General features: G+C 30.4%; 3 protein-coding genes across 6 annotated transcripts in view; all 3 read left to right on the top strand.

Annotated features, from left to right (window-relative positions):
• The first annotated feature begins 11,584 nt into the window (after positions 1–11,584).
• Positions 11,585–20,250, top strand: LOC109807637 (Leucine-rich repeat (LRR) family protein). Of its 2 annotated transcripts, none has more exons than XM_029273237.2 (9): positions 11,585–11,810; positions 12,437–12,506; positions 12,690–12,736; positions 13,334–13,442; positions 13,573–13,658; positions 14,200–14,290; positions 14,516–14,601; positions 16,944–17,125; positions 19,606–19,692. In XM_029273237.2, the coding sequence occupies exons 1-8, from the start codon at positions 11,712–11,714 to the stop codon at positions 17,115–17,117; spliced, it is 762 nt and encodes a 253-aa protein (XP_029129070.1). In that variant the 5' UTR covers positions 11,585–11,711; the 3' UTR covers positions 17,118–17,125; positions 19,606–19,692. The 2 variants fall into 2 exon arrangements, with proteins under 2 accessions (XP_029129070.1, XP_020225796.1); XM_020370207.3 differs by lacking the exon at positions 16,944–17,125 and adding an exon at positions 19,803–20,250 and having other exon boundaries at positions 11,588–11,810.
• A 14,037-nt stretch (positions 20,251–34,287) lies between these two features.
• Positions 34,288–38,256, top strand: LOC109807635 (uncharacterized). Of its 2 annotated transcripts, none has more exons than XM_020370202.3 (3): positions 34,288–35,026; positions 35,856–36,012; positions 36,467–38,256. In XM_020370202.3, the coding sequence occupies exons 2-3, from the start codon at positions 35,862–35,864 to the stop codon at positions 37,891–37,893; spliced, it is 1,578 nt and encodes a 525-aa protein (XP_020225791.1). In that variant the 5' UTR covers positions 34,288–35,026; positions 35,856–35,861; the 3' UTR covers positions 37,894–38,256. The 2 variants fall into 2 exon arrangements, with proteins under 2 accessions (XP_020225791.1, XP_020225792.1); XM_020370203.3 differs by having other exon boundaries at positions 35,841–36,012.
• A 31,950-nt stretch (positions 38,257–70,206) lies between these two features.
• Positions 70,207–72,089, top strand: part of LOC109807634 (uncharacterized) — a 2,786-nt gene continuing 903 nt past the window's right edge. Inside the window, exons 1-2 of one of the 2 annotated variants that reach the window (XM_020370201.3) lie at positions 70,207–70,581; positions 70,775–72,089. The exon at positions 70,775–72,089 is cut by the window's right edge and continues 903 nt beyond it. In XM_020370201.3, the coding sequence (XP_020225790.1) occupies positions 70,964–72,089 (1,126 nt within the window). In that variant the 5' untranslated portion in view covers positions 70,207–70,581; positions 70,775–70,963. Of the gene's footprint in view, positions 70,582–70,770 lie in introns of both variants that reach the window. The other variant, XM_020370200.3, reaches the window with a different exon arrangement.

Here is a 72,089-nt window from a genome sequence, read left to right as displayed (position 1 = left end):
TTAGTTCGATGAGGTCTCAGTTTGAGAATAAGTCGTTCTAACAATCCGTCATCTTCAAAACTAAAAAGAGTCCGACCATCGTCGCGAATGCCAACGTCCGTTTTGGCGGGTGGCGACAAGAAGTATTCAAGAGGCTTAAACTTTCATCGTCAACTATAGAAGGGGTTAGTGTTGGCCCTTTGCCAACTATTTCTAAATTTGACCAAAATGCATCTCAAATGAAGTTGGTGAAGATGTTTGTGAAGTTTGAGCTTCCTTTTTGATTTGTGGAAGATGATGACTTTCGTGACTTTGTATGGTCATTGCAACCACGATTTGAAGTCCGATCCCGCACCACATTGAGGTGTGAAATGTGCGAACTCTATGAAGAAGAAAAAGCAAAGTTAAAAATTTTTCTATCAAAACAATGTGGGAGGGTTTGCTTAACTACAGACACATGAACTTCAATCCAAAATCTAAACTACAACACACTTTGTTGATAATGACTGAAGCTTTAAAAGAAAATTTTGAATTTTTCTCAAACAACAGGACATTCAAGAGAGCTCATTGCTAAACATGTTAAGGCATGCTTGAATAATTAGGAGTTGAAGCGAGTCCTTAGTATCACTGTGGATAATGCTACAGCAAATGATGATGGGGTCTAATATCTTAAAAGGAGGATGTTATCATGGAATTGTCTTGTCTTAAAGGGAGAATATGTCCATATGCGTTGTTGTGCACATATATTGAGTTTGATTGTGAAGGATGATTTAAAAGAGATCAAAGATTCAATTTTGAAAATTTGAAATGCAGTTAAATATTTGAAGTCTTCTCTAGCTAGTTTTGCTAGATTCAAGGCTTGTGCTAAGCAAGAGCGAATTTCTTACAAAGGTTTCGTTTGCCTTGATGTTGAAACCAGGTGGAATTCAACTTACTTAATGTTAGAGGCAAGCTTGAAGTACAAAGATGCTTGTCTTGCTAGATATGCAAGACAAGAAATTTGGTGTTGAAATGGCCAAAGGTAATGGTAGTGTGCCACTAGAAGAGGATTGGGAATATACGAGGTATGTTCTACCGTTTTTAAAGATGTTATATGACTCTACCATGCGCATTTCTGGTTCTTCATATGTCATCAGTCATATGTACATGAAGGATGTGTTTGGAATTGGTAAAAAGATTCGACAATATTCTGAGAGTAGTGATGTGAGCATAAGGTTGATGGCATTAAGGATGAAGGGAAAGTATGACAAATATTGGGGAAATCCTAATGGAATTAATATCTTATTATTGATTACTGTTGTGCTTGATCCTAGGAGTAAGTTGGATTTTGTTAATTACTTCATTGACTATATATTTGAATCTGTTATGGCTAGTCAATTGAAATCAAATTTGTTTTCATCTTTGAAAACACTTTATGAACAATATCAAGGTGTTGAGGAGGGTTCTCAAAGTAGCCAACAAGAATCACAGCTAGATGATTAAGATGATGATCCTCATGGCATGAGTTTCTACCCAAGCTATTGGACATAGATCTGATTATATATCAGAGCTTGATAAATATTTGAGAGAAGATCTTGAACCTTATACAAAGTTAGTTGAGCTTGATGTTTTACATTGGTGGAAAGTCAACTCAACTAGATTTCCTATCCTTGCAAACATGGTTCGCGAGGTGTTGGTCATTCCCATCTCTACTGTAGCATCAGAAAGTGCATTCAGCACAGGCGGTAGGGTTGTTAGTCCTTATCGTAGTTGCCTAACGCCTAAAATATTGGAAGTACTTGTTTGCACCCAAGATTGGTTGAAAGGAACACCTTTCTCTATACTTTTTGATGAGGATCCTAAAGAGCTTGATAAATTTGAGCAAGGTGAGTTTATATTAAAAATTTATAATTTTTTAGTTTATATTTTAAATTTTTGAAAATGATGATTTTTTTTTTTGTAGAGATAACCTCTCAAGATGAAGTGGGACCTTCAAGTGTTATTCATTTGGATGATTGAAGATGTGGTTGATAAGTTTTATTTTATGATTCAACTTATGTTTGAAGATGTATTAATTTTTTGATTTTGTTGTTCATGGGAGAACCTACATATTTTTAAATAGAGACAAATGCTTATTGTCTGCTTAGTTTTATGTTTTTTTTTTGTTTATGAGAAACCTATATAATTTTAGATTGATTTCCATTTAATGACTCTCAAGACAAATGCTTCACAAATTACAGTTTTAAAATAGCCTATTGTATCTTCATTGTCATATAAATTATCACATGCAAACAATTAATTCTTCTAATAAAACAATTCAAATCAAATCATTAGGAATTCAAGCTGAAATATCTGACTGAAATGGTTGTTTATTCAAAATATAATGCAATCCCCAAAAAGTTCCACACAGGAGAATTCACTAGGTAATGTTTATGTCCTTCTGTTGTCTTGTTTTTCTATTTTATAGTTTGAGGCATCTATGTATGAGGGATTAGAGCAGCAGATGCCTTCCTTCAATCTGCCTTCCAAAATATTGTGTAAAGTGGTCAATGTTCATCTTCGGGTGAGTTCTAAATTTTCTTGACAAGCTTACTGGATACTCTTCTTTTTTCAATAACTTGTGTGAAAGTTTATCATGATTAACAATACATTGATAATCATTTAATTGTTAAATTTATCTCGGTGGTGTAGGCTGAACTTGAAATAGATGAAGTATATGCACAGATAACTTTGCTTCCTGAAGCAGATGTTAGTATACTCTTGTTCTTTATTTTACATGATTTATATATCTAAACATTTTCTACTCTCAATTTGTCTCAAACTCTTTTTAAGTCATAACTATTTTTTGCCCATTTAGTTTCTCTTTCCCATGTTGTGTATGTCTTATTTTTCCCTGCCTTGTTGGTTTAGCAAAGTGAGGTGACCAGCCCAGATGATCCTCTGCCTGAATCTCCGAGGGTCAAGGTCCATTCGTTTTGCAAGACACTTACTGCTTCAGGATATGTCTTTGCAGCCACCATGGCAAGAATTGGTTGCAACTGATTTACATGGGAATGAATGGCATTTTAGACATATTTTTTGAGGTTAGTAGTTTGGTTAATTTGTTTCTCTTCCTCCTCTCTTTCAGCCTAATTTATCATGTGAACAATGAACCTTTTACAGAGTGCAACTAATTTCTAGTGTCTGCTTGATAAAAACAATTGTATTGATGAAGGTTTAGTTGATTTGTCTGCTGCTGTTCAATTTGGAGCATTACATATTTTTGCAGATTGATATGTTGCCCTTGAAGATATAGTAGGCTAGATTTTTAATTTTCATGTTTCTACTCAACAAATTCTGGTTAGGGTGTTGTCTTGTCCCATGGAAACTTTATTGCAAGTGTTGTTGGGGCTACTGTAGAGGAGGAATTTGGCCTTTATGATGTGTGAGTCCATTTTGAATGTATATAATGTTCATTAATCATTTATACTATCTTCTATAGTGTTCCTCAGTTATACGAATGATGAATGTCCCTAGTTTAGTTTTTGTTTAGTTTATATTGGATTCCTATCTTTTTTTCAAGGTATTAAGAAAAGTTAGCATAGTTTAGAAGCAGTTCATAATCAGTTTAGTTTGAAAATAATGCAGTTCAGAAATAGATTAAGGCACATAATAGTTCAATTTAGTTCATATTATAGTACAATGTAGTTTAGTGCAGTACAGTTAAATAGAATAAAAAATAGTTCAGTTCAGTTTGTGTGATCTAATTTTCAGTTCAGTTCAATTTAATTGAACTATTTTTCAGTTTAATACAATTTTTAATAGTTCAGTTTAGTGCAATTTAATTTACACACCCCTAATTACATGCAAGTGAGGTGATGAATAACCGCTAAAAAAGGTTTGTGAGAACATGTGGCGAGATAGGTCACATGCGGTGAGTGCATTTGAAAGGTTGAAGTAACGACTACAAGAGAAAGAATAAGAGCTGGAGAAGCTTCTTGGGAAGGAGGAATAGATTAAGTTGTTTAAAGAGGAGTTGGAGTTGATTCGTGGTGCGGCTAGAGAGTGCGAGAGAAGGTTGGTTGAAAGAAAAGGGAATATAAGCAAATGAGGTCACCACTTTGACTATGGAGCAAGATGGTTTTTGTGGGGATCTAGGGAGAGTGGTGAATGTAATGTCTAGTCATATAAATATTAAATCCAATATTATATGTATATATAATATTTATAAATTTGAAAACACAAGTATAATATTAATAATATTATACATGATAATAAAGAAAGATTTTTCAAACTCATTTACATATAATTAGCTTATAATTACATTACATATTATTTTAAAAATATTTACAACTATGTGCGTAACTACTTACTTTTCACATATTTATTACAATATTTACATATTAGGTTGATACAAATTTATTATTGGATTAACGTGATTTGTTGGGAATAGATAAAAAGTGACTACTATTTGACCATCTATAACAATAGAGTTTTACTGAGTTGGTGAAAAAACAAAAGTTGAATCTCCTATGCCTTGAAATGTAACAGCATTTGTGGTTGTGTCCATAGCCCAACTAGTAACCGGAAAGACAATAGTGATAACAGAAATGAAAGGACCTGGTACGGTTGGTAGATCCATCTATTTTTTATTATAATTAATTCAATATTTTAAACAAGAAAAATAAGGAGTGAGAACAATTATCTAATAAATATCAATAACTAAATAATATACATAGAAATACTTTTAACCAATACTAAATGAATATATTAATTCTTCTTGATAAAATAAAAATTTGAATTATGCTTATAGTAACTAGTCAGGATAAATGAGATTATAATAACAAATAACTAAAGGTTATTTCACCTTAAGTTTCACTCATTTAAATCTCCAAGGTAGACCTCAAACTACAAATTAATTCAAACTTTCATTCTTATGGCCATAAAATAATATTTATCTTTATAAATGCATGAAGAAATAACAACAAGATGAGTTTAAGATATTTTAACCAAACTATATCATAGTTAATATTAATATAAAATGATTAAGCTAAATAAAATTAAGTGTTTTTAATTATTTAAAACTTAATATAATATAGTTTGCGTAAATAGAGTGTATTAAAATATTAATCAGATAAATGATAGTGATAAATATCATCAAATAATTAAATAACATAAACTAGAAATACCTCATTAATTAGTAAAAGTAAAAAAAAAATCATAGATTAAATAAATAAGTGAGATTAGGGATACCTCACCAAGTAAATATACATAAAATATAACACAAAAAAACATAATAGCATATAAAATTTTAAAAAAATAAATGTCTCCTCTCCAATTTTACATTATCTATATAATTATATAATACTACATATTAACTATTCTAGATTTTTAAATTATCCAATACTACATAGTAATTATCTATTTTCTTATGCACAAGAACCCAAACCATTGAATCATTCCATTTTATATGTATATGGTATTATATAAATTATAATATGTCTAATTTGTTTCACATGTAATTATAATAATAAAATATTATAAATATTTATAATATAATTAGATATTATATATATATATATATATATATATTTAGTCTATTAAAAATATAAAAATTATAAGGTAATAAATAAATAAGTAAAACATCATTATTTATGTATTTATTTTAAATATAGTAACTAATTTTTTTTTAAAAAAATATTATTCTAAAAGATTATAATAAGATTGAATAATAAATATTTCTACTTTAATTTGTTGAAAATATAAAAAAAATCACAAGGTATCAAAACAAGACATTTATATTTATTTATTTTAAATATGATAACTAAAAATTTAAATTATTATTTTAAAAATAAGATAATGATAAAAAAAATTCATAACATTGTATCAAAGTTTCTGAATATTACAGTGAACGAGGTGGCTCTCTTGTGGAAATTATTCCTTTAGATCCTGTTGTAGAATGGGTTGAAGACAAATGTTAGGAAAGTCTCTTTGTGATTTTGTTGATAACAATCTTTGCCCTACTTGTTGTGTTTAAGCTAAATCAAATAGCCATATTTTGAAGGGCTACATATTGGTGCATCCTATTCGATTGATTATTGGAATTGAGTTTGATAGGAGGATTAGACAGTTTTTTAGTCCACATGTTAAGAAATCGATTAGGTTGAATGTGTTCAGCTATAGGGCAGTTAAAATGGGTTGAGTCGACTTGTTTGATTTGACCAACTTGAACTCATTTTCTAAGTAGGTAAGCCCAACTCGACCAACCAATTCTAATGTTTAAAATTTTTTAACTCAGTCCGACCCACCACGGGTTGGTGGGTTAAACCCACCAACCCACATAATTTAAAAAATATATATATTTAAAATAAATTTTAATTTAAAATAAACTTTAATCTAAAATAACCTATAATCTAAAATAAAAATTGTCAAATTAAGCATTATGCATTAACATCAAACTTAATTAAAAAGTGTATAACTTTAAATAATCAAAACAAAAAAATATTCTTATCATTGGAGTAATTGTCCATCAATATTAAACTTCATTAGAAACGTAATTAGATAAATTTATAGCAATTTCATGTTGTTTAACATCAACTTTATCTTCATCTACAGAAAAAAATAGTAATTTGTTGAAATAATACATATATAAAAATAAATGGTTAAGTGGGTCATTGGTGGGTTAGGTTGATGAGAGGTGTGAGTTAAGTGGGCAGTCCAATCCACCACGGGTTCAAGTCAAGTGAGTCGAGTCAAAAGTGGTTTGAGTTGAGGTTTTGGACCAACTAAGAATATTTTTTATTCTTTTGGTCCAGCCCGATCTGTTTTCAAGGTGGGTCAGGTTAGCCCACAAACTATAACTCATTTTGACAATTATTTTCAACCATAGGGAGGTGGAACTCGTTATTTGGTGTCACTCTTTGGTCCATCTAGCATGCTATAAATAATCACATTTATGCAATTGTCAAGAGAGCTAAATTCATGGCGATGGAGGTATCTCAGCCTTGACATATGGAATCACACAAGGTTGTTCAAGGTATAGGCAATTCTGGTAGATAGGGTTCACCTTCTCCATGGTCGGTCAACAAACGCTTATTGGTGATTGTCCCTTTTTCTATCTTTTGTCGAATGGGTTGTTCATGTTGAATCAAAATTGGGAGGTGTAGTTTTCTCACATAATGCATGAATTCAATGCGTTAATGCGAATTCTTTTCAAAAATTATTTATAAAAAAAAAACAGTCAGAACCCCCATCCTTTATTTATCCAAATAAACCTTTTTACTTTATAGGTTTAGAATTCGGTACCCAAGAAGCCGAATTAACCTGCATAGTGGCGTTCCCCAATGTTGCACCCTGGTGAAATTCGATCTCCTGGGAGTCAAATTCCAAGCAGGGGTTATTTATTAATTACATTTTAAAAAAATTGATTTTTTAAAATAACAAATTAAAGTTTTAAAAATATAAAAAATAAATAAAATATTATTACAATAATAAATAATATTATTGTTTAGATTATATAATTAAAATAAAAATATATTATTATTATAATTAAAATAAACGTGTATATAAAATAATGTATAATTTTAATTTATATTTTTAATAATTGACAATATTAATAATTTGTAATTTTAATAATTTATAAGTTTAATAATTTATAATGTTAATAATTTTATAATATTAACTAATTTGAATTTTCTTCCAATTTTTATTCTGAGGGCAATTTAATAATTATTTGGGCTTGGAATTAATTTTTGGACTTCAAGTGGAGCTGCCACGTCATCTGCCATGTCACTGCTGCACCATTTTCCACCTCAACATTTATTTTCATTTTATATTTTATTTTATTGTAGTTTAATTGGTCAGACTTGTATTTTATTGGGCCCAATTCGTTTTTGCTCATTTAGGTCTAGGGTAGGGCTGACTTGGCAGCCACTAACATGAGAGGCTGATGTGACTACGGAGCTCTCCTCTCATTCTTGGTTCCTTTACTTTTTTTTTGGCTTCCCTGTTCTGCTCCTTTCACGTTTTTCTTTCTCTTTGTTTTTGGGCTGCTCTCCATTTTTGTTCATGTTTTCTTTAGGTTTTCTGGTTGTAATGTGAGACTCCACTTTCATTTTGAATACAAATTGTTCATCTCATTTTGTTTTCCTTCTCTGCCCTACATTTTCGTTTTGTTCTCCTTCCTTGCATTTTCGTTTCTGTTTGTGTTTTATTTTCTGTTTGTATTTTTGTTTCTATGTTCGTTTCTGTTTCCGTTTTAATGGAAGGCTAAAAATCCAGGGGTTGGGTCCTTGAGCAGATTGCAATCTCTAATTGAGGTTTTATTCATATGTGTATCTGTGTTCTGCTTGGTTCTTCTTCATTGAACCTCTGAAACGTTTTTGACACCTGTTCATGCTTAATGAATCAGGTTGCTCACAAGTTGCTTAATCTTGTGAGGAGGTTTAATGTTATATACGTTTTCTTAATTCGTGTAGGGAAATCTTGAGTTAATCTTCGCTTAGTTGGTTAACTCGGATGGAACAAGGATTAAGTTATGAACAGAGAAATCTTTTGAGAACCAGGGATAAAAGAGTTGCAATCTGAACAAGGAACCAATCCGTTTTATTTGCTGATTTATCTACGTTTTATTGTGTTATAACTGAAATTTGAACAAACAAACCCCTCCCCCCTTTCGTGTGTTTAAGCCTTTAACAATAAAAGACGGTCCTTGGGAGACGACCTAGGAGTCACTTCCTAGTACTACATTTAATTACATTTATTTGACCGGATACGGCTTCGATCATATATATATATATATATATATATAAATTTTACCTAATATAATGATATTTTTATTAAAAATATTAGGTTTATAAATTTTATATGCACAAAAATTTAAATAATACTTATAACGACTCATTTTGATTATTATGCTTAATGACATCACTTATTAATTATAAAAATTATTATTATTACTACTCATAGTTACACATTTACAATTATCTATACAATATAATATACATATAAGTGTGAAAGCAACTATATAAATATAAATAATATATATATATATATATATATAATAATAATAATAATTTGATAAATGTCAAATGTATAACTTGAATGCTGGGTAAGCAAAAACCTATACAAAACTATTCAATTGTAGCATGGAAACACCAAACATAAAACTACCATCCGACTCATGCCTTCATATAAACCTTTGTATACTTATCTTTGCTTAACTCTCATAAAATATTATAATTATCATAATTTTAACTTCAAAAAAGTATACAAAAGGAAGTTAAATTTCAAAAACAAGTTTGTATAAAAAAAATTTCTATATTATTATTAACATCACGTGTAAATCAATAATAAACATCTCATAATTCATAACATTTACCAACTCACGACATTCAACATGTTTAAAAGTTAAACAAGTAATGCAAACATTCATCCCACTCATAGTAAAGTATTTCTAATAAAAATAAAATTTTTCTAAAAATGTGACAAATAAAAAAAATAATTACTAATATCTTAAATTCTTAAACACCTATATTGTTTGACATTCTTTTTTATTTTATATTAAATTTTTAAAATAAAATATAAGACACTATATACCGATATACTCCTTTAATTGCCCTCCATTTTGCCATGCTAAACAGTAAACACAACAAATTCTGAATCGATCCAACCTCTTGCCTAGCTTTACATTGTTGTGGACTATGAAGAGGTTCTTGCGAAGAAGAATGAGAGAAGCTCTAATATTATACACATATGCATGTACTAGAAGGGAATAGTGCATTATAGTATTCATATTTTCATGGATGAGTTGGTGGAAGAATATGGACCAAGGGTCCAATCACTAGAGCTATGGCTAGAAGATTACTTGAATATTTGACTACTTTAGAGCTAAGTGGGCTCAATGGACTTGGTGGGCCTAGGATTCTCTTCACTTGGGCTTTGCATGGATGATCACCTCTTTTATTGCATGTTTAGTAGTGTAGGAATTCATGTTGTTTTGGTCTAGTATTATGGACTTTAGTTTAGGATTTTTGGGCTTTAGGCTTATTGGGCCTAGTTTTGGGCTTCATGGGCTTTTGTGCTTTTGATACCCAATATTCTGGCTGAACATGTGCACATTCAAATCATCCTAAATGCTTCCTAAATTAAATTTAGATGCATTAGAGCACCTAGGTTCACGGCCAAACACATAGGAGTGGAGATTTGAATTCAAATCTAGGCGCCAAATGTGATGCTTGAACCTTGGCACCATTTTGCTTGCTAACCGAGCCTATATAAGTTTAAATCCTTCATTCTTGTATTCACTTTGAATCTTTTATGAGAATTCTGAAAATTTATTCAACAATTCTCTCCCTCAAAGTCACCTTGGCCGAAAAGTTTCTTAGCTTCTCTTATAGGAAATTAGGTCAACATTTGTGAGCAATCCTTTGCTCCTTTAGCTCAAGTGCTTCCTTCTTCTTCCATCTTCATCTTCTTCATCTTTTCCGTGACCATTTCTCTCATCAACACCTCAAGAAAGTGATCATAAGGCCGAGCAACTCAAGGAGTGGAGAACATTAATCCTTTCCACTTGGAGTTGCCATCATGAGTGCATAGTTTTAAAATTCAGATCAGTCATCAAATCAATTAGGGTACTGAGTCAGTGGGTTAGAGGTTTAATTGATGGGTCACTAATTAAACCGCATGATCTAGTTTTTATTATTTTTTCTAAAAAAATATTCATGTTAAATATATTTTATACTTATAAATTTTAATATCATATCGTATCTTAAATTTCAATTTTCATCTTATTTAAAAATTTTATTTTGTATAAAAAAATATAAAAATACCAAAATTTTATTTTAGTTGAATTAGTTTGACCCATTGGTTCGACCAACCGGTTCATTGATTGAACCGAAAAACTGATCCGTTACTCTAGTTTGAAATAGGTCGAATGCATAACCGATCAAACTTAAGAATTGGACTGGTTGGACCACAGATTCCCGGTTCAACCAATTCGACCGATCAGTTCAATCCAATTTTTAAAACAATAGGTGAGGGTCACCATCACCAACAAATGAGTTTATGTGTTTGGCTTTGATGGGTTTGAAGACTTTGCTTGAGAAGGAAAACCCCAGTGCTATAATTATGGTGCTAGGAAGAAATTCAGGGGCAAGAATGTCATTTTAATATTTGAAAATATCACTATTAATACTAGAGGGGTAGAGGCACGAAATATCTCTGATAGTTATTCACTAATAAAATATTAGAAAGTTATATATAATTATTTAAAAAAAATTTAAGTTCTTTTTTTTACATTTGGAGGTATAATGACCCATTAAAAAATAGAGACCAAAAAGTGGTTAGATCTCCAATATCCTCTTTATAATAGTCATAGATTACTAGCAGGAAAAAAATATTGCGTGTCTGCATTGTATTAAAAAAAAAATGAGAAGTTATTCATAAAAAAAGTAACAATTATTAAAAATAAATAAAAAATAAAATAATTCATATAAAAATGAAAATTAAAAATAATTATTAAAATTAGTATCCCTTATATATTAATATAAATTTATTAATTTCAAATTCTTAAATTTAATTAATAAATATTTTTTCTAATTTTTTAAAATAAAAGAGTATAATATATTAGTATAGATTATATTTTATTATTTCTCAAACATTGTGGGTGGGACAAAAACAAAACGCGGTTTTTGTTCCCCTGCTCTCTGACTCTGTCTCTGTCTCTCCTTCATCAATTTCACCAACGAATCATTCATTGTTCATTCTTCCGTGAGATGGGTTGTTTCGCCAGCAAAAACGCTGACACCAAGGCTACTAGGACCGCGCGTTGGCGATCCACGGGCATTGTTGCTTTGCGCGATTCAAAATTGAAGGCAATTCTCTCTCTCAACTATGTTTTTTCTCTATTGGGTTGTTATGAATCAATTTTTCCTCTTTTCAGTATCACTAAATTGCAATGGGTTTTCCCATTTTGTTTGTTAAGATCACTGATGCATGTGGGGTGGGGTATTAGCAGTGTTGTATGTTAAAGTTTTTCTAGTGTCAGAAAAATAAAAGCTTGTGATGTTAAGTGGTTGATACCTAGGTCACTGTTTATAGTATTTTCTTCCTCTTACTTTGCACTTGGTATGTGCTTATAGATTGAAAGCTTTAGGAATGGTTAATTTTCTATGTTTTTATGGGCTTGAAAGGATGTATTAGTTCAGTTGTGCTGGGTAGGCCACTTTAGTGGTGTCATCTTTGTTACTTGTTTGAATCATGTAAAGTGAAACTGTTTTTAGGGTGATTTGTTGGTCTAATTTGATTTTCGTAGAAGTGTTGTGTGATACTGGCAAGACCCATGTCCAGAACATTTTATGAGTTATGGGGGGATAAGTTGAAAATTAGGAATTTATGTTATTATTAGGCAGATAACCAACGTGCTTTATTTCTTGTTGTGTATTTCTATTTGTGTGCTTTTTTGAAATCCACTTACTAACCATGGAGCCTCTGCTAATAGACATTTCCGGACGAAGTTCTTGAGTTAGACAGATCTGTTCGAACGCTTGACTTGACCCATAATCGAATAGGTAAGCGGTTTTTCTTTCTTTAATTTCATTTTTTTTTTCTGTACATTTTGGTTAAGATGATGTTGCTCTGAAGTGGGTGTATTAGTTTTGACCTTGAGTAGAAATGCCTTCCCTCTGAAGAGTTGTTATGACTATTGTTGTTTCTCTTATTTTATTGTTAATAAATCATGATCTTAACTGCAGTTGACATTCCCGTGGAAATCAGCAAATTAATTAATGTACAGCGCCTGGTAAGGATCAACTATTACCCTATGCCTATGGGATGGTAGCTTTTATTGAGTATTTACTGTCAACATATTGGGACTGAGACATTGATTATGGATTTTATCTGATGCTGTTGAATTATGAACGGTTGGTAAATTAAATAAGCTAAACTAGATTTTGGCGCGAAACTAATAGCCCTCTTTTGGAGTTTGATAATATCAGTATTTTAGCCAATTATCGTTGACTTGAGTACGTTTCGTTGAATTTGTGCCTCTTTTACACCACTCATTAGACTTATCTAGAAAAGGGACAAATAAACGTTATGAATGTGAAGTCCACTCCAGGCTGGATTGAAGTTTGGCTTCATTCGCACCTTTAACCCTGCCATATTGTTGTTTTTTCTTTAATAGTTCGGTTACTCATTGATCGTTAAATTTGGAGTTTATTTATTCACTTTGAAACTCATGCTTTTTGGAACACGTGTTAAGACTCTGCCACCTTTCATTTATTTTTGCCATGGTAGTGTTTTGGTAGTGGTTGCTTTGAACTTTTTAAAAGAGATTCAGTTTGTTAAAGATTGATTACAAATACCATTTCATATTAAAGTTGCACTGACTTCCCAGGTATTAGCGGAGAACCTCATTGAGAGATTGCCAGTGAATTTGGGGAAACTCCAATCTCTGAAACTGATGAACTTGGATGGAAATCGAATTACTTCCTTGCCTGATGAATGTAATTCTCTTCTCTAATCCAATCAGTAACTGTTTAAAAGAAATATTTTTATCTTATTTGCTTACATGACACGCATTTGGTAGAACTTTTCTGTCTCTTTATAATAACTGACAAGGCATTATTTCTATAGTGGGCCAGTTAGTAAGGCTTGAACGCTTATCCATCTCCGGCAATTTATTAACATCCTTGCCCGCAACTATTGGAAGTTTGAGAAATGTAAGTAATTATACATCATGACATTTGACTTTTCTATGGCTTCTATGATTCATTGCATGCTTAATGCATTCATATCTTGATATGACTATGAGTATCATTGATCATGGCTGTATAATTTTAAAACTTTGTTTGCTACTATCCTTTTAAGTGCAGGCATTTCAAAAAGGTTGCTGTGTCCATGTCATACATGTGTAAGACATGATTTAATCTTACTCGTTATAATCCTTTTTTGTGCAACTGTTCCTGCTTTTAGAGAATATCAGTTTTCTATTGACATTTGCTTGACTTCTAACCATGAGATATATTAATTATGACCTTTAGAATTTAGGGACTCTTCAATAGACATGCATATTGTAATCTTAAAGTAGAATTTATGCTAGAAAGACTTATGATTTTGATTTGCATGGGACTTACATGCACTCATAATAAATGAAACTGAAAAGAGCCCTTATAGTGTTTGCAGTTTAGTTTGGGAAATTTTGATATGAAATGTATGCCTTTCTTAAATTTCAGAGGTCTAATGCATTGTTTGATAATGCAGCTGGTGCTTTTAAATGTGTCAAATAACAAGTTACAGTCTCTCCCAGAATCTGTTGGAAGTTGCTTCTCTTTGGAAGAATTACAAGCTAATGGTATGTTTTTTGATTGACATGGAAAGTTCATGTATGTATTGCACGAGCATGGTAATGCATATGTTTGAATATTTGTGTGCGTGTGTGTGTGTTTTCCTTGTGTCCTAATTCATATTCACGTGTGTGTTTGTTCAACTGGATTTTATTGATTGTTAGCTTGATGACAAGGATCTGCCTTCATGCTATCTTTCTATTTGTCTTCCACCCTTTTTATAAACACTTCAGATAACGTTATTGAAGATCTTCCCTCTTCGGTGTGCAATCTATCTCACTTGAAGTCACTTTGCTTGGACAACAACAATGTGAAGCAGGTAGTGTTTTGTGATTTTGAAACCTAGGTTATGAAGTGTTGGGCTTGATTGAATGTACTTTATTGTTTTCTTGTCTCTTGTATTAATTAATTTATTTTTTGAGTGTGTTGAACTTTTTCATTATGTTCTAAAATTTAGTTCTGGATGGATATCTTCTGAGGACTATCCGACTGTAGTGTAAAACCAGTGGCTGAAAGATGTTCCTTCACTAGAAATTTGAAGCTACCCATTGTAATTCTATATGAATTAGGAAGCAAGTACTTAGTCCTTGAATTTTTTCAAAGCATCAGCAAAACAGGTGAGGAAGGTTTGGCCTGATTATATCAGGTTACTAAGTCCAGCTACCTGAATTCATCTGATGGAACTTGTTACATCTCTACCTTTAAATTAACAAAATGATTTTAACAAATATACCGAGACTATTAAAAAATGAAGTAAAATAAAATTTATGGGAGGCTTTATAGGATTAGGCTTTGTATCCACAAATTTAAAAATAATTAGGATTAAGATAAAGCGTATGCATAAGTTTTTTTTGGAGAAAAAATGTAGAAAGAATACATATATGCTAGCTAATATAGTTCTCAGCTGAAGAAATAGCATCATCATTTGTCATGGGTTAGGATTTGAGTTGTCAAAAGACTCAAAACTCAACTCTTCCACAGTATGAATCAAATACAATTGGCTTGAGCTAGTTAAGCATTGTTACAAATATATACAAATGTACAATTAGAAGTCTAGCTTCCATAACAGCTGTCATATAACCGAATCAGCTAGGATCTTCATCTGTCTTTACTAGTAGTAAGGTGCTCAAAATACATGAGAACTCTCTTTGGAGTTCAACCTGTTGAACTAATAAAAGCAATCATTTGATTCACAAATCACTCTCTTTCCTTAAATTCAACTTCTCAGTTGTTCATGAATTTCTACATGTTATCATGAGATTGCTATCTGAGCAATGGCTTTGCACCAAGGTTGTTAAGATTGTGATTTCCTTTTTTAATCGCACAGTTCTATGTATTAAAGGAGGGCTCCCATGCTGAATCGGAGGTAGGATCAGAGTAAAATTTTGACTTTACTTGTAGGAGTGCCTGTCCATCGATTGTTATTGATCTTTATGTGGGCAAAAAAACCGAGTTGGGGTTCATCTGACCCAGTTTTGAAAACCTTAAGTGTTTTCTTCCACGTTTGAAATATACCCCCTTTCTCTTCATGGTTCTATTTGCTCAGGCGTCACCCATTTGCAACTCCTTTTTGATTGCAACCACCAAATATTGAAGTTGCTATCTACTGCCGATCTGTGCTGCTGCAAGTTGCCCCTGTTTTTTTCCGAACGGAGCATTGTTCAAACGTGCTTGATTAGCAAAGAGGGCATCAAACAATGGGTTATTCTTCTGCTTTGTTCAAACTTGTAGCTAGAGGCTTTCTTTTCTTCTGCTTACACTTCATAGCAGTTTGCCCGTTCTTCTGTTGTGCAACGTGTATGCAAGACAATGTGATTTGCTATGTGCTCTTGTTTTATCTGTTCTTGTCTCTTATCTGAATTTCCAAGTGCTTTTTGGAATGGGCCTATGCGTGTTTTTTGGTTACAGATCAGCCTAACCGTATAATATATAATTATAATTATTTAGAGAATGGGACTAGGACTTTTTAAAATGATTATAATATGTGTTTTTCTGTTAATTATTAATAAAATAATATGACTATTCTGTTAATTATACTTGATATTATGTTATGAGTTTCAATTTAATTTTGTTTAATGTTGTAATTTACAGGTTATATTTCTTATCAATGTTTTTTTATTTTATTTATGCATATATGATATATAAATATAATTTTGCATTTTAAATAGGAATGTAGGATAGTAAGATCCAAGTTACAATTCTTGAGTGATCAGTTTTCATCCCCTCCCGATCCTAGCTAAAATCTTGATTTTAAGAATCTGGCTTTGCACGCAAATCCATTTTGGCTGATGCTTACACCTCTTCATCTCCAGTGAGCACTACAATAAACTTCTTACACTCAGTTTCTGTAACATTGGATGAGAAAATCTACCTGTTATGGAAGCAAGTTAATAGGTTGAAGCAGCGATTGAGGACATTAAATCCATTGCTGTGTTGTTAATCCTGATATTGATTGACATCTCTCCTGAAAAGACCGTGATTGTAGTATTGTCATGAATGTTGTATACACTTGAGTAGCAGGATCATTTGCTGTTTTCATGGTTCCTTTCGTCGATGTTAGAAGCTCTTCTTTCTTTTTTAGTTGACTGCTTTCATTCTTGGCATCTGTGGGATGAAATTGATAATTTCTGCCATTCTCATATTTGAGTTAAAATGTTTCAGCTTTTATCTGAGTTGAGGAACACAGTTACAGAAGTATTGGAATATCTGTGGCATATTAAAGCCCTATTTGATTCCTTGCTGGCTATTCGTATTGGACCTCTAGTGTTGCAGCGAGAACACCTTGATGTTATCCTCAATGGTCTACCCAAGAATTATGATGCTCTTGTGGTTTAAATCTTGAGGTAGACTAGATCCTTAGTAGCTGATATTGCACCGCTCAGATATACTAGACTAATTTTTGGAGTTTGTGTTGATATACTAGCAAAACAAATTTTATATGGAAGGATTAAAAAAAAACCTTGGTTGACTAAGCAGCCAAAATTGCTAATTTTCTATGTGACTTTAACATGGTGGATGTATTAAGAACCACATGTGTTGCAAATATGTTGGACTCAAGAAATAAACACAGTTCTGAATTAATTATAGAAATTATCTAGCTTTTAGGCCACATTTGAGTACACTTATCAACAACCACAGCTTCCCCCTAACAAACACAGGGTTTCTTCCATTTACCAGAAAATATAAAATTCTTCGTGGCTCGTAGAAATAAACACAATTCTTCCATTTTCGGTTTTTCAGACATCTTAGTCTAGACTCATCTTGCCTTAGGTGTGGAGCAAATGTGGAATCCAATTTCCATCTCCTCCATGATTGCATGAAGGTTTCTAATGTTTGGCATTTGCTAAAATTGGGTGTCTTTCATCATGGATATGATAATGATGTCTCCTCATGGCTGAAAAAATGCTACTGGTCCAAATGGGTCCCTCTTTGCAACAGCTTGCTGGATTATTTGGAGAAAAATCTTCAATGGCAAAACTCTCCAAGACTGGCTTTGATCCACAAGATTCTTAATCTTCATTCTATTTCGTCTAAGCTACTGTTGAAAAGTAATCAGGCTCCTAAAGCAGATTTTTCTGTTCACTGGCATCCCTTACCAACTCTGTAGTTAAGCTCAACATTGATGGTAGCTCCCTTGGAAACCTAGGCAAGTCAGGATTTGGAGGATTGGTTAGAGATAAAAATGGACTTTGGCTTTGTCGTTATGCCGGTTTATGTGGCATTACCACAGTGCTAAATGCTGAATTACAAGCTATCTACCATGGTGTAATGTTGGCTCGCTAGAATAACTTTTCTGATATTATTTGTGAATCTGTTTTGACTAGCACCCTTGATCCGATAAATGATGGTGTTCAAGTTACTCATCTGTACTTCCCCATGGTTTAGAAAATTCACTCACTCTTTTTAGGAGGTTAATTTTTGAGCCAATTGGTTGGCTAAATATGGTGTCTCGGGTGATAATCAGCTGCTGGTGTTTTGTTCGTGTCCTCCAGCCATGACTCACTTGTTGTTTGCTGATGCAATAGGAACCTTAGTCCTAGGCACATTTAGTTTTGTTCTCTGTTACTGCTGTCTTTCTTTTTCTAAAGTATAAAAAAAGCATGATTTCTTCCAAACCAGGAGTTTCCTCCTTCAAAACACTAGAAATAACAATTTGACACCTTGATTACCTTCTACAAGTCTGTCACACAATCTATATATATCACTATAACTGTCTAATCTGAAATTAGAATATAGATACTGCCTAATATAACTTTTGAATACGGAATTATAAGTTTATAACTGCCTGATTCAGAACATGGTACATCATAATACATAAAATTTGAACATCTTGATCTTAATTGCTTACTGTTTTGGATATTGCATACTTTTTATTTATGATTTTGGGAGGATTAGCAAAACTTCAGAACTCAGGTTGTACTACTTTATGTACTTCATAACTCTTAAATATTTTTTTTATACAAAATCAAATTATTGGTCAGGGTAGTCTCTTAGCATGAATTTCTTCGAGTCTCTTGACAGGACTGTTACGAAACTGATCAGCACTAACATATTATAGGAGACCTATTAGAGTGTTTCTTTTATCTGTTGAGGCTGTTGTTACTGTTATATAAGAGTTTGTTTTGTCAAGTGTTAGGTATTATACACACTTTACAGACTTGAATGATAGATTGTGAATTGTTTGATTATTATTTTTGCTTCTGAAGAATCCGAGTCATTTCTTATTGAAAGCATAAACTTGAAAATTACTTGAGTGAATGGTTTACCTATTGCTTGGAGTTATTTCTATTTACCAAGTTAACTTCCACCACTATATATATATATATATATATATATATATATATATATATATGTAGTACGATAATGTTTTGACTTAGCAGTAGGGATGGTAAAATCAATGACAAGCAGGCTTTGGTCATTACAATAAGCTGTACCTGTTTCTTTTTGCATTGGCTTTCTCTGAGGGGAATGCATATGATTATTCACGCCAGAAAGTTATGTTGCTAGAATATCAGTAGTATCCAGTTTCATTCCCAGCATATAATGTATTGGTAGCTATTCACTACAAGCATTTGTAAGAGTTGATCAAGTGGTGCATTGCTGAGCTGATATTAGAATTGGAGTCTGGCCTCATAGTTGCCCATTTTGTGGGCCATAAGCCTTGTTAATAAACTATTTGTGCAGTGCATATTGGTTTTTTCCTTTTCTATTTTGTTTTACATTTATGAATCCATCGCATCTGAATCTCCCTGTCAGTTTATATTCAAAACCAATTTCCTTAGATTTCAAATGTCTAATGATACTTTGGTTTCCTTTTGGACAGATACCTCTGAATTTATTGAAAGAGTGCAAAGCTCTTCAGAGCATATCACTGCATGGTAATCCTATATCAATGGATCAATTTCAGCAGGTACAATCTTGTACTATATTTATCCTCCATTCCTTCCTCCTCCTCTATTTTTCTGCTAAATCTATAATGTTCAATTTTCAATACAATTGAACTTTTGGTGAATGATCTAGATGGAGGGGTTTCAAGAGTTTGAAGCAAGGAGGAAAAAGAAGTTTGACAAGCAAATCGAATCAAACGTGATGATCGGTTCCAAAGGTCTTGATGAGGGTGTTGATCTATGAAATGGTGTCAGGCTTGTTGGTTTGAGACCACTTGCAACAACAGGGGTTTTTCGAATGTACATTTGGATGAGCTTTTGGATATATAGCATGTAATACAAGGTGTTTTATCCATGACTTCTATTTCACATATGAATTAAAGTGTGGAGATCCCTGTGTCACACTGTATATGATTATTGGCTTTATCTCGTATCCAAATTTGCCTACAAATATGCTGGCTTGTAGATGCAGGCATTATCCAGCAATCGACTAAAAAATTTCCGTATATGGGATTTGAAGCCCTTTTGTTGATAATGAAATATTTATCTCAGCAGCTGTAAATTAAGACCTTTGAATATAATTGGAAAGGAACTGCATTCTTTCTCCCCTTAATTATGCGCCATAGAATGGGAAGAATCCTTTGAAATTTGTTTCTTTTTCCTAATTGAAGCTGTAAATTAAGGCATATTGTTTATGATTTATGGAAAACAATTGAAACTGCAACCGTATTTAGAGTTATTTCTTTTGATTCAGGAGGTAGTTGGTGAAGTAAGTGTTTGATTTATGTTAAGGTAGTTTTAGAATAATAAAAAAATATAGAATAAATTTAATGTTATCAATTAAATTAGTTAACATTTTAAATCTTTATGAAATAGGAAAAATATCACAAAAAGTATTAAAGAAAGTATTAAATTCAAAATTCATTAAATATCATGAAAATATAAAACGCACTTAATACTTACTATAGAAAAGAGGCTGTCCAACAAATTTTAAGCTTAAAAGGCAAGTTTTTTATGAGTCATATTCTTATATAATTAATTAATTTTAATTTTCAATTAATGAAATTATTAATTAAATTTAATAATTAAAAATTTTCAACATATAATTCGTTCAATTACTATTTTGCAATATAATCACAAATTAAATATCAAAAAATAATTTTTAAAAAGGATAATAACAATAATTACAAATATCATTTATAATATTCTATAAACATATATCACACATGTTATGTTTAAGAAAATAATTTTTTAATATAGTATAATACTTATAACGGAATACTAGTTTATATAGTAGTATTCCGTTATAAGTATTATACTATATTAAAAAATAACGGAATACTAGTTTATATTGTTAGTATTTTTTTTATAGAAATTTCAATTTAAAGAAAAAAGTCATGATCACTAATATACAATTGATAATATTTACTTCTAAATTTTATTTATTGAACATGAAATAATTTTTTTAAGTGATTCCATATTTTAAAATATTTTCAAATAAGTTGTCAATAAAATATAATACATTAATTTGATATTTATACAAAATAATTAAAATCAGAAAATACTTTTTTTAGAAGAACCGAAGAATTAATCTTTAATCGGATGTACTCTTATCACTATCATTTCATTCATTTTTATATATATATATCGTACTATTTTTTTATGAATATAATTTTTATAATCATTTCAATACCATTTTTTTATTGAAATTTAAAACAGATATAATATAGTTTTTTAAATAATAAAATTTATCAAATTAATAATCATATAATAATATTCATGTATATATTTTAAATAACTGTATGATTTTATATAATAACAAATTAATTATAATAATATAACAAAATATATTATTTAATTATTAAAATTAAAATTAATTGTTCTAAAAAATATAAAATAAAATTAAGAACTTAGTTAGTGGCCAAAGGTAATGGTCTTATTGGCCTTGCCTTAGTCATGATCTAAACAAGAAGTAAGAGAATTAAGAGGAGTAGAATACTGGTTTTGCAATTACCTTTTTAACCAAAAACATATTTTGTGAAATGTTTTTTTAGTTTTCATGTATTTGTTTAACCTTTTCAAAGTGATTAGAAGTTAGAAAGAATATAAAATTTGATTCAAATATAAAATATTTTTAATAGTTTTTTTAAGGTGTTTTAGGATTGTGAAGAAACATTATCTTTTTGCTTTATTGAAAATTCTAGGAAATAATCTGTAAAAAAAAAAAATTATACGTCAACAAATTATAATAGCTTTATAATATCGTTCAATCACAAACTATTATTTATGATAAATATGTTGATTTTTATAATAATGATATGATGACATCATGTCTATAGGTCGAGTTCAAAAAGAATTAAGAGGAGTGAGATAAACTTGAAGAAAAATATTTCTTGTAAATATTTCTTTTTATTTTTAACCTTGTATTTTTTGGGTTAATTAGTATAGAAAATTATTTCATCATAATTTTCTTTTAGGAGTGTAATTAGTATTTTAGAAAGTGTGTAACTAGAAAATGAGATGTGTTTATTAGGCTTGAATGACCCATGAGAGAGTGAAAAAGGTGTTGGAAGCCTCATGGTGGACATCTACTTTGTGTAAAAAGAAGTCTCATAGTTCATTCAAATTCCAACAAGTCACATGTGTCATACCTAGTCCCATTTTTAACGCCTTACCATGTGACATGTTCTCATTGGCTCTTCTAGATTTAGGATGATGACATTTAGTCACACCACTTATACCATGCCACATGTCATGCCTCTACTGAGTCTTTTAGGATAATGACATTTTTGGGAGAAAATAAAAATTTTAAAGTGTAAATTTAGTGGTCATACAAGTTAACCTAACATTGGTTACATGTAACTATGATTAGTTTAACTTATACTGTAACGACCCGCCGTAGGCCGTCACATCAATAACTAATAATACAACTAAAATAAAATAATATAATTAAGAAAAGAGAGCAAAGACCAACTACACTAGAGTGTAAATATACAATAATGTATAAATTGTTTTTCATCATCTAAAAACATAATTTTATAAAAGAGTCATCCTCAGCAAGGTTATACAGTAATCCAAAAAGATAATGAATATACAACGTCATAAAGACATCAAAATAAGACACCCTAGGTGCTGGTCAAGCTCTAAGCCTAGCCACTTCTCAAAGCAGCTACCAAAAGACTCCTTGCTATCCCAAAGCCTCACACCTGATCTTCTCTCCCACATAGTGAGATCATCATAGTCCACATCATGGAAATATAAGGGTTAACATGTATAAAACCAACCATAGTACAACATAATGAAATATCATTAAACTAGATATTCATCAACAGTATGTATCCATACCAAGGGAATGACAACATTATAACAAGTCATTTCCATGCCAAATATAAACCAATCCAAAGTCCAATGTATACACATCCATACCAATGCATACATATTCTATGATAATAAAGAATCCATAACCAATGTATACAATCCATACCAAATGCATACATATTCCACATCCAAACCAAAGTTACACCACTGTATAATCCCATGAAGTAGCCAACACATCCAAACCAAATGTTGACCTCAACACATCCAAACCAAGTGTTGAATTTGTGAACATGTCACCTGCCCATGTCACACACCTAACTCTCATGGAAAATATATAGTTGGGTTACGTCGTCACGTAACCCTGGTGATCGCGGCCACTTCATCCATCGGTATGACTCGGCCTTGCCCCCATACCGGTAGCAAATAGAATACTTAGAGGAGTACTTCAGAATCCACCTAACATCTGAAGTGGTTTATTATATAATCTTTGGAAAAGTTCCATATTGGAACCCTCACCATGGGACTCCTAAATTCTATATTTTTCCAAAAATTATATCCTGATCTCACCAAGAAATCTCCCAATCCATACCATAACCTTACTCCTCTAAGTCCTATTAGCTTTCCAAACCAAACACACATAGCATATTCCATAATTACATACAAAATTTTCTATAACCAAGCCAAATTACTCAATATAACAACATAAATAATTAAACACCCAAAACAACTATCAACTTAACCAAATTACCCTTTGTGAAATGATAATCTTCATATAAAACAGCATAACAAGAGTTATACTAATCCTATCATGCTCATATTTATCTCATATGAAAGATAAGAAGATTTCCTACAACTCTTATGAAGACATCAAGTCCTAATTCCATCATCTACTTTGTTAAAAATTCTAAAAACCGCAACAGCTATAACCAATGCTGGTAGCTTGACCTCTGTTCACTAAAACAGTCATATATGGAGTTCTAGACCTCCTTTTTGGGTGATTCCAACGCCATTGGAAAGCTAACATCCAAGGCTACAACTTTCATGAAGACTTCAAGACCAAAATACTCACACCCGACGCACTAATATCGCGTCGGCGCATAACTCAAACAGAGACCTACAGAGGCCATTGCACCCGGCGCAATATTCAGTGACCAAATTGCGCCCGGCGTGACTAACCTTACGCCCGGCGTGATTTGGAAGTGATGGTCTCTAATGAATTCATGTCCAGCGCCAAGAACTGTGCCCAGCGCAATTACAACCAGAAACCCTCGAAAAACCTTGAAAATTCCTTCCAATCATGAATCCAATCCAAATTACCTGAGTTTGAACCATTATAAAGCATAAACAATATCCAAAAACAACATTTTAAGCAATAAAATCAAGTATTAACCATTAATCCATGGAAATCATAGGGAAACCCTACCAAAACCCTTTCCACTCAATCCATCCTCAATCATGCCTAAAACATGGAATCAATGTGATATTTCAAACCCATACATACCAAATTAAGTCTTATAAGTACTACCTTTACCTTAGAAACCTCATAAATGCAAGATTTGGACAAAACCCTCAAATACCAACTCAAACTTTAATCCCCCTTTTCAAGGCTTTAGAGGCCAAATCTCTTGAACTCTAGTTGTGAAAATTGATCCTGGCTTGATAAGCTTTCCAAATGTGTCCTCAGCTTCCCTCCGGACCAGAGCTCCTCTCTCTACTTCCTCTCTATAGAAATTGTCTCTGTGTAACAAATGAGACCCTCCGGTCCTAAGTCCCTATATATAGTCATTTTCCAAAATTTCCAAATTTCACCCTTAGCACCTATTCACCTCAAATATCCTATTCCTTGAAGTATTTCAACTCCCTAAGCTCTAAAACAACCTCAAATTCACTCAGAAAGACCGGATTTATCTTATGTTCCTATCCTTCAATCTCCTATCCATCCTATTCCTTTCCATGCAATACTCACAACTCACCACCATATGAAATGCAACATGTATCAACACACAAACAAACATCACTTTCAGATAAATTTTTTTGGAATAATGAGTTGCATGCCATAATACTTCACTTAACCAAGATGAGAAGGAAGGTGATCAGTCTTCTTCCCTCTTAGTACCAATTCAGTATAATGGTGTACAATGCATCATTCACCAAATTTATGCACACACATGCCTATATAAACCTCTCAAAACATCAACCTCTCATCTCATACTATAAAATCACTACCATGCTTAAACAACTAATCAAAACCACATCAACATATACAACATGCACAGAGGTAAGTACATTTCAAATTCACATCTCCATAATCCAATCCAAATCCATATAAACAACATATACATACATGCATACATACATACATATATATATATATATATATATATGTATATATAGTATATCTACCAAATAGCTCGGTATTTCCATGGCGTTATATATACCACAAGTTACCAAACTGTATGTAGAATCCTCCTCCTATGTACATGCTACTTTTGAAGTAAATGAGAATTAGATTTATAAATTTTTTTCTCAAAAGCTCTTAGCTCTCATCTTGAAAAAAATTTCTCCTTATGAACTTTTATCGAAGTATTTTTTTCTTGTGATAAGTTTTTCACCTCTTACTTATTTTCTTAGGAAGTGGCGCACTATCTTCCACCAATTTTGGTTTGTCTTGGAGCATTAGAGTCCATAGATAAAGATTAAAGCATCAATGAAGCTTGTTGAGAAGAAATTGATTCCATCTTCTCATTAGTTTCATCACCATCTTACACTTCATATCAATAGTAACTTTTTGTTAGTTGACGGTGTGAAATTTTGTATATTAATAGTTCATGACCATTAAACTAAAAAAAATAATTGTTAGATTATTTTCTATCATAATTATTTCTCTTTTAGTTGAAAGTTCAAGTGTGACACACCAACGAAATAAAACAATTTTACACAATTAAATTTACAATGCAATTCACCATAAATAAGTTTATAATTTTTTATACCAATTACTTAAAAAGTTGTATAAACTATGATTTTTAATTGATTATATAAAACTTTTTACAAGAATATCACTATTAAACAATTTAATTTAACGATTTAGCTCATTTTAGAGGATTTAAAACTATTTTTATGAATCATGTCAATAAAATGACTTTTACATATTTAAGGTGTGACACCCTCTATCCCAAAATACATATATAATAATTATAAAAATATCTTCTTGGGTTAAATAAAATCTTTAGAATTAAAACAATGGTTCTATTAACATAAGAGTAGAGAATTCACATTCGTAAACTTAAATCATGGTCAAATGCAGAATTTATAAGAAAATGAATCATGAGTTTTTTTAAAACCAAAATAACAATAATGAAATCCTAAACTAAGCCTAGCTACGCCCCGATCTCACATATCCTATCAGAGCACACCCAACTGAAGCCTAAGCCTCATCACCAACATCCTCATGTTGATGATCACCTGCAACACAATTTAAACACATACAAAGAACAACAAGGGAGTGAGAAACATCTCACTCAGATTCAGGTACATAAATAAAGGTTAGGTAACACACACAACAAACATAATACAAGTCACAAACACAAATCACATATGAACAATCAGTATCACATGCATACTCATTTATATGCAATGATGTCAGGGACTCGACTCATAAATTCATACACGAGGCACCAATCACATATCACATATCACTGGTGTGCTACCTAAACAACACACCTAAGGTAGTCTAGGAGTACATGTAGGGAGCTACCCCTACACTGATGGAAGAGCATGGGCTAAAGGCCCAACCACTAGAGCTATGGCCAAGAGATTACTTGAAGATTTGACTGCTTCAGAGCTTAGTGGGCCCAATTGGCTTGGTGGGCCTAGGGTGCTTCTCACTTGGGCTTTGATTGATTGAACACCATGTTTAATTGTATTTTCTTAGTATAGGAATTTACTTTGATGTTGGTCTTGTATTTTGACCATAGATTAGGGTTTAGGTGTCTTGGGCTTAATTTTGGGCTTCTTGGGCTTTGGGCTTTTGATACCCAATATTAGGCTCATTCTTCTTCTTGTAATTTTTCCTATTCATTGTATTCATTAGACCAATGTATTTCGGTCAATAGATTAGGTTTATAGATAGAATACATTAATAGGAGAAATAGGTTTCATTTATGCATCATTTAGAAGTAATTTGATTTGAATGAGTCACATGGATGGCATGGAGTGGTTCCGGCCATGTGAGCTCCAAATTCACTTCAAATCACTCCTAAATGACACTTAGATGAGGGTAGCATCCGTGTGAGCATATGAGTTGGCCAAAGTTTGAATTTCAAATTCAAATTTGAAATTCAAACTTGGGGCCAACTAGGTTTACCTAGGTGCCGCCCAAGTTAACCTAATTTTCCCTCCTATAAATGTATCATTACTCACCTTGTAATGCACTTTTGAATATATGAGAATTTCTGAATTCAATCTTCAGCTAATTCCCTCAAGAGTCACCGAAGTTTCCAAGAGAGAAAACCTTAAGAGAGTGCCTTCAAAATCATTAGGAAAACCTAGATTCCTACACTTTGAAGTGTGCAATCCCTTGAGAATTTGAGCTTGGATGCTTCCTTCTTCCATTTCCGCAAGAGTTCTTCATCTCTACGTGTTCATCAAGTGTGTCTTAATCTCCATTGAAGAAGATCCGAGCCTAGGAGGAGCTTAGAAGGAGTTTGTGTTTCACTTCTTCTACTCACCTCCATCATACACTCTCAAATAGAAGGATGTACTGCTAGGGTCTGGTCGGGATAGCGAAACTGTGCAAGTTATGTCTCGTGCTCACAAACGGGCGAAATCGTTTGGTCTTCAGAGAGCGTAGAAAGAAAATGAATAAGTAAAAGTTAGGAAACTGAAGCGTAATGAAACTTTTGATAACTCCCTTCTTAAAATAATAAAAAAAAAATAAATAATAATAATAATAATAATAATAATAATAAATAAAAGACTAACATGCTCTTCCTTCTCTTCCATAAAATAATAATAATAATAATAATAATAATAATAATAAACATATTTTCTTCCTTTTATAAGATAACTTAAACATATTATTAATAATAAAATACATTTCATAAAAATAACTCCTGCTCCACTAATTAAACAAAATATAATTATAAAATAACTAATTAAATAATATCAAAAACTTTAAAATAAATACATTAAACATAAAATTAATTTCTAAAATATTATTAATATAATGTATGAAAACTGGAGTGTTACATAAGGCAGTTTGTTACAATTTTTAATAAAATAATAATTTATTATATATATATATATATATATATTTTTTTTTAAGAAAACCACTTCTTTTAGTTTCCATGTCTTTGTGTTTGCTTTTATAAATAATTAGAACCCGCAAAGAATCTAAAATTTGATTAAAATTAGAAACTGTATTGAATAGCTTGTCAAATGATTAATTATTTATTTTCTTTTATTTTTTGACACCAATTATTATTTCTTTTCTTTTAAAAAATTGCTTTTACCATAGTAAACAAACATAAAATATCTTTTATTTATTTATTTTATTTTTTTAGGATCTAAAGAGCAATCTCTATTATTTTATACCAATATATACCATAATCTATTCATTTTAATACGTAACAAAAAGATTCATATTTACTAAAATTATACGACTTTTCTCATTTTAGCAATTATTAAATCACAAAATATTCAAAATTGATAATCATTCGGATAGGTATAACTAACTTGGTAAAGTTTGAGAATATTATAAACTTCTCTTCTCGTACTAAATTCAATTCTCAGATATTAAACAAAAGTTGATAATCTTTCATTTTTAATAATTTTTTTTAGGAATGTAAAAATTTATTAATTCAAATTGTTGAATCATAAAATATTATGGTGATAATAGTGTTTATTAAGTTTTATATAATTTTATTGACATAAATGTTTTAAATAATTTAGATTTCAATGATATGTAATTTAATACTCAAGCATCGCATATCTTTAGTAGTTAAAGATTAATGGACATGAATTAAGAAATATTTAATAAATACACATTTAAATTAAAAAAGCTTATTGAATATTTCATTTATTAATATTCCCAGCATCTTATTTATTTAGTAGTTAAAGATTAATGTATATATGGATTAAGAAATATTTAATAGATACAAATTTAAATTAAAAAGCCCTTATTTAATATTTTATTAGTAGAACTAATTTCAATTGTACACATGTGTAGCTTACTCTCTAGTAAAAATAAGTGAGTAATAGGTAGAAATGATATTTATTAAATACAGGTATAATTGAGGGAAAAGATCCTTATTATTGAAATTTTAAAACAATTGTTTTGGAGGAAAAAAATAAAGCTAAAAGCCTAAAACCACTAAAATCCTTATTCTTTTTTTTTTTTAGGGGATAAAATCCTTATTCTTAAACATGAAAAAAATATTCTATTTTATAATATTTGTTCTTGCAACACATGACTTTAATAATTCTTCTTGTCCTTCTTATAACTAAATTAGAAGATTGACCTGGTTTTTTTTGTAAGTACACATTTAAAATGTATTTTATAATAACTTTTCTTTTTATTTTTTTCTAAGTTCAATAAATAGTACTGCTTATTTTATTAGTAGTTTAAAATTGTTATTAATAAACCATGAAATGTATAAAAAAACATGAAACTTATTAATTTTTTCTGTTTTTATATTTCTAATTATATATTTTTTTTCATTTTTACTCCATAATAAATACATATTAGCTGTTAATGTGCAAAAATTAGGTAATATATAAGAGTATAATTGACATAAAGTAATTAATTAATTTTGTCTTAAATTTTAAAAATAATAAATAAATAAAAATAAAAATTTACTAAAAATGGACAATGAAATAGGAATGAAGGAGTATAAGTGAGAAATATTAATTTCTTGGGCTCTTTAGAAGTTTAACTTTGCCTTATATAAAGATAATTTTGAAATCTTACTTTGTCCTTTCATCTTTTCATAGTCAATAAAAGTCAAGACAATAAATTTGTTAATGATGTGATAATAAAACAACAAAATATTTTAAAAAAACTCATTATTGTTAATAATAATTTTGAAAAAAATATATGTAAAGTTAACAAATTTTTTTTAATGTTATTAGCTATTTTCTTTAATTTTAGTGAATTAGTTAATTGGATCTCATAAAAAGACAAAAAAATATTGGGTCAATTTGTTTAAAGTTTTTTTTATAAAAGTATTTTTTAAATAAAATAAGCACCTTTTTTTATTTTACTTTTTATGTGTTTGTTTAATGTTTTTAAATAAACAAATTTATGTTTTTCTTTTTAAAAGAAACTCCTACTTGCTTCTTAAATAATTATTTTTTAATATATTTTTAGAAACATTTTTTCTTAAGTTTAAACAAACATACTTATTATTTAAAATATATATATATATATATATATATATCTTAAATAATAAGTATGTTTGTTTAAACTTAAGAAAAAAAATGTTTCTAAAAAAAATATAATATATATATATATATATATGAAGAGAGATTTGTTTATTGTAGGAGTAAGTCTACCTATTTTACTCTGTTCAATAATTCATATTTTACATCAAATTTCAATGATCACAGTTGAATTTAAAGTTTTTAATGCATAGATCAAATAGGTAAATTTTTAAATTTTTTTAAAAATCATCTTATACTTCATTTCATTAATTCAAATTGATGAATAATCATAAACTTATTTTATATATTAATTTGAATTTATGAAACGAAATATCAAATGACTTTCTAATTTTTTAAAAATTTGTAGATTTGATCTATGCTTTAAGAACTTTAAATTCAACGCTTTGATTGTTAAAATTTGATGTAGAACATGAGTTATTGAATGAAGTAAGTCTAGGTAAACTTATTCCTAAAGTAAACGGATCCCTCCTCTCTCTCTCTCTCTCTATATATATATATATATTGAACAATACCTCTAATTATAATCATTTTAAAAATTTACTTTTGCATTAAAGTTTCCTTTTATATCTCTTATATGAGGATGATTCAAATGATTGGTCTAACTTTTACCAACTATTATATCACTCAATAACTTTTAATTAAATGTAAGTTTTCAAGTTACCTCTTTCTTATAGAATAAAATTGACATAATATATTCATTTTAAAATATACTAAAATACAAACACTTTGATTATTTTCAAATTATTGTTCAATTTTAACAAACTTTGATATAAACTTATAAGATGATATGAAATTATAATTCAATGGTTGGATCACAAAATTCATATTTAATATAAAAGTTATTGAGCAGTGTAATAATTAGTAAAAGTTACACCAATATCATTTGAACTCTCCTCCTCAATATATATATATATATATATATATATATATATATATATATATATATAGAGAGAGAGAGAGAGAGAGAGAGAGAGAAAGAGAGAGAAAGAGAGAGAGAGGAGGGATCCTTTTATTCTAGGAGTAAGTATACTTATTCTTACTCAATTCAATAACTTATGTTATACATCAAATTTTAACGATCCAACCGTTCAATTTAAAGTTCTTAATACATAGATCAAATATGAAAATTTTTAGAAAATTTGAAAATTATTTGATACTTTGTTTCATTAATTCGAATCAATGTATAAAATGATTTTATGATTATCCATCAATTCGAATCAATGAAACGAAGTATCAAATAATTTTTAAATTTTCTAAAAATTTACATATTTGATCTACGCATTAAGAATTTTAAATTGAACGGTTGGATCGTTGAAATTTGATGTAGAACATGAGTTGTTGAACGGATTAAGTCTAGGTAGACTTACTCCTAGAATAAAATTAAATGATCCCTCTTCTCTCTCTCTCTCTCTCTCTCTCTCTCTATATATATATATATATATATATATATATATATATATATATATATATATATATATATATATATATATATATATATATATATATATATATATATACACACACACACTTAAATTTACTCAATTTCCTTAATTTTATGTGCTAATGAACCATTAGGGTTAATTGAATTATGATGAATTGGAACATGATGCATAAAATTTTAAGTTTTAACCTTAGTTAGACTATCACACACTTTTATTTAAGTGCTCCTTAGGGGTATAAGTAAGTCGAGTTGGATAAAATTTAGATGAATACATTACTCGATCTGATCAAAATTCAATGAATTGAGTCGGGTTAGATTTGTGCATTTTTTCTTGAGATCCAACTTAACTCAACCCAACCTGATTATGAACAAGTTTTATTGAATTGGGTCAATCAGATTAAACATAATTAAATTTATTATTTTTTTTTGTAAAATTTTAAATATTTTATAATAAATGTAAACCATTTGATATTTTATTTTAAATGTAATATTATAACTCATAAAGTAAACAATTGATATAAATTAAATTCTAAAATAAATTTGTTGATTTTTTACATTATTAATAACTTAAACAACTGACATTAATACAAAATAAAATTTAAAATAAATATGATTTATTATTGCAATACTATCAACCCAAAAACACAAAACATGTTATTGACTAAGAGTGACAAATAGTCATATCTTGAACAAGTGATCATCCATTAACTAAGTTATTATTTTTATTATAATAAATACAAACCACTTGATATTTTATTTTAAATGTAATGTTATCAACTCACAAAGTAAATAATGATGCAAATTAAATTCCAAAATAAATTTGTTAATTTGTTAATTGTTATTAACTCAAACAACTAACACTAAGACAAAATAAAATTTTAAATAAATATGATTTATTGTTATAATACCATCAATCCAAAAGCACAAAACATGTTATTGACTAAGAGTGACAAAAAGTAATATGTTGAATAAGTGATCATCTATTAACTAGCTTATTATTATACTTATTTTTATTATATATGACTAGGTTGAGTTAGATTATGAATCAAAAAACACAAAACATGTTACCCAATTCGTACAATGTCGAATTTTGTTCAGATTTGATTGAGTTTGATCTGAATACTAAAAAAATCCGATTTAAATTCATTGAATCGGTTTGACTTAGTTTAGGTTCATGAGTTATCTGTACTTGCTTACACTTTTATTGCTACTCATATTTTTCTCTCATTCATTTAAAGTAATTATGTCTATTTCGCTTATTTTTAAATATTTTTCTGCTATATTTTTTTTAAAGTTTTATATAGATTAAAACATACGAATGCAATACACAAAATACTTGCTAGTTATATGTTAAAATGAACCGGTGAACTAAACTATTAATTAAATTTTAAATTGTAAAAAAATTGTAAATTCAATCTATTTCGTGAGATTTATTTAAAGCAAGATTGGATTATAAAATTTAATAATTTTATTATGTTCAACACCTAATATTAATTAATTCACATTTTTTTTATTTATACTCTATATTAATAATAAAGAAATTCCTTTTGGATGTACATAATTTTGAAAATTTTTATCTTTATAAATTCTATCTTATATTTTATTTTACATTTTATAACTATTTAAAAACTGTTCAAATTTATCGATTATCAACCATTAATTATTATTAATTTTATTTTTACTTATTTTAAAATAGACGAAAACATGAACAACTTTTTACGTTAATATACATAATACAAGTATCAAGTTAAGACAACATTTCTATTAATATTTTTCTATAAGAATAATGATATAATTCAAACTTTAAGACGCTGTAATTAATTTCACCACCAATAGTGTTATTTTTATATATATATTTTTATTATTATATACACAGACAAAAATTTTACTCAACGCAAAAATAACTTTCACGCATAGGAACTTAGACGCAAGTCTGACTTCAAACTTATTAATTCTGTCTCATTAGTGGCAAACGCATTGCGATTGCGCGGTTGAACGCGATTTTCATGTTGCAAACAAACATGACTTTAGATTGATCAACGTAATAAAGCATGCAAACTTGGAATGTAAAATAAGTAACAATAAACAGAGAATACAACACTTAAAAAAATGCCAAAAAGTGTGTTACTGTCGTATTGCAATTAGAATCAAAGATGAATCATGAATTTAGAGCAATAAAGATGAATGATAAGAAAATATGAAAAAAAAAAAAAAAAAAGTCTCTGATTAATGTCCCCAGATTCCCCCACCCACAAAAATCACGTTGGCCCATAAAAGGGAAAGTCAAAAAAGAAAAACAGAAAATTATCCATTCATGGAAGGACACGTGTCACATCACCCTTGAGCAATGATAATTATGATTCGGAATCTACCCTCAAGCTCGTTCCCACACTGTCCCATATATACCGCACTCGCATCGCTCACACACACCCAACACAAACACGAGGGGCATTTCCTATAATTCACACACAACCCATACGGTGTCGTTTCGTTCCTTTATTCTTTTCCCGCACCAACCCAAAAAAAAAAAAATACAAGCTAACCCTAGATTTTTCCCCCTTTCGTCTTTAGCCGCGTTTTCCGATCTCAATTTCTTTTCCTTCCTCCCTCGATTCCACCCCCAATTTTGCCGCCAACTCCCCAATCGATTCTCCCTTCGCCTGCCTCTCGATTTTCTTCGCCGATCGATCCCAATTTTGGCCCCGTCGGTGCACGGGATCCGTTTCTAGGGTTTCCGTCGCGGAATATTCTTGATCTGTTTTTACCAATACGGGATCTGCAAGGGGGAATTTTCTATTTCCTTTCGGTTCTGGGTCTTTGTCTCTCGCTCCGTTTTATGCGATTTTGTGTAAATTATTTTTGGCGCGTGTTTGATTTGGGGTCGATCCTTCGGAAACTTGGTTTTGGTTGTTAGATCTCGCGTCCGGTTATTCGATTCGGTTCGAATCGTAATATTTGTCCGTCGTTCTCGTCGGATTCCTAAAGATCTAGGGTTAGGGTTTTCCCGAAATTGGGGCTTTTCTTGTTTTGTTGAATTTCTTAGGGGAAACTTCAATTCCTTTAGTATTTGGGACTCTCCCGTTTGATTACGTCCAATTAGAGCTATTAATTGTCGGATTCAGCCGCGTGCCGTATAATTTAACGGAGACCGGTTTAAGGTATAATAAATACATCATTATTATTGTTATTATTATTATTATTGTGTCAATTATTATTTTTTTGTTTTCTTTATTGTGGAAGTTTCTTTCAATTTATTTTTAATTTTCTTATAAGTTTGGGAGTGATGTATGCCTGCATTTTTTTTAGAGTAACTAATGTCAATTTACCAATTTGTCTCTAAAAGTTGCAATTACTAATGGTGTTCACTGGGCTCTGATTGTTCCAGGAAGTGATGCCTTGGTGATTGGGCCCACTTTCCTTTCATGTTTATGATATTAATGTTATGTCAGAGTTACATATTCTTATTCAGGACCGGGGGTCAACACCTAGTCTTCTACTTATTGCTCTTTAAATGTTGCTGTTGTATAAATGCTCAAAAATATTTGTTGTTACGTAGAACAGTGTATGTTTTTATATAAAAGTGTTCTGCAATCTGCTCAAGTGATTTGATTAGTAGCAGTTTTTACTATTACCAGCTTGTTAGCTTACACTCAGCCAACAGGCTAATAAAATTTTAGAGTATGTCTATAGTGTTGGAAGGTTGCCAACCAATGTCCAATATTGGTTACACAGTTTTAAGTATACTGATGGAGGAAAGTGGATCTTATTGGTTTAGATATAAATGTTGTCGCAATGTCTCAGTAGCTAGCAGACAAATTTTATATTACATGCATCATCCCTCATTCTGTAATGTTTTTACCTCTTAATTTCTTTGTGCTATCTCCTTTTTTTTTAATTTATTTTTTATGCGTGAATACCAGAATAATTTACTATGATTTTGATGCATTAAGGTGGTTGTCTTATTCTATATAGAAACCTGTCCTGCAGGTAATCATGGTGCAGAAGCGTCCTTTTGATGCTGAGGAAATACTTGAGGTGTCCTTCAAACACCCAAAACATGTAGGGCCGAGCAATGAGCTTGTTTCATTATCAGAATATGTTTTCCCCAATGATGATTGTGATACCCACATGCCTAAAACATCAGGTGTGTTAAGTTGACTATCTTTCCAAGGTTGAGCATCAACTGGCAAATTTGAACAAAACATATGCATTTCAATGAGTTTCTGTTTTTGTGATAATTGAACTTTCAAGATAATCACTTGTTCAACTCTGGTTTTCTTTGTCAACCATTTTGACTGTCTTGTTTTTATATCTGTTTTCCCCACAATTTTGTGTGATTTCATTATATTACTTAATGCGATTAGAGAGTAACTTGCCTTACTGCCAGCGTATTTTCTTATTTGTCAGTTAATTGTATAATTTATCTATTACTACTTGATCATGAAAAGTACATTTGAATGCTACTGTCTTCTGACATCTTGTTGTGGGACTTGGAGATGAGAAAATTGAAGGATTATTTTGTTGTTTTTTGCCTTTTAAATTTTTTATTTAACCATCGATGGAATGTATTCTGATCTAGTCTACATTATAATTTGTAGAGGACGGATGTAACCCAGGTAGTAGTGAAGGTGAAGGTAATGAGAACATTGGAGATGAAAGTTTTGGTGAAATTCCTAGAGAAGATGGGAACTCTGAAAGAAGCTTTCCAGTTACGGACATTCCTGCTTCTTCTTGGGACCCCTGTAGCACAACTGAAGATCTCCACCTAGAACCACCATTACATCTCGCCTTATTTCCAGAGTATTTTAGTCCAGAGCGACCGATAAGGACATTAACTCGCTATGAGGACATATATTCCATACTCCTTGAAAACTCTCCTCGCAAACCTGTATCTGTTGGAGCAAATCATCAAGCTGATGTTCCAGCATGGGATTTTTTTGGTGCCACTGATAGACCAAATGCCTCTGATGCTGTTTCAGATTTAGACTGTGCTGTTGGGAACAGGGATGAAGCTGAGAAAAGACTAATGGGGACCTGTGTAATCCCTATGCCTCAGATGGAGTTATCTAGCAATGATGATGAAGTTGGAAAGGGAAGAACTGACTGTAGTTGTGAAGATCAGGGTTCAATGAGATGCACCAGACAACATATTGCCGAAGAAAGAGAAAAACTTATACAAACCTTTGGACCTGAGAAATTCACTGAATTGGGCTTCACTAACATGGGAGAACAAGTGGCAGAAAAATGGAGTGTTGAGGATGAACAGCTATTTCACGAGGTTGTTTTCAATAATCCAGTAACCCTTGACAAGAATTTCTGGAACTATCTTTCCATTGCTTTTCCTTCACGAACCAAAAAGGAAATAGTGAGTTACTACTTTAATGTCTTCATGCTTCGAAGGAGGGCAGAGCAGAATAGGAACGACTTATTAAACATTGACAGTGATAATGATGAATGGCAAGGTAGTGAAGGCAATGATATTGCAACACGAGAGGAAGATGAGGACTCTGTTGCTGAGTCCCCTGTATGTCAAGATGAGACTTGTATGACTGACTTCCATGATAATGATCTGCAAGCCTATAATGAGTATGCTGATGATGAAACCTGCACAGCTAATGGAACAGTGGATTTTACCCATACAAACCTAGATGATGATTCCAAATATGATCATGTAGAGATGCATCACTCTAGTGTTTCTCCACTAATTCAACACCAGGATCATCCTGTTTGGCAGGATACAAGTGATGAAAAAGTTAAAGATGATTCACGCCCATCATCTGACATAGGAGTTGTGTCACAGGAGACAAAGGTGAAAACTGAAAATGGTGATCATTGGTGTGGTAACTATAATAATGGGGTAAGCAATGGTTATAGCCAAGGATATGTTTTGGAGCCTTGTGATACAAAAGTGTGGGATTCTGGCTTTGTATCATGCTCAAAAAATAAGATTGACTTCTTACCTACATGCAACATGATAGAAGAGGTTTTCGGAGATGGACGAAGGCAAGACATGAGAAGAGCTTGAGCATCCTAGGCTTATATGTGAAGTGAATCTCAGTTAGCATTCTTTGCTAAGGGTGACGAAACTTCGACTTTTCTTTTGTATATTTGACATAAGATTCAAAAAGTAACCTTCATTGTAAAATAGTGTTTTGGAAGGTGAGTTGGTCTGAGTTATGTCGTCCCATATATTCTCAAGTTCTTTTGGAACTGTAAAATTTCTTATTCCTTAATTTATGATAGTCTCCACTTTGGGGTGGGATATAAGATTGGAGGGAGGAAATAGTTGGTGGAAAAGAAGCCATCACTGATGTAAGAGTTCCGGTTTTATGATGTAATTTGGCATTATTTAATCATTAATGAGAATTTTCATTGGTATATTACTATATTTTGCTTTCTTTCATTTAGTTGAATCCCTAGTGGAACTATGAGCAACTCCAATTTTTTATTATTAGTTTTCATATCATTTATATTTTAAAGTGTCAATTATTTTGAGAAATAGTTCAATTTTAAGTTGATTTTATGTTAAATGTTCATGTAATTAATAGATCGATAATTCATTATCAATTGCCTTTTTTGTTTTATGTTGTCTTGACAGTTTCAATTCATATGTTTATGGTATGTTACCATAAACATATTGGTAAGTTGATTATGTTGATTGGTTGATGGTGACATCACTAAACTCATTAATTTGTGAAATGTTGAAGTTAATAAATTAAAAACAGATCTGCAGAGAAAATTGTTCAAACCTCAGCAAAGTTAGCTCTTCTATCAACCATTTATTTGGAAAGTGGATCTGGTGGAAGATATTACTTTATATTGTTTTTAGTTTCATTATCTGCCTTATAATATTGTTTGCGAAGACATGAGAGCATTCCTCCCCTCCCCGGCTGGAAGCTCATATGGCCTTCTTTATTTTGATGATCACTTCTGTGGACTCATTTTTCTTCGATAAAGAAGTGAAAGGGGAACCAGATGCGTATGGTCTGATTTCATGTGCTGCATTTGCCATCATGTCCCTTTGCTTGGCAAGACTGATTCATTTTGGATTTGAGGTTGGTCTTTTATACTTTTTCAGCGGTGTTCTAACTGTACAACTCATGAAAATAAAATTTTGGTTAGTCATTGTTGGAGGATTTTTTAGTTATTCCCTCATCATTCTTAGTTCCAACAAGAAGCGAGTATCATGGACTCCAAGACAGAGATCATATAGATGTTGAAGTAGGTCTGCATTCACAATCACAAGGGACATGAGTCGGTCCTAGTGCTCCTCAATGGGATTCACATTGACCCCAAGATATCATTATTTTGGCACAAGAGTCTGATAATGGTAGTGATAATAGTATAGTGACACAGTTCATGGGTATAGAGGCACTTAAGAAGGAGAATGAGAACGTTATGGGCTCAATTTTCAAGCATATAAAGAAATACCTTGAAGCTAATCTTGTGATTAAGGACAATAAAATTCAATTGCCGGGTCTGCTTTCGTTGTGGATTTGTTGACTAAGGGAATTGTCAACGACCTCAGTGAAAGCGCAAGGCTGATGGTGACAACAGGATTAAAGGAGATATGCTTACATGTGTATTTTACTAGCCGGAGAGAGTTTTTAAGCTAGCTATTTAGATTGCGTCGAAAGAGCTCAACCGGGAAGACATTGACATGGTAGTGAAGACACAGTATTGGATGAAAGCTTTGTATGCAGCTAATATGATAATTTTACCCAACGAATGGAGACTTTGTGAAGGCGTCTTCGCAGACTCCATTGCTCTCTTTCAGAATGAGTACCCAGCATTTCGTGGAATATATGATTTCGGGATTGCCAAGAGTTTGAGGATTTTGGGGTACTTGTTAAATCTTACTTATATTGTTAAGGGGAAAGCCATTGTTCCCGGGGGTGGGCTTCATTAGATTACCTATCATGGGTTGGACTATTATACTAAGATATTATATGAGGATTTGGTATGGATTATAAAGAGGGAATGTTTTCACTGTACGGGCACTTGGCCACATTACCAGACCTGTTTGACAGCAGTTTGGAAGCCATCTCCAAGAATTACAATAACCCAACTTTGGGTTATGTTTTCATCATCAACAATCGGAGGTTCATAGAGTTTAGGAGGGCGTGGATTGAGTGGTATTTTTAGTGTTGATTGGCTCCGAAAAAACACAAAATCTAACAAAACCTTGAACTCTATCAGAGAAGCTCCTGGAATAAGATTTTGGACATTTTGAAGCTAGACATCAATGAGTCAGAGCCTAATGTCGCGGTGGAGTTGTTGAAAGACAAACTCCACTCCTTCAATGAACTATATGCAACATTCAGGCTACGTGGGTTGTTTTTAACGAGCGGTTAAGGAAACTACTAATAAAATCTGCAGAGAACATCTTGTTGCCAGCATATGTAATATTCATTAGGAGGTCGCAGGATTTTCTTGGTAATGAATCTTACAAGCACATTAAGTATGGAATATTTGATGTCCAAGATCGACTCAACAACTTGTTTCTTGTAAGGAAGTAGATGAATGAATCCAATGTCTGGAAGAGAAGGAAAGAATACACGACCTGCAAAGGATATGTGTCTTCTGTTGTATATACCACTGTACGTCTCCACGGTCCACACAAAATCCGAAATGTGTGTTTGCCTTTTAATTTGTTTATAAAATGTCTGGACTGGGCTGACCAAGCTACTGGGACTAAAAAGTAGAACACCATAATAATAAGAAGCAGGGGAACTTTAGAGATACTTTTCAGTTTAAAGTGGGACTTTCTTCCTAATCAACTCATTAATCAGGGAAGACATTTATGCAATTCTGATAAGAGGCATCCGCGTGTATTGTCACACCATCGAAATCATAGTTATCACCAAATGGAAAATGCAACAAGTCTGTTACATGTCCCAGGGTCTGCATCTTTCTTTCTCCTAGCATCATATTTTTTAGTTTTTTGATATGTTTTGTAAGATATGTTTATTTGACCATAGTTTATTTATAACAATATATTTTTTTTTCAAACTAAAAAAGTAAGAGCAATCTATCATAGAAAGCAAGGCATGTGGATGATTCAGTATTTCCACGGAAGTGGGTCTAATTTCATGCATTGAGACTTCTAGCTTCTAGGAGGTACAACCAATGTTGTTGATGTGGCCCTCATAGCCAAGTAGTGGTATAGCTCATTATGTGACAACTTCAATCTGGAAGCATCATGGTTAAGGTGTGGTGGACATTGATTGTATTGCTATTGTGTCTGCTGTGCTGGAGCAAAAATGGTGTACTTATATATCTTTTTTTGTTTTCCTCAATTAGCCTATGAATTTATGATTTTATGGAGACAATGGACATTCAACTTTTTCTTAATGAAAATAGTACAGAAGAAACACTTTATAGAATGAATTCTCAAACTTACAGTCAAAGAACTAAGTCTTTTAATTCAGTAATTGTAAAGTCTGTTCTTGAATATGAAGACTCGATCTAGTGCTCTTAAGTTCAATTTCTATTTGTTAAAATAATGTTTGACCAGTAGAAATTACATTCCTTACGAGCAATAGATTAGTCTTTGATTGTTAATTTTGAAACATTATGTGGACTATATTTATAGAAAAAAAAAACTCACGTTCAAAGCGCTGCATCTTTGAAGCCATAAAGGTGTCTTTATTGATCTTCTCTTTCTTGAAAGCAAGTGCTTACTATCATGAATTTGTCTCAAATACTTTTCATTCACAATTTCTTTTGTATAAACCTTCGTTTTTTTCTTTTTCTACGTTATTAGTTGAAATATGAATCTGTTTTATGACAGTTTTTCATTGTATAAGATAATATATCATTCTTATCTTTCAAGTCAATGTAGTAATTTTTACAGTTATTGATCTTGCTTAACTATAATGGGCAATGGCTACTACGCCATCTGCCATGCACTATATATGTTTTTGGGGCTTGTTGCCATTGTGGCCATAAGCCATTGGCAACACTGCGTGTTTGCATGAACTTAAAATATGAAATCCCCGAATATTTAATCATATAATTTTATGCATACAACGACAACTAAGCCTTTTCTCACCATTTGGAAGGGTTAACTTCATGAATCTTCTTATGCCACAAATTTTCCCTGTTAGCACGAAAATTGTTGATCGATATTTTATGGCTGAGTGCTATGTAATTTCGAAAATGGTTGGGAAAGACGTTACCCCATATATGGCTCTTGGCTGTTTGTTAGTGACATCAGCTAATGACTGTGACATGAGTGATGCAGCTAAAGGCTAAAATGACAGTTATAACTGCCTTGAAGAGATGATCTTGAGTATGATGTGGTCACCCACTATGAAAATTGACGTTTCCATTACGTCCTAATGAAGTTATAATTAAAGGATGACAGTTGTCAAATGCAAAAAAGTGCCTATTTTGAAAAGGGGAGGGTAGTGGATAGTTTTTCTTACTACCAGATAAGAATATAAACATGGGAATTGAAGTTGTAAAGAAAATCCACGATCAATATGTGTGGATATTTTGTGATACGGGTTGGTTCATATCTGTTGAGATTACTTTCATTCTTATTTCTTTTGGTCATTGTATTAGGAAGCAATTACAATTATCTTGGAAAGTAATGATATAGTACACACTTCATAAAGATAATTCATGTGTTGACTGATTTACTATTCATGATACTTATTTTCAACATTGAAACCGGTGTCTACCTTAGCTAACTTCTATATATTGTTGTATGATACTATAGGAAAATTGTACTTGAAACTATAATTTTTTTCTTGCTTGTTATTAGTAATTCTCACTAAAAAAAAAAAAAACCATGATTAAAATCGACGAATTTATCCTATTTCTTTTAAGCTATTTGTATATTTCCCTTCTAAAGCTTTGGTTTAAAGTATATTGTCAACTTTTAGCCATTTATTGCTTTTAGTATTACATTCAGCCTTAAGAAGCTCTTTGCAGTGGGATAGAGACCCAATCAAAAGACAAAAATTTCTTTTTGAAGTGAGAATTTTTAGTGTTAACCAAGATAAGGACCAACAAATTTTCACACCAACAATCTCTTGCATTAACAAAAATAGACTCGTTACTTCTAAGTTTGTCTTAATGGCTATAGTTTTGTTTAGCCTTTCTCTGTTACCATCCTTATTGATAAAGGTGAAAATAGGCTAGTTTGGTTAGCCTTTACCCTAAACCCTAAAGACCTTGACCTTAATGAAAAATACAAGACCTAAATTTGATTTATTTATTTATCTTAAGTCTTCTTTTAAATATTTGGTCTAATATAATAAAAGTCTAACAAATTCTACAAGTATGTTTAAGGTTTTTTTTTAACAATAATTTAACACTAATATGAAGGTAAAAGTAAACATTTTTAATATGACATTCATTGACTATGATAACTTTTCCTTTAAAAAATAGTCCAATTCTGAAAGCACAAAGGCGCTCAGCGCCTTCAAAGCGCTCAGCGCTTTACCTCCAGAGGTTCTCCTCTAGCTCTCTGCCCCCAAAGCGCTCAGCGCCTTAAAACGGCTCAACCGTTTGGTTCCAGAAACTCTTCCCTGTCACGAAACTCCCAAAGGGCTCTTCCGTTCAAAACGGCTCGGCCGTTTGTGACAGCAAACACAAACCCTCCACCATTTTTTGAACAACAATCCTGCAAAAACAAGAAATCCAAGCACATGCAATCCACCCAAAACACCCCATTTTCATCCAACAACCCAAAAATCAACTCTTTTTCAACATGCAACTATGAAAACATCAAAACTCCAAATTTTCACTATTACTCCGAAACCCCGAAAGTCTTAACTTCATCATTCTCAATCAAAATCACAAACATCAAACAGCTAAGGAGTTCTTAGAACTCTCTTTAAACCAAAAACTCAAAAAAAAATATAGCTTCCCTTACCTCTAATTGAAGATCGCAGCTTCCGAGAAAAGGAGAAGAGAAGAAGGAAGAAAATGCTTGAAAGGGGGAAGAAGATGAAAGGAGCTTCGCACGGGTTAACAAGAATCCCAGCCTTCAATCAGCGTCTTCAACCACCAAAATCACAGTTCAAGAATGAGAAGGGAAGAGTTTTAAGAGTAATAGCAAAAGAGAGTGATAGTTGAGAGTTCGGGGAAAGGAAAAGGAAAAAGGAAATCGGGTCTCACAACTTAAGAGTAATAGCAAAAGAGAGTGAGAGTTGAGAGTTCGGGGAAAGGAAAAGGAAAAAGGAAATCGGGTCTCACAACCTCCCCAACAACAAGAGTTTTCGTCCCCGAAAGCCGACTTACTTGGGAAGAGAAATGGATAACGCTCCCTGAACAATAAGATCTCTAAATATCACATAAATTTATCTTCAATAAATTTATAAATTTCACTTATAATTCAACTAGTTTAATAGTTAAAAAGATAAATAATATATAATGCAATACATTATATTGTCCCGTCCTAAATATAAGAACATTTCAGTTAAATTATATTATTTAAAAAAATTGATTGCTTTAGTTAATAATATTAAATTTGTCAATATTTTGAACTACTTTTCTCAAGTTATTCTTAACATTATTTAAGTTAACATCATCTTTCTTTTCATTTTATTGTTTTTTACTTAACTAGTTAATATTTAGAAAGAAAATAATGTCAACACTAGACATGAATCCATGTGTTCCACGATTTACCAAAATTTTATTTTTATGTTATATTTTAATACGTATGTATATATAAAAATAAAGTTGTCAAAATGGGTAACCCGGCCCGGCTTGGTCTGGCCCACCAGAGGTCGATCATTTGGTGGTCAACCCAACTCGACTTATTTATTAGTGAGCTCAAAAAATTGAACCCGGACCGACCCACCATGAGTTAGTGGGTTAAACGGGTAATTTAAAAAAAATGTAATATGTCGGGATGGTGCGTGGTGGTGCGAGACTACGAGGTGTCTTAGGGTGGTACGTGGCACAAGCGTGATGCCAGGACAGCGGTGGTGAGTGGCCCCCAAAAGATGGCGCGGTGCAAGGTGGCCCGCGGTGGTGAGTGGCATGGCGCAGTGCGAGGTGGCCTGCGGTGGTGACGCGCAATGTCTCTTAGTGCACCCAGTGGCTCACGGTGCTTGCATGGCTCACAATGCGCGGTGGCTTGCGGTGTGTGTGGTGGTGCTTGGTAGTTGTGGTGCAGTGTGTTGTAGTTGTAGTACGGTGGAAGCTGTGGTGCGGTGTGGTGTGAGAGGGTGGCTGGAGCTGGCTGCATTGGGCAAGGGGTGACTGGTGAGGCGTTGAAATTATTTTGAAGTTGAAAGTTAACTTGAAATTGAAACCCTATCATGTTGGGCTGCATCTACACCTTGGCCCAATAATTATTGCTTTTTTTTTTAAAAAAAAATTACGGGTTAATGAGTCAGCCCGACTCACCACGGGTTCAACCCGAGTGAGCTGGGTTGTTTTCAGGTTCAAAATTAGCTCGTACTGAAATTTTTAATTTTTTCAATCCAACTCGCTTCGAACCTATGGTAGGCCGGGTTGGCTCACTGGGTTAAGCCCACTTTGACAGCTCTATATAAAAATTTAGTAACATTGTAACTATTATTTCTTTATATTTTAGTTTTTAAGTTTATTAGTTAAATAATTAATTGTTATTTCTACATGAATATACTAATTAATATTAAATTATTTCTATTTGTTAATAAACTTTTGTTGATTTTGGAAAAAGACATTTGATTCTGAAAGTTTGTTTTGGATGCTCTTATCCTCAGTAACCTCATTTTAACTAAATTATTATTTTTCTTATTTGAAATGTGGTCAAATTGGCATATACATTATGAAATATAAAAGATTAACATTAGAAATTTTGGTTTTATTATAAATTGTCTTAATTCAAGCTGAAAATCGGTAAGAGCTTTGATTTTGATCTTTGAGTTGAAACTTATTTCCTTTACCATGGAAGGGGTTTTAAGCATGACCCATATATTGATCTTTTAAATTTTACTCTCTTAAAATGTAGTTTGAGTATAATCTACTTGTTAGATATGATTAAAATTTCTAGTTGGACATATTTTATTATTATTCAATTTTCTCAATAAAGTAAATTAGAACATTTGTAACATCCCAATTTTTCTAGTAAAATTATATTTTTGTTAATTATTAATTGTGATATTTTGTTATAATTAATTGAGTTGTTTTAATAATTATTTTAATCATTTTTATACAGATATATATGTATATATATTATAGGATTTTATAAGTAAGTGTTTCATTATTTATTTATTTATTAATTGAGAGAAGGATTTTTGGTAACTATAGTTAATTGTTTTAAACTAATTAAGGGATTAAATGGGAGTTAAGTTTTTCTTAAGAGGGAGATTTTTTGATCAATTTCTTTTTATGCTTTCTTCTACGCTTACATGTTTCAGACCTTGGAGAACTAGAGTTCGAGGGAAATTACCCTAGAGATTCACATCCATCTTCTAGTTCTCATCAAGGTAAGGAGGGATTGAATAATCTCGCTTTGGGTGTGAGTTGTATACTGAGTAGTAGGATTGACCTCCAATCCCGTCTTTGTTGTATGCTTTACGTATAAGGGTTTTTCCCAAAATGTGTCATTGTCTTCTTTGTTTCTCTTTGATGTTCTAATTGTTGTTATGCATATGTATATGATTTTAATTTTAGTTTTTGATATGTAATTGCATGTTTTGGATTGTAGGAATGCTAAATGGTTATTATGTGAATGGATAGTACGAGTATGTAATTGATGTGTAAAACTTGTGCTTTTTGCAATATAACATATTCTTTAGAACTTTTCTATCAATTAGATATTCACTTTTGGTGATTATTGATGAATTCTGCTGATGAGATGAGTTTCAGGGTGCAAAGAGTCAAAATTCGCATTGTTAAATTTTGTCATGGGTGTGATGGTGAGTCACAGGCGTGACTAATGAGTCATGAGCATGATCGACATTACGGGCATGATTGTTGAGTCATGGTTATGACTCGTGTGTATCTTGACCCTCTTTAGATTTTGTTGAGCTAGTCATGGGCATGACTAGTATCACGATTATGATCGTGAGTCATGGTTGTGACTCATGCAATTGCTCTTTTTTTTCTCATTCTTTTCTTGTGGTGATAAAAAATTGAAACAAATTAAATATCACCATTAACTACATCTAACTCGACTAGTGACCAAAGTTCATTGTGACACATTTTTAGAAAAGGAAAAAATTTAACATTTTTAAAAGTAGGGACCAAAATGAACGTTTATTTATTTAAGGGGACTACAAATATGTTTAACCCTATGTTAAGTTATGAAGCGTGAGTTCAATAAGAGTGTGTTGATGTATTAGTTAGAGTTTTTAAATTTTAGAAGCACCATATTATTTAAAAAGCCTGGACTTTTTAGAATTGAGCACTCCCAACTTATAGACACTTTACTTGTGACTTGTAGACCATCTTAACCCCAGGCCATTTTTTTTAGTTTTTTTTTATATTCCCTGGGCTTTAATTCGTGTTCGTGTTGTCTTATAATATTTTTTTTTGTTTTTTTTATTTTCTTCGTGTTGAGCTTGTTCTCGAGTTTCCTCGATGCTCGATATTTTCTTTTTTGATGGATGTATTAGATAGTGTTTTTAAGTTTGGAAAGTACTTTGTTTTCTAAAAAGATCAGGCATGTTTGACTTGTTCAATCTCAACTTATATATGCTTTAGTTTCTTTGATTTTGTCCAATGTGGGACTTAGTTGTCCAACAATATCCAACAAAGTAGTCATTCAAGCATATACATTGGCACATCATGCCATGGTGGGGGCATAACAACCTTTTTTGTACATAGGTCAAAAATTCTTTTCTTTGGATATGTTGGGATTCCATCTGAGGTAGCGAGTCACTTTATTCTCATTCACTCATTTAAAAAAGTCATCTACGTCAAATGCCATGAATATTCAAAGAGCAATTTGTGAGTAATTCATACTAGCAATTGGATAATTAACATAGCGATATAAAACTTTACAAAACATGTTCCCTATTATTTTGAAATATTTTGGAAAAAAAAGGGCACGATAAAGAGCAAACACAATGGTCAAGTTGACAAAGAAATTGACACTCCATATAAATATGATATGAAGGGAAATTTCTACAAAATTATAAAGGATAGTTATAATGTCCCTTGTTATAATTAAACTTAAGCCTTTGATGAAAACTATCATCCATATAACCCAAAATCTATTATGTTAATCATTAGAAATAATAAGTGGAAGCATAACTGAACTTATAATGATAAGAGAGGGTGCAGTTTGACCTTTTAGATCAACATATACTCTTTTGAGAACCCTTTAGCAATCTCTTTATCTCCTTTTGATAATGGGATGTCAAAGAAGAAAAGAACATACGTCGTGTGATTTGGGGACCTAACCTATTTATAGATAGTCATAAGATTGTCTTTTGGTATTTCTATTTTTTTTTATCCATCACCAAACAGAATTACCCTTTAATTACCACATATTAAAGAGCCCATATCCATTCAGATACATAACTTCCCAAATAATTTATATGCCATTAGAGAATATCTTATTGCCAACTTATGGAAATTAAAATTTGTTAGGAGGTCGCATGATTTTCTTGGTAATCAAGCTTACAAGTATATTAATAATGAAATCTTTTTTGTCCAAGATCAACTCAACATTTTGTTTCTTGTAAGGAAGTAGATGAATGGATCCAATGTCTAGAAGAGAAAGAATATGTGAGCTCAAAAGGATTTGTATACTTGTATTGTATACTATATATCACTGTATGTCTCCAAAGTTCACAAAAAAATCCCAAATGTTTGTTTCCTTTTTAACTTGATTCCATTTTAAAATTGATTAATTTGGGTCAAACCAAGTTTAGGTAGATTTTTTTTCTATGCTCAAAGAGAAAGAAATGATACTTATGCTTCTAGAGTTTTTCTCCTTTTTTTAAAATTTTTTTTTTTATATCTTAGATGAAGGAACATTGACTATTAGCAATACATTTTTATGTTAATACATTCTTAATAACACACATTCTTACAAACTAATTTGCAATACATAGTTATATAAATTATTTAAATACTCTCTTTTAATATTATTGAAAAAAATGATATGAATAAAATAAAATATTATTATATACACAACACTAATTTATTTATTTATTTATTATAAATGAAGGCGATACATTATTTATGTGTAAACATTTTAAAGATATTTTTATACTTACAATTATCCTAAACTACCCACCTTTCAATTACAAACTCATTCATGTAATTTCTAATATTTTTATTCTTATGTTTTAAATAAATATATAAAAGTAGAAAGTATCTTTTTTTCACTAATTTATATAAGTTTAATGATGTTTATTTACAATACTTTAAGTTAATGTTATTAAAAAATATTTCTATTTTTGCAATACTACAACAGAATCAAATGATAAAATGAAATAGGTGAATTTTTAAAATTGAATTAATGTAGTATAAGTTTCTATAATTGCAATGTTGCAAAATAGGTGTTAGAATTTTCCTTTAATTGTTAGAACTTTAATAAAATATGAGATTTAAAAATTATGACTATATTTTGTTTTTGTAAAATTAGATTGACATTAATGTTATATGAATATTATATATATATATATATATATATATTCAATTTAGGATATCATAGTACCATTTATTTTTCTTCCCTGACTTTTTTACAAAGTTTATTTTTATGAGGTGTGATAATTTTTGTATTTGAAAGGAAGAGTTTTAAAATTTGAAGTTTTTTAATCAATTTCTAGCTATTTATTTGAAGTTCTTGACATATATACGTAATATACATACTAATTTATAATAGATATTGAGTCCCACAACATTTGTGCCAATTATTGAGTCCATTTTCGTTGCATTCCATATTGAAGTCCCTATTTGTTGCATTTTGAATTGAAAAATTGTTTCCTTCTTATTAAGGCATATTCTTGTTTTTGTTTATTACATAAGTCCCACATCAGATGGATTCCAAGTTGAATAATTCTTTTCTTCTTATAAAAGCATATTCATGTGTATGTTTATTTGATATCAGAAGTCCTTTATCAAATGGATTCTAACTTAGATAACTCTTGTTCTTATACAACATATAATCATGCATAACACAATTTAAAGTATCAATTTTTTATATCAATAATTCAAAGTAGTCTCAAATTTTTTAATCAATTTGAGAAATTTGTTCTCATTTTTGGTATTTTGTTTTAATTTTCTAATGAAAATTTTGTATAAGAACTTATCAATATTTATTCTAATTTAGATGCTCCAAAAGGAAGTGGGTATCATGAATTCTTAGACCTAGATCATGTAGACATTAAATTTGCTTCATGTGACATTGAATTTGATTTATTTTCATAATCTCATGGAACTGAGTCTATCCTAGTGTTACTTAAGGAGAATCATAAAGAGACTTGTTAGATAGTAGTTGGAAAGCCATATCTAAGAATTACAATAACTTAACTTTGAGTTATGTTTTCATCCTCAATGTTGTTGGTAATAGGGTCTTGGGAACCAAGCTCAGTTGACGTTGCTGAGAGGTGTTTGTGGACAATTGCCTATGGATGAACAAGCCTAAAAAAATTCAATTGATTTTTTTGGGTATAACTACAAGGTAGAACTCATTTCTATCGAGTCAACCTATTTTATGGATAAAGTGGTACCATGTGTTGTAACTCAATGCCCTAGGTGAATATTCAACCCTAGTCTTTAATTAAGAAGTCTTTAATTAAGAAACGCAAGTGTTGAACCATAGTAACAACTTTTGGTAAATCCAATGATTTTGATGCTTTAGAAAAAAAAGGTAGATAGGAGATGACAACCCTAAGACCTCTAACCAGGAAGTTAATGACATGTTTGAAATTTTCAAACCAAGAATCACTGTCCACTTAGTAGGTATGTTCACAAAGTAGAATTTTAATGGTTGTAGAGGGTGTTGAACTTGTGTCATGGAAAATGCAAGTAATATTTGTATTTACTATATTTTGGCCCATGTGATGTATGTGGTAAGTAATATAGTCATATGAATTAAATATATGCTTTGAAAATTCATTCAAAATGATTTTAAGCCATAGTTTTAAAAATTAGTTCAAACCATTTGATTCGATCGTTAGAATCAGTAACCCAGTCAATTTAAGTCTTTCATTCGATCCATTGTGCAATCAACCCTGTATAAACTGGTTTATTTTTGGTAGAACCACCAAATGACTGATCCATCATTTATAAAACGTTTATTTTTAGTAAAACATAGTAAAAATGGTCATCAGTAAGATTCAAGCCTTGATTTTATTAAATGAAGACAACTTACTTCATCACTGTACTATTCATATTTATGTATTTATGTTTGACTAACATTATATATATACACTTAAATTATATTGTATTTATTTAAAAAATATGATTATTTAACCATTTTAGTGCCTACTAAAAACTAATATATTTTGTTGTTAGATAATTGACTTATATAATTTATATGATATATTTTTAATTTAAAATTATAAATTAATTCATGTTTAATCATTTGATAATTTGGTTTGTTTGTCAATATTATATTGACTATAAATTTTTGGGGGCTTTTAAGACATGGTGTGAATTTTATTAAAATTTATAAGTATAAATTATATATGACATGAATATAATTTTTTTAAAAAATCTAATAAAAATTGAGTCACGTTGTTCAATTAATGATCTATCGATTTGATTTTTGGTTCATTGACCTAATTTTTTAACAAGTTACCAATCTAGTTTTTAAAACATTGCTTGTAAGATTTTCAACACTTATTATTGTGCCTTCATTGAAAATGCTCAACATGGTGTAAGTGTTTAATATGTTAGTCCCACATTGCTATCTCATAAAGTCTTTATTACACTAATATAAAGTCCCACATCAATTGTATTTTATATTGAAAACTTTTCTCTTATAAAAATAGTCAATTATAATTGACTAAGAGAACTATGTCCCACATCAATTGTTTAACAAACTTGTGAACAATAATTTATAATTTTAAATATAAGAAGAATGGAGAACCGTGTCTCACGTCATTTGCATTGACTCTTCAGTCCATTGTTGCATTCCATAATAAAGTCCCATATCGATTGCTTTTCAAAATGAAGAATTTTTTCCTTCTAATAAGTTGGAGGAGGGTTTCTCATTTTAGTTGGGGAACCATGAGTCTAGTTTTTGGTATGACCCTTGGTTTTATAGGTCCATACTAGCTCCTGAAGTTTTGTTTGTACATATTCATGACATTCATGCGAGGGTTCATGATGTTTGGAGGGATGGGATGTGGGGTTTCAGTGAGCTCACTACCATTATTCCTCTTTAGACAATTTGCAAGCTTAAGCAATTGAATTTTTGGCTACATCAGGCTTAGAATGTTCTGGTTTGGAGTAGGAATATTTTTAAGGATTACTTGACTACCTCAACTTCTCTAGTTATTAATTGGGAATGGTGGGAATCTTCTAGCTTCCTGGAAATGGATTTGGCAACTTCCATTTGGTGAGAATATCCAATTCTTTTCTTGGTAGTTATGTAAGCATGCCTTGCCAACCAAGCTTTTCCTCCATTAAAGACATGTTGGTGAGGGCCCTTTGTGCATGTGGTGTGGAAATGGGAATAAGGATGTGATTCATTTTTTGTTTCTCTGTGGTAATACCACCTATGGTGTAAAGGTTATTGAGTTTAGGTGTAATGGAGTCGTCAACCGGCACAATGGGTGAGTTGGTTGCAAGAATGCTTTGATAAATGGAGCACATTACCTTTGATTACTCTTTGGTTTTTATGAAAGTTCAGGAGTATGAATATCTTTGAACAATAGGCAATGGTCCCTTGGAGGGTTGTGCAATATGTTTACTCGTTGCTTAAAGCTTGTTCCCATGCATATGGGGGAGGGAGCCCTTCCCACCAATGAACTGGTATGGATTGGGTGAATTGTGTGTATGCAAAAGGATAACAAATATCACTACACGTGGATGGTAATTGTTTGGGGCAACCTAGAATTAAAGGTTTTTATGGTGATTTGAGTGTAACGAATAGTAAAAAGGTTGGGTTAGCTAGGATACTATTTAGGTTACGACTTGCTCAACGACTTGAATACAAGGATATTTTGTGTCTTTCAAACCCCTCCTATGTGGTCCTGTTAGTGCAATCCCCTTGTGATAGTATAGGTACCATTTTAGTGTTATTATTCAATATATAGGAGATACGTCATGGAAACTAGCAAGTCCAATTATGATATACATTAAGAGATGACATTAAATGTGTTGATTTTCTAGCTAGATTAGATTCAAACACTAATTTTGCACATCTAGTGTTGGATTCTCACTACTTGATCTGAAACCACTCCTTTTGACTGATATGATAAGGGTGTAGATTTTGCGTTTGTAATTTTCCCTTTCTTTGTTTATTTACCTTCATTTACCAAAAAAAAAAAAAAAAAATCCTCTTCATGTTTATTACAAACCTTAATCCCACATTAGATGGATTCCAAATTGAAACATATGTGGGCTTATTTCAAACTTGGAGTCTTATATTAGAATCCAACTTTAAGATATATTTTGTTCTTATAAAACATATAGTCTCAATCTGATTGGTTCATGGTTAGACCAATTTAAATGACCATATGATTTTAATAATTGGGCATGTTATTACTACTTTCAATCTTAATTAAAAACAATAAATTGAATTTTTCTTTAGTCTTAATTATAGGTAATAATCATTTGTTTTTAAAGTCTGGAGACTTTTATATCTTTCATTTTTTGTTAACTCTATTTTTTTTATGTAATCACTTATAACTAACATTAAATATAACAATTACTCAATATAAATGATATATTTAGATTAAAACTTGAATTTATAACATAATTAATTTTAAAAGTAACTATATTAGTTACTTTTCTTGATCTTGTTATTTATAATTAGGACCAAACTTGGTATTATTTTTGCATTTTTTGTAAAATTGGTTCCACTTTGGATGCTCAAAAAAGAAGTGAGTATCATGAATTCTTAGGTCAAGATCATGTAGATGTTGAATTTGGTTCATGACGTGTAATTTTTTTTTAGTCATGGGAAACATGAAGAAAGAGTCGTTACAATTGGTAACGACATATTAATTTTTTTAGGGGTCATTATAGTTCATTACAATCTTTTTTTATTTTATTTATTTTTATAAAAGAATCACTATAGACTATAATGACTTTTTTTTCTCACTAAAACCTGAATCATCATTAATTTTATTCTTGACACATTTGGATAATCAAGTCAAAAGTCAAATTTGAGTTTATTTATTTAATTAAGCAAGTGAACTTCTAGGAACATTTATTATGTTGAACTTGAATTGTTCACTCGTAACACATTTCATTTGCATCCTTATTTACAATAAGTTTATTTGTTTATTATTATTATTATTTTATATATATATATATATATATATATATATATATATATATATATATTTTTTTTTTTTGTTCCATAATAGATACCTTAATCTCTAAGTTGGAGTGCTTATATAATGCAAGACCAACTTAGGAATAACTGATTTAGAGGCTCTTTTGACATTACTTCGATATGCCTTTCTGGCATGGACCAACATTACCAATACAAATATAATATAATCTTAACAACACAATTTTAATAATCCCATCTGCCTTAGAATGTACAATGTTAATGGGCCAATGTGTAGCCCAAGGTTAATTATGGCCCCCAACAATCTTAACAATTTTTTCTTGTCGAATGATAAATAAAACGGAACTCCACCCATAAATGTTTCTTACCACTCATTTTCTTTCCCTTTTAGTTACATACTAGCATGTTGTGTCATGCCACCATGACTTCTTTGTTGGAGCTTAATTTCTACCACAAGATAAATTATTTGAGAGACTCCCCAAAGTAATTATCGTGGGACATAAGATATTTGCACCAAAATATAAAGAATGGTAAAAATGCTACAATGGTCAAGCTTAACATCGAACCACGTTTGACATACAAGAGACAGCTAGAGCTGGTCCAGAATTTTGTTTCCAAAACATATTTCCCTTTTCCAACATTTAAATTTAATGATCCCTCTTGAGTATCCCCAAAGCATTTCCGGTGAGAATTTGCTCACTGACACATGCACCTTTATTGCACATATGAAGCAACACATGTACCTTTTACCTACACATAATTTTTTTTTTTTTATCTATATGGTGAGGGAAAAGAAAAATTTTAAGCTAAGAAAGGCTGCCATATTTTACAAGACTAGTCTCATTTTTTACTATCCTCACTCTCTCTCCCTCTTCATCGAACATTCCATACAGATAGATATGTATATGATAATTAAATTGTTCAGAGTTCAATTTTAGTTTTAAATATAAAATAGTTTATGTTAAAAGTGAAAGAAATATTTACCTTATATATACTAAATTTTTTGTAACAATGTCATACTTAAAATAATAATAAAAAAAATTATATACCATCCATTTTTAATTTATCTTTGAAAAAGGGTAATCACTAATTTTTTGACTGACCTTTTTTTTTTTTTTTTTTTTTTTTTTTTTTTTTTTTTCTGAAAATTAAGGAGGTTGAGCCATAAAGCTCCAACTGCCAGAACTAATGGCTAGTGATTGATTAAAGCTTATCACGCTTATAAGAAATCAGTATCTGCTACAATCAAATCACCCACCAAAGAAAAAGAAAGTGCTACTTCTAATCATTTGAGAATTTCAATCACTGATAATTCAGCCACATCTAAGCTGCCCAATCAAGAATTGAAACCTTAACAAAGAAGTTTTATTTATTTATTATTATTATTTTTTTACATTTTCTGATTATTACAGCATGAGGGTGTCTGATAAAAGCAGCTTAAAGCTGCAAGATAATTTTCAGCAATCAGAATGGTGTTTTTATTTATTTATTTTTATTTTATTTTTATATCAAAATTTGTTAATCAAGTGCTTGACCCGTTGACCGTAATTGTGTGCATTAAACATACCTATAAGTTATTATATATGCATGTAAAAAAAAAATCATGTACAACATTATGTGGTAGGAATTGAAGGTGATTTTTCACAATAAGCAACTTTAATTAGTGTCTCACCTCGTACCTAGTATGGCTTATGGAAACACGCCTTCTCCTAATGTTCACCTTTATATAGCTAAAAAAGGAAAAAGAAAAACAAACTTTACGGGTGGTTAAAGAATTGAACTAGACGATTAATATAAGTGGCATTAGATCTGAGGAAAAACTAGAGCTAGTGAATGAGGCAATTAAGAAAAGTCAAAGCATGAATTTAAAGTTTAAACCCCATTTTTCCACCGACAGTGTTTTTAGACTTGATCACGGGTAGCATTTGGTTGAGTTTGAGGTAGCGTAAACCTTGATATGTTATATAAACTAGAAAAAAAAAAAAAAACCCCATTCCGTGTCTTTAAGTAAATTAAAATCAATAAAAAGTAAATCATGAATAGTTATTTGAATAAAATAAAAAAAAATTAAGACAAAAATGATGATATTGAAAGAAAAAAATGATTTAAATTTATGAATAAAACAAGAAAGGATAAAATAATTCATATAAAAATAAAAATTATTAAAATTATCGAAAGAAATATCTCTTTATGTTATAAATATGTTATGTATGGTTTACAGTGTGACACATGTAGTGTGATCGGCAAATATTTTCTTCACTACAATAAAATGGATTTTTAGTGGTATTTAGTATGATTTTTAGTGGCAATAAAAATCGTTACAAAATCTTTTACCGGTATTTCACACATTAGTCATTGTATGCAGTGTCGCTAAAACATTTACCAGCAATTATTCTATATGCTAGTAAAGACCCTTATAATGGTCGAGAAAAGTGTATAACTTTTTGTGTCATTTGTTACTGGCATTTAAAATTGCTGCTAAAAGTTTAAGAAAAGATTTATAATACTCTTTAATTATCTTATTTTTAGTCGATGTAGGACTTGTAAGATGAGTACAAATACTCTTTAGTTACTTTATTTCTAATTGATGTGAGACCATCTTCTAAGTATATATTCTTTAATTTTTTTAATTATCTTATCTCCTAAATACCAACCTAGAATAGTAAGTTATAGGCCTAACTCAATTTTATAAAATATACTTGTAAGGTGAGAGTTATCATTCACTTATATACTCTTTAATTATTTTATTTCTAGTCGATATGAAACTTAAGTTTTTTCTAACAAATAATTATCATTAGTAGTAAATTTTGATGTGATGTAAATACATTTTTAGTGACCATTATATAATAATCATTAATATTTTTATTAAATAATAAAATAAAAGCAATTAATTTATTGTCATTAAATAATTGTTGATAATACTAAATTTTGTTGTAGTGCTTGGAAATAGTTTTTTGTTCATCACTTTGAAGAACTAGCCAAACATCCTTTCCTCTCAAGTGAAGCTTGCTTCAATGATAGAGACTGATAGATCCTAGCCACTTTAATGCAGTAATATAGATTTTAAAAAAAGAACAAAGAAGAAGAAGAAAAAGAAAAAAGGATACAAATTTGCTATATGCATGTTCTGTATATGATATTCTTACCTCAACAGTTATATATGCCCAGCCATGAGGAAATCAAAATCTTGTGGGAACTTAGAATTCTATGCTATATTATCTAAACTTCAACTTGCATCCATTTATTTTTGAAAAAATGGAAGTATACTTGCACATGCAAATTTTTACTTATAAAAAAGTTGAAATTTTAATTGTCAAATTTTAATTTGAGAAATGTTAATTAACGAAACTTCTAACATTTTTTTAATTAACACTTTCTTTATTGACAGATTAAAATTTATTAGAAATCATAAATTTTGATAAGCTTTATGTTTTATTTAATAATTTTTTTCCTCCTAATTTAATGTTAAGATATATAAAAATTTATAACTTTTATTAAATTTCAGTCATCACAGGGAGACAATGTTAAAATTAGAGCATTAGAAAGAATGTTCTAGAGCATTTCTCTTTTAGTTTTGTGTAAAAATTTTTTGCTAAGATTTATTTTTTTTGTGGAGAATTGAAATTTTTTGAGCCAATTTTTTTGATTGAATAATTTGACATGTATATTGTTAACTATTAGGTATGACAACTAGTTCATATCACTTTTCTTCATCCAACAACTACTCTTGAGTCTAGTTAAATTTTGTTTTTGACTCAATAATTTGGCATGCTTTATGACTTTGGGATGGATGACTGGTCTCTATCACTTTATTCCATCCAACATTTACATTTGAATCTAGTTAAATTCTAGCCCTTTTCTTTTGGTGAAGCATTAATTTGATGAAAATGACAAATTGTTTAGCTTCAGGGAAGAAGAATAATGACTAATGCTACATTAGATAATAAAATCATGACATAATTCAACTAAATTTAATAGTGGTTGTTACATTAAAATAATGATAATAATTACTTGCTTATCTAAAATTCAACGAACATGGCAGATAATTTTGTCACAGGTTTTGAAAACACATGGGTACGTGTTTATAATTCTCCTCTCCATCCTTATTTTGTTAGATCTGCAACATCAATTAATAGTATATATTCTTACTGTTCTTGTATTAGGAGACATATATTGCTAATCACTTAATTATCACGATCTTAACTTTCGGTTGAGATCTTCACGTTCTGTTTTACGTAATTTAAGAGAGTGCTTGCAAAAGACATTCCAACATTCAAGTCAATAAGGGATTGACGTATTAAATATAGTAGTTAAGTTGAATTACATAACTCACTAAAGCTATATTTATACTATTTATAATTGGATCGTGATTAGGGAAGTGAGTTCCGAAAAATAGAGGGTTAAACTGATACATTAAGAAAATTAACCTTGTTTTAACATGTGATTTGGAACTCAATAGCCGATTAAGGACCCTTCGATATACTTACCTTAACACCATATATTAATGATAGCTTTATTAGTTTTAGCATCATCATCATGGTCTATGACTTAGTTTGACCGATTTCACTTACAACCAAACTTAGAGCAATAGAACAAAATAGCAAATTATTCGAAGCTAATTTTCTTCCACGGTCAAATTAATAATCTCTCACGGTACTTATTTGTTTTCTTGTTTCTTGGTCTATTCTCATGGCACTTTTGGATGTGTACATCTGTTTTTCTCCAACCAAACAAACCAACCACAACATTATTATACTTATTAACACAACCAAAGCATAGAAAGAATGCTACACATTGGTTCAAAAATTTGTAGTGCACATTGAGTGAGGTAGCTGGTCATGGATGCTAGGCATATCGCATATTATGCCCATGCACGTGTTCCCTCATTAGAATATTAATTGGGGTGTGGATCGAAAAGTCCAATTATATCCTTTGTTTTTGGCTCCAATCACTTTGCATATTAAAAGCTTTAATTTTAATGTATCGTCCATTATAACAACAAAGGGGTAAGTAAAAAGGAAAGTGATGAACTATAGACAAATACAGCTAACCATTGTGCTGAGTTGCCGGCAAAAAGGGCTCAAATTCAATGAGTTATTACACCAAAGTTGTTCGAGTTATATATATATATATATATATATATATATATATATATATATATATATATATACATGTCACTTATAAAATATAGTTGAAAAAAATTAAAACATTCACTTTAGGGTTTGTGCAAATGAACCTTGGCCGGCCTTACGAATTAAGAATTGAATGTAACATAATTTTTTTTTTTGATAAATTATATTTTATTTTCTCATGACTTTATTCAAAAGTACTTTAGCATCCTGTGTAAAGGTTGACACAAAAATACTTTGTTACAAAATCTATGAAATTTGAAACTCTAATAATTTGACCCAAAAACATTTTGCTTCACGTGTCATGAAATTTTACATCTTATTTATCCATACAATTAACCATCTTAATAAATATATTTGTATTGATTTTGTAATGCTCGATACACATTTAATTAAAAAGATGAATCACGCTACATAGTTGGTTGAAAGCACTATAGTTCTTTTGTCATGAACTGTTACCCTTTTTTGTATCGTTACTTTGATATATTTTTATCAATTTTCTAAGAGTAAATGCATATTGAAATTGCAGGGTAAGAAAAATTCTATAACTCAATTAATTCTCTGAACTACAAAGGACTGTAAAAATAAAATATTAGCCCAAATTGCTACCGGATTAACATTATGTTATCGTTTAATACGAGGATTTAGATTTATCATATAATAGTGGATAAGTCAATGGATTTTTATTATTAAACAAATTTATGCAAAATACTCAAATTTTTTTTATTGTGAGAAATGAAACTATAAAGAGGAGACAATATAAAATTTAAAAACTCGTCGCGTTTATATACTAAGCTATAAATTAATATACTTATTCATAACAAAAATGTTAAATACTTTGTTCAATTTGAATTTTCTCTTACAACATTCTCTCTCCAGCAACATTAATAACCATTAGATATATTTAATGGCTCAAATTTAATCATTTAAAAAGTTACATTAATTATAAGATTAAATTTGAGCTATTAGATATATTTAATGACTATTAATGTTGCAAGAGAGAGGTTGGAGAAAGAATATTGCAGGAGAGGATCCAAATTCAAGAAAAAGTGAGTAGATTTTTGAATTATTTATTATTATAGAAATGAAAAATAAATGTTAATTTTTTTTTACTTATTTAATTAAACAAAAAAAGCATTAATGTGCTATGCCATCTGTGCCACGAGCTACTAGATGAATATGTAGGACCACTAGAACTGTAACCTAAGATAGTGTAATCTTATTATTCATTCAATCACTTATCTTCATCCATTAAGTTTAATTGTTTTTTCTTGCTTCAGTATCCAAAATGATTAAATTTCCTGTATTAATTCATCTCGTAGCTGCGTCAGAGAACTTGTGATTGTGTTGGACGTACGAGATGATGATATCAAATAGCCTCATTGTTATGAAAAAAAAACACTACCAAACAATGCTTAGCATAATTAATTCACTGATAATTTTGTTTTATAAATATGTCAGCAGAAATTTGATTTATATGTATATAGAAAAATATTTGATCAATGAAGCTAATTTTTAAATAAATATTAATAAAAATTGTTAGTTGAAATGATTCGGTAAATTTGTGTCCTTGATGAAGTATTAGAGTTTGATATATCCACTCCCAACGAGAAGTTACAAATTAATTAGAGAAATTTTGGTTCACTTAAAAAAAAAAAAAGACACAGAAAAAAGTATTAAACCTCACTTTTAATTTCTCCCCTTGCTCTTTCTCTCCAATTTTCCAAATAAGGGAAATTTTGTTTTATTACAATGTTTCCACTTTCCACTGCAGTTACTGAATAATGCGAAAATACAAGTAAATCTATAAGAAAAATATTAGGTTTTATTACAATGATAGATATGCTTGTTTGGTCTGTTTTTTATTTTATCAAATCACACTCATGTATTTGAAACTAACTTTATTTTTTATTCCATGCATTTCTCTCAATTTATTAATTAAGAGTATTTTAGATACTAGTTAGAAGTAATTTTTTAAAGACTTTTTACTTAAAAATAAAAAGTATTTTTAGATTTTTTTTTTAACAAAAATATTTTAAAGTTTGTATCCAATCATGCTCTATAATTAGAATGATTTGTGTTAACGATGAATAAAGGATCATAATGTTATAATAATACATGGAGTGAAATATAAATGTAAGGTAATAAAAAAAATTATATCAATTGAAATATAACGAAGTTTAAGAATTGTAATGTAAATTTTCTTTTTCTTTTTCCTATCTCGAAAACAATGGAAATAAGTTACTAGTTAAAAAAAAGGGAGTGACTATTGCATTTCCATAATGTTTATTGTAACTTTTACTCGAATAATGTATAAAATTTTTCTTGAAATTAATAGAAAAATAGATGATGTATTGATAGTGTAAAATAATTTTATAGTGTCATTCAATTACTAATTATTAGTTATGATAATTTGTTAAATTTAATAATAAATAAATAAATCTAATTATTGGTGGTATTCAATTGATTAAGAGTATAATTATTTTTCAATCATATAATTATGATAATTTCATTCTTTTTTCATTTGTAAGATAAAGATTGTTTTTCACTTAACGGTGTTCAATGTCGAACCAGTTCAAATGAAAATTGAAAATTGATAAAAATAATCTGAAAATTGAAAACTAATAAAAAAATCGCAAACTAGCGATTTTGTTTGGTTTTTTATTTTCCTAAATTGTGTGATGTGGTTTAATTTTCAAATTGAAATGTGAAATTGATTCAAACCAAAGTGAACCACACTTATATATATATATGTGAATGTGTTTGTAAAAACATAGGGAAGGTAATTTGATAAGATAATGTGTGAATTCAATTGATTTACAAAAAGTTAAATAGCATTACAAAGGAGAAAATAAAGTTAATCCTATCAATATCAATATAAACAAAATCATAAAAAAAATCATATCCTATCAATATCATGAAACAATGGTATTGTAGAAAGAAATAAACCAATGTTATTCAAAATATATGAGAGCCAAATAATCTCACATGTTGCATTGTCCTATTTTCTACTTTAGTAGAGGAATGAGAGACCACAAGTTGTTTCTTTGTCTTCCAAGAAACTATACTAGGACCTAGAAATATGCAATAACCCGTAGTAGAGTAGTGAGTGGTTGGACAACTAGCCCAATTTGAATTATAGTAACTTGAAGGAGATAAATCTGAATCAAAAGGAAAGAAAAGAACTTAAGTAGGTGTTGACTTTATATATTGAAGAAGGCAAATGACAACATTCATGTATGGTTGACAAGGAGCATGCATGAATTGACTTAAAATATTGATAGGATAAGCAATGTCAAGATGCATTACCATGAAATAAATTAGGTGACCCATAAGATGACGAGACGGTGCAGGATCAAGTAGAACAATACCATCATAAAGAGATATTTTCAAATGTTGTTGCATGGGGAAGTCAACATGTTTGGTATCAAAAAGAACATTATCAAATATGATGCCAAGAGCATATTGTCATTGTGATAAAAAAATGATCCTTCTTTGATCTTGCAACTTTAATATCCAAAAGTATTTCAAGTAACTTAAGTCTTTAATTTTGAAATATTTGTGTAAAATGTCTCTAACTAATCTCATAAGATGTAAATTTGAACCTAAAGAAGTAGGAAAATACAATTAGATTCACAGTGCAAGCAAAAAAGAGATGGATCAACAATACTATATGTGAAACCAAATTCAATAACAACTTCAAAAAACTTGAAATACCAATTTCGTGATGCTTGTTTAAGACTATATAATGATTTATGTAACTTACAAACAAGGGGCTCCCCCTAACATCTAAAACCTAGTGACAATTGCATATAGATATCTTTGTGCAAATCATTGTGCAAAAATGCATTGTTAGCATTTAGTTGATGGAAAGGCCAATGTTTGGTAGCAATAATGGAGATGAGAACTTGAATTGCAACAAGTTTAGAGACAAGGACATTATCAAAATAATCAACCCCTTCAATTTAGGGTATAACCTTCAATAACTAATCTTACTTTATACCTTTCAATGCTTCCACTATATTTGTTTTAATTTTGAAAACCCATTGACAACCATTTGATTTCTTCCTAGCGGGTAGTGGAATTAAAGACCATGTTTTGTTTCCACATAAGGCAACAATATTAGATTGTATGGCATTGCACCATTTTGGAAAATTCTTAGCCTCAAGGTAAGAACTTGGTTTAGACTCAACAACAATTGAAGAAAGAAAGGAATGATAAGAAGAGGAAAACAATGGAAAGATAAGAAACTACAAAGAGGATAAAAGGTACCAAGTACAAAGACCGAAGAAGAAACCTGTGATGAGGTGAAAAAGTGTATGTATTCATCAAAGTGGTGAGGTTGTTTGTGTGGTTGTGTGGAGTGATGCGACATTGTGGTGGAAAGGGCTTGAGTTAAGAATGTTGGTTTTAAAGATGTTGAGAGTGATTGCGGCTTGGGGTTTGAGGGGGATGGTGAAATTGGTGTTTGAGGAGGGTGGGTGGCATACTTTGTAGGTTTGGTAGTGGTGAGCCTTCTAGAGGAAAATGATTGAGAATAGAAAGGGGAGATTGTTCTGATGGTGACAATGGTAACATTTAAGGTAGGCTTTGTAGCATTGAGCATATTTTATGGAAAAATATGTTCATGAAAAATAACATCTCTTGTTACATAATTTTTTTAAACATAATTCAAGTATCTTGTAACCTTTTTGACCATGGGGATAAACTAATAATATGTACGGTGAAGCACAATTATCAAATTTGTGATTGACGTGTGTATAGTGGCCATATACCAAGCAACAAAAAATTTGAAGATGAGAAACATTTGACTTTTTGTGAAATAATAATTCATGTGGGGTATGCCTTTAGAGAATTGTTGTAGGAATACGATTAATAAATAAGTGACAGTTAATACAAAATTACCCCAAAATTTTAAAGGCAATGTTACTTATAAGATGATTTTGAATCCTTAGAAATACGAGTTTTAACGTTGATAAACATAAACATTTTTGAAAAAAAATGTTTTTCAAATCATATAAGAAAGAAATATGATTGGTTATGAAGACATTTCATATGGATTACTTTATATGTCTAAGACGAATGCATTAAATATATCATTTATGATATTTGATAATTAAATTATCTATGTCTATATTATTACTTAACAAATTAAAAGAATAATTTTTTTTAGTAATAGAACTTCAAAAAAAAATAATGAAGATTTGCTTTTCCTAAAAAAAGGATAAATAAATATCTTGAAACGTGTAAAGTCTCGTATTGTATCTTTTGAATTTGTTTGGAATCGTTTAACAATTATGTTAAAAAAAATGGGGAATTTTTGTTTGGCTTATTTTATAGAATTTTAAGCTACTAAAAAACATTTTTTCCTCCAAATGTATGTTATAATATTTTTGATGTAAAAGATAGTTTATAAAAATTGTAAACTACTAAACTGAATTTTAAAATGTAAAATAATGAAAATGTTTAAAAATAATTTTAAGTGACTACTTATATATGTGAAAAAACAATTTTCAATATATTTTTTAGTTGATTTTTAAACATCAAATTTTTAAAATTTTAATTAAAAAATACATGTATAGATTGGCAGCAATGCCGCTTTTGACTACGTTGGTAGACTGCTATTATCATTTTTTTTATATAGGATATTCTTATTATTTTATCTTATTCAACGATTTAGTTATAAAAAGTATTTTATTAAGGATATGTTTAGATAAATTTATCTAAAAATATTTTTTAAAAAATAAAAATAAAAAAAGTTAAAAGTTAAAATATTAATTTATTTATATAAGTTAATTTCTAAAGTTTTTTAAATTAATTTTTAATTTATTGAAAATTTATTTCATTTTTTTAAAATGTGTTTAAAATAATTTTTAAATTTATATGATTTCACTTAATTTTAAATTTTAGTCTTTATAGTTTAAAATGTATTATTTTAATCTATATATTAACCTTTTCCAATACTTTCGGTCTTTATAATTTAATATAAATTTTTTAAGTTTTTATATATACTTATATTTTTTAAAATATTTTTAGTTTTTATCATTAATTTTAATAATGTTATTTCTTTTTTATTGACGTGAAAAATGTATTAATTAAGTTATGTGTATCTGATGTTAAATTTATTTTGGTAAAATTATTTTAAATTAGATATTAAAATTATTCTAAATTAGATATTTTAATACTTTGAGTTTTATTTGTACTCTTACTTGCTACGACATTTTTATTACACAAAATTAAAATTTTCTGCTATGTTAACACACACCAAAAATTGCAAAAAAAAAGGGATTAAAACATTAAAAAGATTACAAATATAAAGGCTAAAAAAATGTATATTAAATTAAAGAAATTAAAATAAATTAAATATATATAAAAATTAAATTTTTTTATGTTAAACTATAAAGAATAAAAAATAAAAGTATTCAAAACTATAAAGATTAGTATAAAAATAGTACTTTGTACTCAGTAATATTTTTTTAATAACAAAATTAAAATTTATTGACAAGTACGTTTATCCAAAATGAAATAAAAAAATCAACATTATAATTAATTAGTGTAAAAATGGTACTTTGTGCTTCTATGTATTCTTTTAAAAGTAAAATAAAATAAATAATAAAATAATTAAAATTAAATATATGTTGGTGGTTAATTATGTGTGTGATAAATTTTAAAAACAAATTAAAAAAAGTAGAGAAAAAATATAAGAAGCTAAATAAAAAAATATCAGAGAGAAAAAATATTTTAAAAATTAAGAAGTAAAACAATAAGTATATATCACTTTTATTAACATCATAGATATATATTTTCTTTTAATGGAAACCTTTCTAGCTTACTCATAAAAAATTGCCAGCACAGTGGGGTTTTGAGTCTTTTCCCTTTGAGTTTGCCACGCTGGCCAATATGTGACAATATTGTAGTAAGTAAAGTAAGCATGAACCATGGATTATTTGTCATAAAACAAAGTAATTACTGATGACAGCTTCTATTAAGGGTCTAGTGATGCCTAATTCAAGAAGATACTTTTAATTAATTTATCTTCTAATCATATTGTTGCCCCTACTTTTGTATCTATTTCATCAACTTTCTCTCTTGGAATGATTAGCTCAGGTAGACTCGAATACTGTGCATTATGCTAATTTGTTAGTATTAAAGTAAAATATATTATACTAAAGTGATGATGTATATCAAAATTTATCTTAATAAAGTTATTTTATTGTATATTTGTATCAGTAGTGTAATTCTTATTAAACAAAATCTATATCAATAAAGAGATAACTAATATTTCTTAATATGTTTTCAGTAACTATCAGGATTTGTCTGGTAGTTGAAGATGAAATTAGGATAACTAAAAATGATATGACTTAGGTTCAATATTCATCACATTCTTGTAATCTTTTATGAATAAAAAAATATTTTCATTAATAATAAAGTTAAATTTTATTATAAGTAACCATTTTTTTTTTGAGAGATCACATATTCCTACTCAAATAAGAAATATTATGTGAGATAAATTTGAATATTTAAAATAATTATATAGCAAAAGATTAAATCATAAATTATTTATCAAGTTGAAACAATTTTGAACTAGTTAATATATGTATTTAAAGATATTGTTTTTGAATAAATTAAGGTATCCCTTAATCAAAATTCAAAAATTAAAGCATTTTTTTCAAAAATTAATGATTAATTCGAATTTTTTACCTATATATTATTTTTTTTTAAAAAAATTACCCAATTAACAACTGTGTAGATTTATTTACCAAGTTAGAACAATTCACTGTTCAAGCTCAGAATTCGGTTTCCAGGGAACCGAATTCTGAGCATTAAAGTATTATTTTTTTTTTGTTTTTTCAACTCAGAATTCGGTTCCCGGAAAACCGAATTCTGAGTTGGTTATATATATTTTTTTTTCGCGCATGTAGGGAAACGTGGGCAGCTGTTGGAAGCGGAACGGCCCGTTCTGAAAGCAGAACGAGCCGTTCTGCTTAAAGACTCATAGTGACATTTCTGAAAGTGAAACAACCCGTTCTGCTTTCAGAATAGCCCGTTCTAGACCCGTTTCACTTTCAGAAATGTCACTCTGAGTCTTTAAGCAGAACGGCCCGTTCTGCTTTCGGAACGGGCCGTTCCGCTTCCAATAGCTGCCCACGTTTCCTCACATGCACGAAAAAAAAAAAAATATAAAACCAACTCAGAATTTGGTTCCCCGGAAACCGAATTCTAAGTTGAAAAAACAAAAAAAATAATACTTTGATGCTCAGAATTCGGTTCCCCGGATACCGAATTCTGAGCTTGAACAATGAATGGTTCTAATTTGGTAAATAAACCTGCACAGTTGTTAATTGGGTAATTTAAAAAAAAAATAATATATAGGTAAAAAATTCTGATTAATTCTCTATGATATCGAGATCTATTTAAAAGATTAATATTATCCAACAAATATTTCTTCACACATATCAATCAAATTGAACTCGTGACTATATATTTAAGAGACAATGTTATCTATCAGCTATGTGATCTTCGTATAAATTAATATAATATATATATATATATATATATATATATATATATATTATTTGTTTATTATAAAATAACCTTATTCACTGAAAACAAATACCAGAATTTAACATTTGACAGATTCCATCAACACTTAGAAATTAATTTCAGTGGGTGCGACTTTTACATGGAACATGCTACAAAACTACCTATGGCAAATTCCATCTAGCAGAAAGAATCCAAGTGGTGAAATGAAAGAAATAGGGGAAGATCCAGATCAACATCATTGCATTTAACAAAATTCGACCCAAAATTAGTCAATTACATTGCTTCTCCACTAATTTAAACTCCAACGAAACATCTGCTTTATAACTTTTATCATTGTAATAAACTACAATACCTTTACAAGGCACCAGAAGACAGAGAGTATCACAGCAACTTTGTTTGCAAGAAGTTAAAAAAAAACATTAAAAAAACACAGGCAAATTGGTGCAAGTTTCAAGTTGCTTGTCACTAGTTTGATCCTTTACAAGAATGGAAGGTAATCAAAAGGGATCAAGTGCCCAACTGGCCTCACGAGCAGTCACTGGACAACCAACAACACTACTCTAATGGATAACCTCTCCATGTTCTTATTTGTACTCAGAAGAATGTTACCAACATTTTTTTCTAATATTTTTTATTTATTTATTGTAATTTATTAAAAATTATAAATTTTATGAGTTTTATGTCTTGTTTAATAAGTTTCTCTAACATTTATTTTCTAACAATACTCTCTAATATTTTTTTTCTTCTTCTAAAACTCTCTTTATTATTAGTTGAAATGTATTGAAAATCATAAATATTATGGATTTTACATCTTTTTTAATGTATCTCTTTTGATTTAGTAGTAAAACGCATTAGAATTTGTGATTTTTAATTATTAGTTAAAAAAGTATTTAATTAAAAAATGTTAAAAAAGAATTTTGCTGGCATTTTTCTTGCATCCAATATCCAATTTTGGAGACTTAGCTTTATAACATTGACCCTTAATTAGTGCTTTTACAATATTTTTCATACAAGTACAAAAGGGTATTAGAAGAATGAAGAGATGACAAGAGTCACAGCATGGTGATACACACTTGGACACTAATAAATATGCTAGATTTTAGTTGCATTATTTGTACACCAGTTCAGCTTGTATTGTACCTGGCTTATGTTTTGGTGGCATGGCTTAGTTCAGCTATAGGTGCAACAACAAAAAAATGGACCTTATATCCAAGGCTAAGAGCAACCAATCTTTAAGAATAAGAACTTAAAATAAATAAAATAAGATAACAGGCAACCCCACTTGATAATGTGACCCACCAATCCAAATGTTTCAGAAATTTCACTTTACCAAATTGCCCTTGAAATGTGCCTTACTCAATCCCAGTGGAGAATCAAGAAAACAGTGGCATTGCAGACTTTGGTCGGAAGAGGAAGGTTTACACTTCACTTTCTAACTCTCAGTTTATTAATATATTTTCTACTATTGGATCAAATTTTCGTATATATCATTAAATAATACTAATGAAACTCTATAGAAAATGAGACACATACTATTGTTGGAATATAAGTGTGATAACAACATCTTTGGATAAAATTTGACAAACACTTTCCATAAATTAATTCACAAACATTTTTAATAGAACAAAAATAAGAAAACAATAGGGTAAAATATATGATATTTTGGTCTTTGAATTTAGAAAACGTTTTCATATTAATATTAGAAAATAAAAAAATTTCAAATAAGTCTTGAAAGTACAAATTAACAAATACAATAATCTAAAATTAAAAAAAATAAAACATCTGTTAAAGGGATAATGTTAATATATATTGAAAGTACAAATAAGTAGTTAAATTTAGAGTTTTTTTATTCATTAAAATTATATATATATATATATATATATATATATATATATATATATATATAACGATACTAAATTTGAATTTAAGATCCTTCGCATTTTATTTCAATCTTTTATTATTAGACCAATTTTAATGATTCAATTTAAAAGTTTAATTTATATTATAGGAATTTATTTAATATTTTCTTAGTTTTAATGAATAAAGTGACAATGCTTATCACTTTTAAGATTCAAAATGACATTTTACCCCTCTTATTGTTGGCAACTATGATATATGAATTTGATTTAATAATAATCGTGTTGGGTGGGTGAAATATGAAGCAATTGGAAGTAGCTAGGTAGGGGTAGGGGACCCACATGAAAAATCTGTTGTAAATCCGACAAATAAAAAAACATATGAGTAATAGAAAGTCCAGAAGAATAACGGCCAGAGAGTGGAACCTTTCACTTGAAGTGTTTATAGCATTAGAGAATAGAGAGAGAGAGAGCATTTTCCTTAATAGCAAGACAAAGGAAGGAATTGTTTGAGCAGGATGCTGACGTGGCAGAATCTGGAACCGTTGGATGAAGGTGTGGTGTAGGATCCTCGGTTGAGTACACGTGCTGTCCCTCTCTCTTTTTTATTTTTTATTTTTTATATTTTATATTTTATATTTTATATTTTTAATTTTTAATCTTTGCTTCCATGCATGGATTTCTCCTCCTAAGTTTAGAGATAGAGAGAGAATTGGAGAAACAAACGCTCACTCACTCACTCACTCTTGTTTGTTCTTTTCTCCCTTGGCTTCCTCATCCATCATCGCTATCATTAGCAACCAACAAAGGTAATAACTCTTGAAAACTTTGATTTTTTCTTCAAAATTCAACTGCTACTACTACTACTAGTGGTGCCCTCAACAAGCTTTCTAGTTTATATAGTTTATTTTTTATGCTACTACACGTTCTCTTGTCCCTTTTCTTTTCCTCTTTTTCTGCCTTAGATCTTGCACTCACCTTGCAATTCTTGTGTGAAGCCAGACATGGGGTTCTCGTTCTCCTTCTCTCAACCGCTTCCAAGATGTGATGCTGATCTGGGTCTTGCTTTTTTTCCCTTGTGATATATCATATATCATATATCATATATCATATAGCCTCTTGTTGCTGATCAAGAAGTGTGGTTAGTTTGCTGATCCGGTTTTGTGTGTGTTCTACGGTTTCTTGAATCCGATGGAAGAAGATCAAGAAGTGAAGCACGTGTGCAAGTTCTGCAGCAAGAGCTTCCCTTGTGGAAGATCCTTGGGGGGGCACATGAGGTCGCATGTCACCAATGTTTCAACCGAGGCAGAGAAAGCTTCTTCTTTCAACAATGGTGGAGGAGACATGGGGACAGGCTCTGAAGGGGGTGGTAACAATGGAGGAGGAGGAGGAGGAGGGTATGGTTTGAGAGAGAATCCGAAGAAGACTTGGAGGTTCACAGATTCGAGTGAGGACACTTTGGTGGTGTTGGACAAGCTGTGCAAGGAGTGTGGCAAAGGGTTTCACTCTTGGAAAGCTCTGTTTGGTCACATGAAGTGCCACTCAGAGAGAGTGTCACATAACAATAGCAGCTTGTTGGAGGATCAAGATTCGTGGAACGATAATCATAACACCAATGCTGAACATGAACACAAGGTGGTGTTGGACAGCCACTCTGACAATGAAGCCACTGCTCCAAACCGAAGGAGAAGATCCAAGAGGAGAAGGACAAGGTACTTGGCTCCATCAACTTCTTCTGTGTCCCTCGTTTCTGATGCTGAGCAGGAGCAGGAAGAGGTTGCCATGAGTTTGATGATGCTTAGTAGGGATGTGACTCCTTGGTGTGGTCTCAATTCTGGTAACTCATTGCATTTTGAATCTCTTTCTAAGACTGAGGGCAAGAGGGTTGTCTCATATGTGTCTGAGATGCCAAAAAAAGTTACTAAAACAAGGGAGTTTGGGAATTTTGATGGTTCAAATCTCAACTCCAAAGGGAAAACAAGTTCAGAGCTTTTGGGTACTACTGAGAGTCTTGGAAGTGGATTTGGGGTCAACAAGAATTTTCATGGGAAGGATAAGAAGGCTGAGCTTGATTCTAGTTCTGCATTTGAGGACAATGGAACAGAAGATAATGGTAATAGTAAGTACACTTCAATCAAGGCAAAGTTTTTGGATTCTGAATTGAAGTCAACTTCTCTGAGGAGTTGGGTGAACAAGCCTTCAGAAGGTGAGCTGAGCAAAAGCAACAACAAGAGAGGAAAGTTTGAGTGTACTACTTGCAAGAAAATCTTCCACTCATACCAAGCACTTGGAGGCCACAGGGCTAGTCACAAGAAGA

The sequence above is a fragment of the Cajanus cajan genome, chromosome 6, assembly GCF_000230855.2.
Source record: "Cajanus cajan strain Asha chromosome 6, NIPB_CcT2T_4, whole genome shotgun sequence".
NCBI lineage: Eukaryota > Viridiplantae > Streptophyta > Magnoliopsida > Fabales > Fabaceae > Cajanus > Cajanus cajan.
Note: the sequence above shows the minus strand (reverse complement) of the source record. Positions and strands in the feature narration are given on the sequence as shown.

Bases quoted from the DNA above. Each gene is read 5' to 3' on its own strand.
- LOC109807637 (XM_020370207.3), top strand. From the start codon at position 11,712: ATGGGTTGTTTCGCCAGCAAAAACGCTGACACCAAGGCTACTAGGACC. The intron at 13,659-14,199 runs GTAAGTAATTAT...TTGATAATGCAG, and splicing joins CTATTGGAAGTTTGAGAAAT to CTGGTGCTTTTAAATGTGTC. The intron at 14,291-14,515 runs GTATGTTTTTTG...TAAACACTTCAG, and splicing joins GGAAGAATTACAAGCTAATG to ATAACGTTATTGAAGATCTT.
- LOC109807635 (XM_020370202.3), top strand. From the start codon at position 35,862: ATGGTGCAGAAGCGTCCTTTTGATGCTGAGGAAATACTTGAGGTGTCC. The intron at 36,013-36,466 runs GTGTGTTAAGTT...TATAATTTGTAG, and splicing joins CCACATGCCTAAAACATCAG to AGGACGGATGTAACCCAGGT.